This window comes from Engraulis encrasicolus, chromosome 13 (assembly GCF_034702125.1).
Source record: "Engraulis encrasicolus isolate BLACKSEA-1 chromosome 13, IST_EnEncr_1.0, whole genome shotgun sequence".
Lineage (NCBI taxonomy): Eukaryota > Metazoa > Chordata > Actinopteri > Clupeiformes > Engraulidae > Engraulis > Engraulis encrasicolus.
The window spans coordinates 42,881,027-42,937,296 of record NC_085869.1 but is presented as its reverse complement, the minus strand read 5'-3'; the positions used below and the strand labels follow the sequence as shown (position 1 = coordinate 42,937,296).

The window sequence follows — 56,270 nt, the reverse complement described above, 5'->3', positions numbered from 1 at the left end:
TCAGCTTCATCCTCAGCTCTTCCTGATCAATGAAAAAGAAACCACGTCATTCATTCATCGGCACTGTGTATTTACAGTCACCCTACATTGAAAATGAAATCAAGTACAATTGTGGTCTTTTTGCTCATCGTTTGGTTGGGGAAAATTGTGAAGGGTCGACTTCACTTTCATAACCAATGCTATAACAAATGTATTCTACAGCTGGTTATATTGGTTATATCAAAGTGAAGACGACCTACGTCACAATGAAAATTGTAGGCATGTTAAAACATTGAATTAACAACTTTTCTTTTTTTTCATACAAACAATCAGGTGCAAGAGTAATACACTGGATAGACGATAAGAGGCCAGTAAACTACAGTGAGAGGAGTGAGGGTTGACCCGTAGGCTTTAAAGTGATTCTGTACCATTTTTGGAAATAAGGTCAATTTACACCTTCACTGGAATAATTACATACCGGTAATTGAGTTTTATCTTTCTCCTGTACTTCCCTTCTCTGAGTCTGGTAGTGCAAGGTTAACCTAAGATAGCAACTGGATCCATAGATACAATTAATGAATTGTTAAGTAATTAGTTAATTAGCTCATTTCTAGCCAAAATCTGTAAAATTGTTCATAGACTTGTTCACATCTCTTCTGTGGGTCATTTTCCTAGACGATAATAAAATTGCCTGACAATTATGCACACCTGATTTATGATGTTGGCTTGGTTTCCTCATGCTCTGTCATTGCACAAATGTGCATTCACTGGTATACTTAAATTCAATACGTTTTCATGTCCAGATTGGAATGGGAAAAAAATATCCATAAAATGGACAATATGGTCAAAATATTATACGCATTTGCCTAATAATTGTGCGCACAATATCAAGATCAGGAACGCTCAGCAGCTCTAAAGAGGAGGTCGAAGAAGCTCTGAGGCTAACACACTGTGACCCACAGAGGTATGAACACCTGGGCAGCCACCCGAAGATCATTGGCGTGCCACCCCCTTCCGAACCTTTGGTGACCCGGGAACCAACCTGGAAGGAAGTGGAGGAGGTGGTGAAAAGGGCAAGGACAGCATCAGCCCCTGGACCAAGTGGTTTGCCTTACAAAGTATACAAGAAGTGCCCACTTCTTCTTCGTATACTTTGGAAGCTCCTCCGGACAATCTGGGCGAAGGGTAACATACCGACCACCTGGAGAGTGTCAGAGGGCTGCTTTGTGCCAAAAGAGAAGGACTCTTCTGAGATCGGCCAATTCCGCACCATCTCTCTGCTGAGTGTAGAAGCCAAGATTTTCTTCTCAGTCTTGGCAAGAAGAATAACAACCTACATGACAGCAAATGGCTATGTTAACACCTCGATCCAGAAGGGGGGGATTCCAGGATTCTCTGGGTGCCTGGAACACACCACCATCCTCAGCCATCTGATCCAGGAGGCCAGGGGGAGCAAGGGCAACCTAACAGTTGTCTGGCTGGACCTCGCAAATGCATATGGGTCCATGCCCCATTCCCTCATCAACAAGGCCATGGAGCAGTACCACCTCCCGGACAAGATCAGGCAGATGATCAACAGCTACCTGGGGTCATTTAAACTGCGGTTTCAGACTGCCAAGTTCACCACCATATGGCAGTCGCTGGAGAAGGGCATCGTGACGGGATGCACTGTATCCCCCATTCTGTTCATCATGGGGATGAATCTCTTGATTACAGCAGCAGCAGCAGAGGCCAAGGGACCAGTCACGGCAGCAGGGAGCAGACAACCTCCACTGAGAGGATTCATGGATGACCTCACCATAACAACCGCAACACATGTGCAGGCAAGGTGGATCCTGAAGACTCTTGGGGCCTTGGCATCATGGGCAAGAATGGCTTTTAAGCCCAGAAAGTCACGGAGCATGGTGATAAGGAGGGGGAAACTGACAGAGACTTTCGAACTGCACGTCCAAGGTGAGCAGATCCCTACGATCAGGGAGAACCCCATTAAGTGCCTGGGAAAGTGGTACGACGACACCCTCAGTGACAGGAACAACATCACTGACACTGCAAATCAGGCGGACGAATGGCTAAGGAGAATTGACAAGTCAGGCCTACCTGGCAAGTTCAAGTCTTGGATATACCAACATGGGCTCCTGCCGAGGCTGATGTGGTTGCTGACAGTCTATCAGATCCCAATGACTGCAGTGGAGGGAGTGGAGAGGAAGGTGAACAAGCACCTGAGGCGGTGGCTGGGTATCCCTCCCAGCTTCACAGCCGTGGGGCTCTACATTCGATCAGGCCAACTCCAACTCCCTTTCTCCTCTGTGGTGGAGGAGTTCAAGGTGGCGAAGTGCAGGGTGGCAATGATGCTCAGAGACTCAAGAGATGAGCAAGTAAGCAATGCAGGGGTTACAACGCGAACAGGCCGTAAGTGGGCAGCAGACACTGCTGTCAAGCAAGCTGAAAGCTCTCTCGGGTTGAGAGACATTATTGGCAATGTCTGCACGGGCCGGCAAGGACTGGGAACATCCCACTTTACCCAGTGGAGCAAGGCAAACGCGCAGCAGAGGCGAGAGATGGTGCAAGCGGAAGTTCGCCACCAAGAGGAGGAGACACGGAAGGCGAAAGCTGTAGAACTGGCAACCCAGGGAACATGGACCAGATGGGACCTCCCAAACAGGAGGGTCACTTGGACTGAGCTCTGGAGGCTAGAACCCTTCCGTGTTAGCTTCCTCCTCAGGTCTGTGTACGACACACTCCCATCACCAGCAAACCTTGTTAGGTGGGGCCTGAGAGAGGACCCACTCTGCAAGTTATGTGGCAAGAGGGGAACACTGGCCCACATTCTAGCAGGGTGCCAAATCGCTCTGGCTCAGGGGAGGTACAGGTGGCGTCACGACCAAGTGCTCCGCGTGATGGCTGACATTTTTGAGCAGGCCAGGAGAAGACCACAACCGACCAAGCCACAAGCACCATCGCTGCAATTTGTCAGGGCAGGAGAAAAAACATCCGCAGTTAGAAGAGCCAGGACCAACATCCTCCAGGGGGCACAAAGTTGGGAGATGTCAGCAGACCTGGGGAAAAAACTCACTTTCCCCCCCATCGTCCAGACCACTTTGAGGCCTGACATTGTCATCTGGTCAGAGCAGGCTAAGAAAATCATCCTGGTCGAGCTGACAGTGCCTTGGGAGGAAGGCTGTGAGGAAGCCCATGAGAGGAAAAGCCTAAAATACCAGGATCTCATCATGGAATGCAAGGAGAAGGGCTGGCAAGCATGGCTCTTTCCAGTGGAGGTCGGGTGTAGGGGGTTCCCGGCACAGTCAACGTGGTCGGTGCTCACTACACTCGGCATATCTGGCAAGGAGAGGAAGACAGCTGTGCGCAGGATAGGGGAGGCAGCAGAGAGAGCCTCATGCTGGTTGTGGTTTAAGAGGGAGGAGGGGGGCTGGAGGCCTGGAGCTGATGGGCAGTGACCTGGCCACCACTGCTGACCCGCCAGCTTGAGGGTGTTACGGTTAAGGGTCGAAACACCCCAAGATAGCTGGACACCGTCTGACGATATCAGCTTCAGGCCTAAAGCCACCCACAGTCACCTTAGGGAGTGGCTGTATGCATGGCATCACGTGATGTATTAAACAGACTGTATATACAACATACGCACCTCACTCATAATACCCCCAGACACTGTGCTGCAGTAGGCCTTCCACTTAGACATGTTCAGTCAGTGATCCTTCTCATTGGTTACAAATTATTTGTAAAAAACTAATGAAAGGGTGCCATCGAGTGGTGAAGACTGAACACGACACGTACCCTATAATGACACAGCTATGGTTCAACAGAATCAACTTGTCTCATAGTTTTATACTTCTTGACTAGATAACGTACCTTACACTCTTGTGCTGCTTCATCAATGGGACTGAAGTTGTGGTTTCTATGGAGTTTTGAGTCTCGACACACCAAACATTCGAGCTGTTTGTCATCTTCACAATAGAGCTTCAGTTCTGATCGGTGCAGAGTGCAGAAGGGTTCTCTCTGATGTTCCACACGTTGGAATGTTTCACACAGATTCTTTAGAACCAGATTAACAGGATACATCTCCTTAGAACATCTTCTTCTGCAGACTGGACATTCTCTGGATCCTTTAGCATTCCAGAACATATCCAGGTATTACTGTGAGTACAGGTCAGAATGACTGGATTCTTCTAGATGTCACAGCACACAGGGCAGGAGAAATCCTCTTCTGAGAATGATTTTGAAGCCATTTTCTCCCCCAAGTTGAGCCTGCAGCATAGTTCTGCCTTCTAGCCTCATATACTGGAGCCTATTTTCTAGCAGAGAATCTGTAAGCTATGAGAATGAGCACCAGCTGGTGGGCAGGGGTGGTACTGCCGCTGACAAGTGAAAAATGAATGGGTGTCAATGGAGTTTCCTATAATCATAATTTGTATTTCTTCTGCCCAGAAATATTCAATTTCAAGCTAGAACTAATATGAACACATTTGAGTATCGTTTAGAATTTTTTGCACCACTAGATCATTATATACTAGGTCAGCAAGCTGAATTTATGACGCCAAATCCATAAACATTAGCAAAATGCTAGTGAGTACAGGTCGAAATCTTCAGTCCTGCTGGAAAAAGTAGACACCTGGAAAAAAAAAAATGACAATACAGCTTCTTGTATAACAACTGCCATAGTTCTCACCAGGAATGTTTCATTTATGAGATTTGTGACTGGAAATGGCAGTAGCCATTTTTTTTTTTTTAGCATTTAGCCCTATCCATTCCTTTCCACTGCTTCCCCGCTCTGGTGTGAATTAGGCCTTACCCATGATTGCCTATTTAACAACATGACGTGAAGTAATAGAATAGAATAGAACAGAACAATATTAAAAAATAAAGTAGCCATAGTGAAATCACATTTTTAATCAGATCGAGAGGCAACAGGACGGGTTATGGATTAACAATGAATAACAGGCATATGAATAACAATGAATAACAGGCATAGTCTCATGTCTACAAACTAACACATAGACCGTCTCATTGTTATACTAGCCCTATTTAAAATAAAGACAATCTCAACATATACTATAGTCTTGCAATAGTCTTATGATGTGATGTTATGTGTATATCCTATCTTAAGCGACTGTTTGCTCAGGAACGCAAAATGAATTTCAGTGAAAACTGACAATAAACTCTAATCGTCGTTTCGTATACACATAGGCAACATTTTGTTAATTACACTAATGATAATGGCATACACCTGTGCTTACAGACTGGATAGCTAAATTACCAACAATTAATAAAGAATATGATAAATCTATAGGTCTTTAACACAAAATAAACATGAACATAACTGGTCTCACAGAAAGCTTTGAGAGACTGTGGTATATGAATTGCGTTAACAGGACAAAAGCTCTAAGGGTTCTAAGTTCTATTAGCTAGTTATCTGCTAATTCAGTGTGAAAGCTGACTTCTCACAGATGGGATATTGGCCACTGCTGCAATCATAATCATACCAGCCATTGACTGAGTCATTGTGCCAGTTATGGACAGCCACAGCCACACAATCAGTGGTGACTGGTAGATCAGGCTGACCAGGACTCCAATATCTGCCATGACAACACAAAAAGAGACAGACAGGGAGAGGGACAGAAAAAAATGAGAGCAAGAGGGGGGAGTGTTCATAAATAATCTAAACAAAATAGGTTTTCACAGCTTAGTGACCTCTGCTGTTGAGAATGTGAAGGTGCAACCTTAAAGTGTAAAGGGCAGATTATAGTTCAGCAACGGCGCCTGTTGCTTACGGTCGCTAACCACTGTTGATGTTATAGATCTGCGCACGAGGTGTCATGTCGTTAGCTACATTTGGCTACATAGCTACAAGGCTACAGTACAGTAGTCAGACTGCAGGCATTGTGCTGCGAGTGCTAAACTGATGTAGTGTTTGTTTGCTACTTACTAATTCAGTCATTGTAGCTTCATTTATTTACACAGGCTAGAAAGAAAGTGTTCGTATTCCACAGAATATTGACAGTTTGGCTCTCGTAAACTACCGGAGAACTGTGCCGCCACTAGAAGAAGGAAGTATCGAGACGACCAATCACAGCGCCTTTTCTCTGCGACCTTCGCAACCGTCTGTCGCTTAGTCAGGATTTTTTTGAGGCGCGCGACGACGGTTGCAGAGCCTCTGCGCGGGGGGTGTGGTCGCGCACAGACGGTTGCACAGGCTCTGCAACCGTCAGCGCCAATAAGTATAAATTGGCCTTAAGTCTGCAACTTGTCATGGGATTCTGAAAGTAGTACATGAAATAGCCCATTACGGAAAAAAGATGATGTCTATAGCTACCGCCAAAGCCTGTGGTCTTATTTACAGACTTCAGCGCTCCCTAGGTTAGTTTAACCAAACAGGTTCTGGGGGTGTGAGTATCTGCCATTCTATTCGCTGGCATTCCGGAAGACTGGGCAGGAAGTTGAATACTTCTTCATTTCAACTAAAACTGGGAGCTACATGTATTTAACGGCTGTAGCTTTAGTGGTTTTCAATTGTTCTGATAATTAATTTACAGCTTCCAAGTTTACAGGTGGCAGCTTTAACTATATGAATGAATAATTTTTTGTTCAACTTCACTACTGTGTTATTTGTCCCCAGTCCAAATGTGACAAGACAAGACATATACAGAGAGACACAACCATGGATAATGCTCTCTTCTTCTCTCTCTCTCTCCGTGTGTGTGTGTGTGTGTGTGTGTGTGTGTGTGTCTGTGTGCGTGCCCGCGTGTGTGTATGTGTGTGTGTGTGTGTGTGTGTGTGTACAAAGCTCTTACTGTGAGAAACTGGAGACTGGTGTGTCATCAATCCATGTCCAACTCCCATTCTGCCCAGTCTTCAGTCCAATCCAGCCACCAATGTACTTCTTTATAAAAGCCTAAAAGAGGAGGGGGGGCAAGATAACAAAATAAGACCGCAAAACACACGCACTCACCAATGTGTCCTTTGCCAACATCACGTAACTTGCATGCTGTGTGTGTGTGTGTGTGCGTGCGTATATGTGTGTGTGTGTGTGTGCATGCACACTTCATGTAAGTGTGTGTGTGCATAGTGCGTACGTACATGCACAAAAACACAACCTTCCTTTACCTGCTTCTCTGGGGTCTTGATGATCACCAGGTCTGCCCCAAGAGACTGGCAGTATGTCCGGCCTTCTGACCAATTTTGAAACTGCTGTCTGTTCCTGAGGCAGTTACACTCAAACGCAAGCCATCCAGCGGGACATGTGGGCTTCTCTGCACAGACACGCACGCACGCATGCACACATACACATTAGAACACTCCACATGAGCAAAAGATATTCCCTTTGGAAGAGTTCATATACAGTACAGTACATGTACGCACATCCCACCTCACAGGGGCCAATCTTGTTTTTACAAACACCAAAACAACAACATACAGTGAGTCCAATATGTATTTGATGCCTTGCTGATTTTGTTGGTTTGCCTACTAACAAAGACATGATCAGTACATAAATGTTATGATAATATGTATTCTAATATGGAGAGACAGAATATCAAAAAGAAAATCCAGAAATGAACTGGAGAGAATATATATTAATTTATTTCCATTTCATCGAGCAAAATAAGTATTTGATCCCCTGCCAACTGATTACAGTTCCGGGCCCACAAACCAGATGGGCACTTCCAATCAACTTGTCATCTGAATTAAAGACACCTGTACATACTAACATGCATACAAGACACATTGAATCAGCAGAATCAGTCCATAGTATGAGTGAATCAGTCACTCTCCAACCTCACCAGCATGGGAAAGACCAAAGAGTGGTCAAATGATATCAGGGACACGATTTTAGACCTGAACAAAGATTAAATGGGCTGCAAAGCCACAAGAAAGAGACTGAGTATTAATGACCCAGCTGTTGATGCATTTCTTCCAACATGTGAGGAATACAAAATGACTATCCATCAGCATGTCTGGGGTTCTATACAAGATTTGACCTTTTGTAGCTATTTCATAATCATGAGAACAGAAAGAAATCATCCTAGAGCTGTACGGGATGAACTAGGCAATGATATCAAAGCTACTGGGACCAAAATCACTGAGAAAACTACTGGTAGCACTTAATGCCACAGAGCTTTAAAATCCTGTAGTGCACACATGGTACATCTACTTCAGAAGGAACCTGTGCAGTCCCACTTGAGGTTTGCCAACGGACATCAGACTGGTTTAGGATATGATAAGGAGGTGCTGTAGTCAGATGAAACCAAAATCAAGCTGTTTGGCATTAACACAATTCAATGTGTTTTGAGAAAGAGTACTGCTGTCTATGATTCCAAGAACACCCTCCTTACCATCATGCATGAAAGTGGTATCATTATGGTTTGAGGGTGTTTGTCTGGCCAAGGCACAGGACAACTTCACCGTCAACGAATGGATGGAGGGAGACATGTAATGTGCAATCCTGAGTGCAAACGTCCTTCTCTCCACCACTACACTGAAGGGTGGGCCATTTTTGGATCTCCCAACATGACAAAAATACACAACATACAGTCAAAGCAACGAAGGAGTGGCTCAATAAGAAGCATTTTAAAGTCGTGAAGTGGCCTAGACAGTCTCCAAATATTAACCCTATAGTAATTCTATGGAGAAAACTGAACCTCCCATTTACCAAGCTACAGCCACAAACTATTAATGTTTTAGAGATAACGTGCAAAGAAAAATGGGCAAAAATATGTTCTACTATATGCACAAACATTGTCATCAACTAAAGGAAGCATCTGACCTCAGTGCTAGACAACTAGGACTTTGCCACAAAGCACTTTATCTTCTTTAGCTAGAGGGGTCAAATACTTATTGGCCTAAATTAAATACAAATAAATCAAAATATATTATTTTAAGTTATTCTCTGGAATTTCTTTTTGATATTCTGTCTCTCCATGTTTGAATACATATTATCATAAATTTATAGACTGATCATGTCTTTATTAGTGGGCAAACCGGCAAAATCAGCAAGGGATCAAATACATATTGGACTCACTGTATAACAACATTAAAAATCAGAGAAATTGAACAACAGCAACAAAGAAACCAAGAAAGACCATAATAAAGAAAACAGAAAATAACTACGCAATGTTTTTTTTTAATGTGTTGATTTGTTGGTATATCCTCCTGACTACCAGAAGTTCATTTTTGTTCTCTCTAGAGGACTTTTGTAAACCTCAATATCTCCCACCCCATACACACTACTGAGCTAACTCAAATGATACGTTTGTAGGGGTGGGATTTTGGAAACTTCCTGTTTCTTTTCAAGGAAAATGGTGTGCATTTTTTAGTTTCAGAAAAAGTAAGTGCATAATATGATAAGAGAGCAAATATTTTCTTAAAATTTAAACTTTTTTATGTGCACTACTGAAGAGTTCTGGGAAACAGCCCTGATCTTTGCTCAGTGGAACAGAGCCTAATTAAAATAACACTTGATGATCACATTCACATGCCTGATGAAGTCTCTGATGGGTCAAAAACGTATTTTCATCTGTTAAATTAGGTATCCACTATGTCTATTCTCTCTTTGTATTTTCTGCCACTAGGGTAAATCTCGATCTCAAGACTACAGTAGTAGGGCCTATACTTAAGACATGAAAGTACCTCACCCAAACCCTCTTTACAACGCATGTATGCCGTTAGCTCATCTCTCTCTCTGCTGCAATTGGTCAGCTGCCGATGTCTTTCCGCCCACTCTTGATAGCCAAAAATGACCAGGTATGTCAAGACCCCAAGAAGCAGAACACACAGCATCCCCAGGCACACAGCAGTCCATTTGTAGCACTTGTTGGCTGCTCCTGCAGGAGGACCAAAGAGACAACAGAAAACACACACATCTCAGTCGAATAATAATGTCACTTAACACAGGATTTTGCCATTACCGTTAAGGAGATGTCAAAAGCATGAAATGTTGCATGATGCTTCCTTAGGACCCCCTCAATTATTTTAGCTATAGGAGCCCGACAGAATTATTACATTTTCATGTCAATCAAGTGAATAATCTATGATATGCATGTAAAGTATCAATGACAGCTTGTATGAGCTACCTCAATAAGGCCATTGCAAAGTACAGTAAATAGTATACTGATTTGTGTTCAGATATGTACATCTATCGAGTGTAATGTGGAATGATAGGTGCCCTTACGCCTGGGAAATTATCAATAATTCATATGCAATACACCATACATTCAGTATTGGCTTGTTGGCAAATATTGCATGGTTTAAAATGGTAACATGTCTGTTTTCTGTTCTACTTTGACCTTTAACCTTGAGACTACACATTGTCTACCTAAACACTTGATTCATTAGTTGCTTGTTATTCCTTATTACTGGGTGTGGTCTTTTGTTTAAAATATGTCTGCCTACCTTCTCTCTCGTACATTCTTCCAGGATACGTGATTTTGACTACATGCTCAATAGGTTTAGTGATGATGTGCAGAAAATGACAAGCCATGGTATTACAATTGATTTTAAAGGGTGATATTAATGAGTTTTGCCCATAAAATGTTTTTTTTAATATACATAGTCTTTCTGCCTTCTTTTTGTGGACTTAGAAACTGGAATGTCAAAATTCTCCCTGTCCCGCAATTTAATTTGCAATGACTAGGGGCGTCTAGATTTCTAGGCAAGCAATGGTGAAGAATCTTTAAAGAAATCCTGGTTCCGGTTCATGATGCGGATCACCACCAAAATGTAATCACTTGTTCCTTAGGTCATTTCCAACAACTCAACACAGTTTCATCCAAATCTTGACTTTTTGAGTTGTCCTACTGACAGGCAGACAAACAAACAGACAGACAAACAAACACAACCAAAAACATAACCTCTTTGGTGTGAGTAAATATACGTATTTTCAGAGGGCTCCCAGGCTAGAATTACATGCATCACCAGGCACATTTGGGTGCTTTTGTCACTCCCGTAACGGTAATTTCATTAACACACTCCACTATAATATGAAAATGATAATTTGATACAAACAAGAAAAGCACAAGGCTGAGGCCAAGAAAAGCCAAAGCTGCAATCACACAGCACTTTCAACAATATACACTACACTTCCTTAATCACAAACCGCAAATTCAGTGTTCCATTCTGACAGCTCAATCAGAGACGGTTTAAATGCATTTCATAATAGAGAATCTTTGGCTCAATCGTCATCAGGTTGCCACATTAAATAAAATGGAATGTAACATGTATGTTGCTGATTTGATTGGTCGCCGGCACGGACTTAATTCACTCCACATTTGCACAATATTAAACTTGGTCAAATGCTTTCCTGTTGGCTTGTCTTCGCCTCCCTTATAGGAGTGAATGGTGAAGTTACATTTGCTTGGCCAAATTCGTGTGTATGTGTCCCTGGTGTTATTCTCCTATGCAACATGCATGTGTGGTGTAACTGTGTACTGTGTAATAAAGAAGAGTAGGCAGTGACAGTGCAAGCACTACTTTTATTGCAGAAATAGGATTTAAAGGCCTCTGTCTTTTTCACATAATTTAAATGAGAATGTCTTCTTGTGTGGGAGGTGCCCGTTGTTGAGCGGCACCCCCTCTTACCATCAACTACCCCAAGGAACATTGGACACACCAAAGACACCAGGACACAGGAGGCAATGAAGACAATATTTTATTTCCTATTAAGTCTGAGGAGAATGGCTGAGAGTCCTGTGTGTGTGTGTGTGTGTGTGTGTGTGTGTGTGTGTGTGTGTGTGTGTGTGTGTGTGTGTGTGTGTGTGTGTGTGTGACCAGTCCTCTGTCCACAGGGTCATTGGGCAGTCCAAACAAGCATCCCTATGCAGCATTACCAACTCCTCAACTGGGACTGTGCAAAGTAGTCCCCGGCAGGCTGGGCGGGGCCACCTGGGTCATCTGGGCGCACGCAGGGCAGGTCAGCGGGTGAAGACAGGAGAGAGATAATAGGGGCTCCAGTCTCAAACTTCTATATAAAATAGCACTCAGGGGATGACTACTCCCATCAGTGTTTATGTGACTATCACCCAGTGAGCAGACGGAACGTCTTCTGATTGGCTGAGCAGGTGTCCTTTATTCCCCGGTAGCAGGACATCTATGATGTCATGCGGGCGTGCGGGCGTCTAAATTGCTTCTTTTCTAACTTTCTGGCGAAGTGCTGATACTAATTTTATCGCATCTGGTTGTCTAGTCAAGACCACGTCGTTAGTTCTATCGCATCTGGTTGTCTAGTCAAGACCCCGTTACTAATTCTATCGCATTTGGTTGTCAAGTCACCCCAACGTTCTGTGCACGTCCTTACATGCCTCCGATAGAGGCGCGTCTCACTAGATTAGGAGGTGGTGCCCATAGCAACATAGGCTACCAAGCGCAGTGGTTAATCTACTCTCTCACGAAGCCTAGATCAACATATTAATAAATTAATACTTAAATGCTGGTAACCGGGTGATGAGCGGAATAGCGACCTTCGAGGTGTCGCGATATCAAGGGAAAATGGACTTGGCGAAGCTGTTAGAACGCTCCACCTCGTCCATTATTTCCCTTGATATCGGGACACCTCGTCGGCCGCTATTCAATACATCACAGTACAGTACAGCACGACTAAGTAACTAGTTCAATTAAGAACGCAGCTTATCTGCGCAGCAAAGAGCACAGACGAAAACGGGATGGGGTAGTTATTCTCGTGGTGCAGGGGCAGCAGTCCTGCTTCATCTGCTCTTGCGCACACTGGGCCATGGAGAAAGAGGGAGAGTGAGCAAGAGAGGGAGAAGCATAGAGGGCCGGGAGGCAGCGGCAGCGCACACATGTGGAGGCCCTCTAGGCCCTCATGTCCCTCAAAGAGAATGGTGACCAGGTGTGGGGCACTTATCTCTTCGGGGTGACCGTTCTCATCTCCCAGCTTTCCAATCCGCCAACCTCCTTGCGACTCTGGCCGCGGACCTCGTTTGGGCAATATGCCGTCCTCACCATCCATAGTCATCTGTTACCTGGGCTGTCCAAAGGACCGAGATGCATTCCCAGAGAGCACACTGTGAACAAGGAGTGACACAAGTGAGCTGAGGTGAGGTATGGTACATTACAAAAGTGGTAGTATGGAAACAGGTTTTCATCACAGCTATTCGCCTCTGAGGTCAGGTAAAGAGAGAGAGGGAGAGAGAGAGGGAGAGAGAGAGAGAATGCGCGATGGAGAGGGAGCTTCAGCGAGAGAGTTAGAGGTGGCAGCGGCCTATCTTGAAAGGAGGGGGTGTGGAGAACAGGCGGCGGCCTGAAGTGATACTTAACTTTACGGGGGCACGTTTCCGCCTGTTCTCGCTTCCAACGTTGCAGAACTACTGGAGCTCCGGTCGCGGCCCTCCTCCGGGCACAATGCTGTCCACTCCCTCCGTGGAGTCGCTGTCTGCTTGCTCTTTCATCATGTTCTTTCATCGGGGGTACATGTCCACCTCCGGCCATGGCTCCACCCAGGTACTGGCTTGGCACCGAGCCCTATCTCATGCCTTTCGTAAAGTCTTCACGAAAATAATATATTAATTTTCGTGGTGCATTCACGTTATTGCCCGCCTTTCGTAAAGTCTTCACGAAAATAATAGATTAATTTTCACGCTGCCTATTCACTTGAATTGCCCCACTGCTGCTATGGTTATCCAAACGTCTGCAGGGGCGGGGAGGGGGTGCTGACAGAACACTGCTGATACACTCGGGACTCACTAATTCGACACCCTTTCGGTACTTACGCCTTATGTCCCCTAAACCTAAACCTAAACCTAACCCTAACCTTAACCCTACTTAACCCTAAACCCTAACCCTAACCTTAACCCTAACCTTGACCCTAAACCTAACCCTAAATTGCTTGTTTGAAATGTTTGATTACCATGTGACGGTAGGCTACCGAAAGGGGCAGCGTGAAAATTAATCTATTATTTTCGTGAAGACTTCACGAAAGGCGGGCAATAACGTGAATGCACCACGAAAATTGATCTATTTTTTTGGTGAATACTTCACGAAATGAGTGAGATACGGTTGGAGCACCCTGCTTTCTTGCTACTGCCTGCTCAGCGACATGTGCCACATATGTCGTGTCTTCTCTTCTCCTCCTCTTGCCATCTCTGCTCGTCTTCTTTGCTGCCATCCATTAACGCACTACGCTACCCACCCTTTAGGAGGCCCAGTCACCTTCCCCCGTCCTTCCAGTCTCACACCTGTGAGTACTTGCCCCTAATCAGTCAGTGAAGTCTGCCAAATTGACCAAGGGGGGCGCCATGTTTGTTTACATGTGTGCATCAGCGGATGTTACCCCCAACGAGCTATCCTCACGTTTCCACCACCAGTTAATGTTGTCACCCCTGTGCAGTGTTTCCCGCAGAGCTATCTTAAAGGTAAAATGTAAAATGAGTCTTGTCTGTGGTTAAGGCCCAGGCCAGGATCAAACCGGGGGACCCAAGGTCTTTCCCCATCCAATCCTCCCCCATCTCTCTCTTCCACTGCTTTCCTGTCATTGTTTTCACTACCTCAAATACAGACATGAAAGTCCCCATAAAAGAAAAAAGCAGCTTATGTGCAGACATTGCGTATACACCATATTAAACATTTAATTTCTGACCCACACTGTTGGAAGTAAAAATCTTTTTAAAGTGTCAATATCAAGATGCCTTGGACAGTGATTTTGAGAATGTTTCAATCCCAAAATAATTTGTGATTTGTGATACATTTATGACGTATGTGACTGCAATGGTAACAGTTATCAAAAATTAGAATCATGTGTGATGTGAGGCTTATACGTATAGTTCATGCCAAGTGTATTTTAGTCATAAAAGGTTTATACATACAAAATAGTTATGAAATGTTTTGTGCACTGTCTCCATACCTGATGCCAGGGGTGGTGGTGGAGCAGTTTCTGGGTGTCTCTCTCTGGCCTGCTGTGTTGCCTGTGAGGTTGATGAGATCTCCTCCAGGTCTGATGAGGTCTGGTATGATGACATCTGGTCCGATGAGGTCTCCTCCAGGTCGATGTCCTCAGGAGTCACACAGATGTCCTCTTCCATTTAAGCTTGTCTCAAACTACACACCTTTAAAATTGTAAAATTGTAAAATTGTGCCACACACGTAAGAGTCACAACTGACCATCTTGTCTACAATCAATCACTGACACTGACACAGACACAATATCCATTATATCCATGTTGCACTTTGTATAGTGATGCTGGCTATGATTATGTCCTCGTTTGTTAGTCGCTTTGGTTATAAAGCGTCTGCCAAATGCAATGTACTTAATAATGTAATATCCAACAATCTATTTCAAGTCATAATATAAAAATGTATGTCTATTTCAGAACATTCAGGCAAAGGCAGCTTTAAACACACCGCAATCTAACCTTTCCTGCTGATAAAAATACCAAATAAGGTGTGGAATATAGACAGCGTTAGATCTTATCTTGATTGCAGTTTTTTTTTCGTTCACTAAAGCAGATTTTATGTTCTGGCAGTTTTTGTGGAATTCTTCACACAAATGCACAAACCTACCAATTTAGCAAAACTAATAGCACAAAACTGTTTTCATTCCGTTTGCAATTTTATAACACACACTTTTCAAAATGTACTGAAACAATCCATTTGTTCAACACTCGGTTTGCATAGGTGCGAACACAACTGACTGCTTTACACACAACTTCCAAAATATGAATACAATCCTAGACTCATAACCTCTCTAAAATGTCATACTTTGTGCATAGAGAAACCAAGAGGCAAAGTGTGTTTTTCATTCCCGGGCCTTATGTTTGACTCCATGGTTTAGAGACGCCATCTAAAGCAATCTTGTTTATCTTGGTCTCAAGAGAGATGGACAGACCAAGGATATGGATCACTGGAACCATGTCGTGTGGTCTGATGAGACCAAGATAATTTTTTTTTGCTTTAGATGGTGTTAAGCATGTGTGGTGATAAACAAGTGAATTTTACCAAAAAAGTGCATCATCTGGCTAGTCAAGCATGGTAGTGGGACTGACATCGTTTGGGGATGTATGAATGCCGTCAACATTGGAAATCTGAATTACATCTAAAGAAGCATGCATGGCAACATGCACTGTTACTACAGAAGCAGATTATGATACGCTCCATAGGATTTCATTCAAAACTCTCACACCCATCTATTTTAGCCAGGTGCAGACTCAAAATGTACAATTTCAATGTACTGAAAGGTTGAAACACATACCGATGACCTCCCTTTTAATCCCTTTTCATTTCGAAATGAAAAAAAGGAATGTAGTTGCTGCCAAAGGTGGTTCTACAAAGTACAAAGGCTGTGAATACTTTTATAAATATGATTTCTTTGTTTTTTATTTTTCTACATTTTCAAAACTGTCAAGACAACTTGTTTTTCACATGGTCATAATGGAATAATTTGTGTAGGATTTTGACAACAGATATTCATTTGTAGCATTTGGAATAAGGCTGTAAGATAATAAAATGTGAAAAAAGTGAAGCGCTGTGAATACTTTCCGGATTGACTGTATGCTCCCAGAGGTTTTATAGCCTAACGTTTTGGACGATCAGACTCAGTACTTCATCAAAGTGCAGCCATAGGTTCAGAAAGCAGAAGAGACCATTGTTATCAGATGTTTGATCTTGAATTCACCACATCAAGTCACGAAGGATTGTGCAACACTTTTCTGTTTCTGCCTGCAAGAGAGCTCACTTGATTGTATGTCAGAGAACAGAAGTGAAAACAAAAAGCAGAGAATGTGTGTGCATTAATTATACAAGTGCTGCACCAAATAGTCAAGAATTTTTAAATTAAGTCCACAGCCGTGATCTATGCTCCCAAAAGTTTTATAGCGCAACGTTTTGGACGATCAGACTCAGTCCTTCATCAAAGTGCAGGCATAGTTTCAGAAAGCAGAAGAGGCCATCGTCATCAGATGTTTATTCTTGAATCCACCACAGCAAGTCAAGCAGAATTGAGCAACCCATTTCTGTTTCTGCAGACAAGGAAGAAAGTCACCGGAATCGGCACTTGCCCAATAAAACAGTAAAATATCCACATCTAAAGATGCCCCGGTGACTTTCTGTCTTACTAGTCCGTTCTTCTTACTCTTCCTTTCCCGAGACGTACCAGATTGTGAAGTGCAGGAGTGCGAACGATATCATTATTTTCGACGTTTCTATTTCTAACAGTGTGAATTCCATGTTCATCCACCCAACACTGATAGCCATCCTATTGTCTAGACCGGCTGAGCCCTGGTAGCACTTTTATCTGGTTAATTTTGTATAGACAATCTCCCCAATAATGAAAGTGGAAGTGGATGTAAGCTTAATACTACTAAGTTATACGTTCTGTACGTATGCGTGTCTTCTTACTTGGGTGGTTGACGTTAAAGGACGTAACGCCAAAAAAAAAAAAAAAACGTTTTTCCAATTCCTGAAAAAATAGGAAAAAAATAGAAAAAAAAGAAAGCACTTAGTGGTCCGTGGAATTTCGCCATTTTTGGGAAAATGTGTCCTGCATCAACACATTGCATAGGCATGTCACACCGCAAATGAAGTCGCAACACAGGAAATTCACTGCATTATGGCCATTTTAATCCTTCTGTATACATGACTGACATCTGAGCTCATGCTAACTTGATAATGGTATTGTGTTTAATCTTAATGTGTGTTTTCATTTATAAAGAACTTTTTTTCCTTCTATAAGAGCAGTCACACCACAGGACACCATAAAATGAACCTAAGCATTGCGTGACAGAAACATTGCAATATGAAGACTAAGGGTCGACCGATATATCGGCCGGCCGATGTATCGGGCCGATATTAGCGTTGTTCAGGTGTATCGGCATCGGCCGATACACATGGCCGATACGCATCCAGCGTCATTTACAGACAGGCATTCAAGGGCAGCTCTGTGAAGACCCGCGATGCACGCTGCCGCCACATCACCCTCCCCCACTGACAGAGTGGCATGAACAGCCCTGCTGCAAGCTGCCACACTAAGTTTTAAACTTTCAGTGCCTCTATTGCTTTTTAAATGTAGCCTAGTTTCAAAACACCCTGTTTTACTTTGGAAACGGTAATGCCATGGCATGTGCATACAGTAGCATGCGTGTGCCTGAAAGTCATTAAGTGGGTCGAAAAAAACGGGAATGCTGTTTAAGTGCGTCGCATTTAAACTGCCAATCTAAACTAGCAAGCTGTAACACTAAGAGTATGCTATGATGCAATCACCCGCAGTTTAAAGTTGAAGTCGGTGTTGTTATCAGTCACTGTCAATTCGGCGTTTGAAGGAGTTAAACCGGCGAACACCGGTGAAGCAGCCCAGTGTGTGTGTGTCTGTGTATGTGTGTGCACGCACGCGAGGGAGAGACAGATGGAGCGAGAAAAAGTGATCAATGAGGAGCGACACAGTCATTGCTGTAGGCAGATGTCAGATTTGGAAGATATACTGCAAAACAGTCCAGGAACTATAATGAAACTTTAAGGGGGTTCGAGAAGGCTTGCTAAGCCATAATACTAGGAGATATTATGTTTTAACACATGGGGTAGCGCCGTGTCCTCTCAGACACCGCGGGAGCAATAATGGCATGCGAGTGATTATCACTGAATAAACTTCTAAATCCCTCCTAAACGTAACTCGCCACTCATGTTGTGTGCAATATAAGGGTACACTTCTCTCACAAAGTGATAGCAACCAAATGTTTCAAGAATCTCGGTCGCTGTTGCTGGAGTGTTGCAGCGAACACCGGTGAAGCATCCCAGTGGGCGTGTGTGTGTGTGTGTGTGTGTGTGTGTGTGTGTGTGTGCACGTGTGCACGTTAGGGAGAGACTGAAGGAGCGAGAAAAAGAGATCAGCGCAGAGCGGAACAGTTGCTGTAATCAGATAACTGCTCAACGAACCCAATAGTCCAGGACCTAATGAAACGTTTTGGGGTTTCGAGAAGAGGCTTGCTAAGCCATAGGCTACTTTAGCTTACGTACAGGAATATTTTTTTTAACACATGGGGTAGCGCCTGTCAGTGCGTGTCGACACCGCGGGAGCAATAATGGCATGCGAGTGATTATCACTGAATAAACGTCTAAATCCCTCCTAAACGTATCTCGCCACTCACATTGTGTGCAACATAAGGGTACACTTCTCCCACAAAGTGATAGCAACCAAACGTTTCAAGAATGTCGGTCGCTGTTGCTTGCATTCATTGCGTCTCCCCCCGTCCCCGTGCTTGGGATATTCAGCGTAAATAAACAGATAGTACCCACTGATGTGCAGGCGCAGGCTGGGACTGTGTTTCCATTCGAGTTTCTGGTCGGCTCCGGGTGTGACATAGGTTAATTACGTTCGATTTTGATCTCGTTAGAGTTAGAGGTGGCGTGGGGCTTGATATTAACTAAGACAATATCGAAATGGATGAAGTTTGATGCGTCAATCAGAAAGGGAGATTGTTGTGATTTGTCCCGCCCCTCTCCCCTCTTCCTGAAACAAAGCAGGGTGAAAGCAGCGAGGTCTTGTTTCTCCACAACTAAAACAAATTATGGTGTGCCCATTTTTTATTTTTTAGAAAAGTGACAAATCTAAAATTCATTCACTCACTTTGCAATGCGGATGATGATCAAGTCAGGCTATTTACTGTCACTGCCTGCTTCAAAGGCAATGGTATATCAAGTATAATATAGGCCTACATTTGTAAAATAGGCCTAAACAATCTTTGTGTCATCCCAAACATTTCTCAAATGTGCAGTCAAGCTCTGTTGCCACTGTCAAGCCACAGTCCTTTGAATGTGTCAAGCCAAATAATAAAAATAAATAAATAAATAAATAAAAATGAATAAAAGCGCCAAAGTATGTGAGCTATTCCTTTTTAAGTGGATGTAATACTGTATAAGCATTAAGCAGACACTTTAAAAAAAAATGCTCAATGGGCTTCAGACATGATTGTCATTTTCATGTTATTCATGTTATGGCGTGATGACAGGATTTTTTTTATTTAAATGATACTGATTGGTGCATATTTTTCTCTTTTTTTCTCTGCATACAGATGGCTGGTCGAAAAACCCCATTGTGGCAGCACTTCACCGAGGACACTTCAGGGAAGGCTCGGTGTAATATCTGCGATTTTCCAGTGGGTATGGGGAGTGAAACAGCAAAAAGTAAGAACACAACCAATATGTGGACCCACTTAAAACGGCATCACCCGGAGACCCACGCTACTGCTCTTAAAGAAAGGGATGGAAACTCTACGGCTTCCAGACAGCCTACTGTTGGAGAAATGTTTGATGCACAACGGAAATGGCCAAATTCGGATAACAGATCCAAAAAGATTGATGTAGCAATCATGGAGATGATCGCCACTGACAACCAGCCCTTTACAGTTGCTGCAGATGTCGGCTTTAAAAGGTTGATGGCAATGCTGGAGCCCAGATATTCTCTAAAATCAGAAAAGTATTATCGCACTGTGGTTTTTCAAGATGTCCACTCCAAGGTTGAAAAGAAAATCAAAGAGTTACTCACCCTGGAAAACGCAGGCCCTCATCTGTCATTTACCACTGATTGTTGGTCAGGAGAGACAGAATCTTTGATGAGTCTGACCTGCCATTTCATCGACAAAGAATGGAAAAGGCAACAAATTGTCCTTAATGTCAAAGCAATGCATGGTTCGCACACAGGGGAATACATAAGCGATGTGTTCCTCGGCCTACTAAAGTACTGGGACATTGATGTGGAGAGAGTCGTGTTGGTCCTCCGTGACAGTGGAGCAAACATGATTAAAGCAATGAGGCTCGCTGAAGTTCCTGATTTGAGCTGCAGTGCTCATACTCTTCAACTGGTTGTTAATGATGGAATTAACAGCCAGCGAGCTGTGGCAGACATTGCTGCTAAATTGAAATCATCAGCAACCCACTTCAACCATTCAGTGCTGGCCAAACAGCGTTTGAGGGAGATCCAAAAAGAGCTTGACCTTCCTCAGCACAGAATCATCCAGTCTGTTCCCACACGCTGGAACTCCACCCTGCATATGCTGGAGAGCATGCTGGAGCAGAGGCGGGCACTCACTGTGTATGCAGGGGAACATGGGAAGATATCGGTCTTGACAGCAGATCAGTGGACTCTTGTGGATAATTTGATTGCCACATTGAGCCCACTGGAACAAGTTACACTTGAAATGAGTAGGTCCGACTCTACTATTTCATGTGTCATTCCATGCATCACGGTGCTTAAGATGTTGCTGGAAGCCGAAGGTCCCAAGACGAGGGGAATCGGAACACTCCGCGACACTATGCTGAAAAGCTTGAAGGGCCGATTCGACAAGTCAGAAACAACAAGATGCTTGGTCCTTGCCACAATACTGGACCCTCGCTACAAGGGTCATGCCTTGGCAACTGCCACAGTCACAAGTGCCAAGGACTGGATTAAAGAAGAACATCACAATCTAATTGAGGCTGAAAAGCAACACAGGGCTGCGTCAGAAGGTCAAGCCGAAGACCCAAAAAAGAGGAGAGTGGAGGAAGGAGAGGAAGTGGAGGAAGTCGCTGGTCCATCTGACATGTTGGAGAAAATGTATGCCAGCCTTCTTGCACAAGGAGGACCAACCCCGGGTGAAGCTGATGAGGAAGATGACCTGTTGTTCTCACATCAGCTGGACCTGTACTTGAGAGAGCCATTAATTGACAGGCAGAGAGGCCAGCCACTTGAATGGTGGAAACAAAATTCGGTGCGACTGCCCCACCTGGCTAAACCTGCCAGAAAGTTTCTCAGCTCTCCCCCCTCCTCTGTGCCCAGCGAGAGGGTCTTCAGCGAGGTCAGCCACATATATGATAAGAATAGGTCCAGACTGACAGGGGAACATGCTGAGCGGCTCTGCTTCCTCCATTACAATCTACAGCTCCTTAACTGGGATTATTGAAAATGTACAGTGAGTGATGTGTGGGGTAACTAAAGACTTTTAAGAGTCTTTCATGCAGATTATGCACAATTTTGTTTATTTTTATTTTTTTTATTTTTTTTTACACAACTAAAGACTATTAAGAGTCTGTCATGCACATTTTTGTTTATTTATTGTTATTACTATTATTTTAAAAAAATGTGTTACTTGTTCTTAACGTCAGTTCAGTCACTTGAAATATTTATTATTTTATGTTATTCAGGTTTTATAAAAGCACCAAGACACTTTATTTTTGTATTACTTGGTTGTTCATTGTTCATTGTTTTTTACTTAAAGTTCTACCTCAATTTGATTATGTTAAATAAATGGCTATTTATTTTTAACTTGAGACCTGGAATATTTGTCATTTTTTAAACCTTTTTTTTAACCCATATCGGTATCGGAAATCGGGTATCGGAAATCGGGTATCGGCCATGGGCCATGGGGAAAAAATCGGTATCGCATCGGCCATCAAAAAACCCGTATCGGTCGACCCCTAATGAAGACATATTAAGAGGTTAATAATAGTCACCTTAAGCTTCCACAGCACTCTCCAATAACTGAGGTACTGACTGGTTAGGGGTGCATCCCAATATGTGACCTTGCCTCCTCCACTTGCCTCCTCCACTCGCTTCTCGTCATGATGACATCACTGACAACAGCATTATATTTCAATATCTTGCAAAAGCTCAATTGTAAAGTATTTTTCTCATTTGCAACTGGGATGGTGAATGAAAAACAGTCCCTCAAAAGTTGTTGTGGCGAGGCTGACAGCTGGGAAACTTTATCGTTTTCTCCACGGAGGAGGGGCTAGGAGGCGGGACGAGGAGACAAGCGCAAGTGGAGGAGGCAAGGTCGCATATTGGGATGCACCCTAGGAGTCTTTAAGATCCTTGTAGTTGGCCTTGTAGCTGCCCGTTCACAAACATTGACATTCAATATATGTCACCCCACAGGACGCAATTTGTGTTAAGAAATTTAACTTGTAGTTAATATTACTGTCTTGAGTTTTATTCACATTCACATAACTTATCTTAATATGAAGTTAATATTTATGCAATCATGCCAAATGCTTCATACATTATTCAAAATGTTGTTGGTTAATTTTTATATATATTATATTCCAGATTTCATTAATGTTACAGTCACACCGTAGGATATTTGACATAAACCTTTATATAAATCTTAACAAAAATGTTTCTTCTCATCTAAGACTAATATGAAACATAATGTACCACATCTTCTATATTTGTTTTTAAGAGGAAAAACAACAGTTTTGTAACTTAGGTTTTTAACCAATGTTACGAAAAAACAAGGCGTCACGTCTCCCACCCACTTACAGACAGAATTGCAACACATGTGGTTTGATCCTGGTGCAGATATGATCCATTCTGTCTTCTGCTTTCGAACACATCTGTGGCATACGTAAACACCTTAGTCATGGCCTGTGGTTGGTTACTACTTTATGCAAGTTTCCTCCCACTCTGTTTCTTACAGTATCACTCACCACAATAAGACCTAAGCCATCTGCCTTTCCAAACCATAACCTGGGTGTTCTCACTTAAGGCTAGTAGAAGGAATTAAACTGTCTTTTCTGGGTCCTCTTACCAATGTAAAGGATTAGGTTGCCTCCTCTCTCCAAACTGTCATCTTGCTAATAGAAAAGGTTAGGCCGTGCTGTGTAAGTCGTTGCTGTTGTCTAAATATTCTGAGTCACATCTGTCCAAATGGATGACAATATCTATGCGAATGCTGAGGACTTCGACCTGCAGGAGATACGGTCCAAAGGGAGACACCCAGAGACTGGTCCACCACCATCCCTGCCATCAGGTATGGACACTACAAGGAGACACAGGGCCCTTCTCAAAACATAGGACAGTGTCCTTCCAAGTGCATCATCCTAATTAGTCACACCCAGTGATTGGATACTCTTTATTAGTCACACCCAGTGATTGGATACTGTAGAGTTCACCAAAGAGTATCCAATCACTGGGCGTGACTAATTAGGCTGATACACTTGGAAGGACACTGTCCTAGGTTTTGAGAAAGGCCCAATATATACTTTGTCTATAGGGGGAATTTGTCTCGGGCTTCACAGTCACTGCGTCACAAACTCACATAGCTCACATACTACGTAGCTCATAGTTGGCGCTAATAAGGAACTTCTGTCTCTGAACATTCTTTTACTGTATAGTTTCTCTGGTACAATCAGAGAACTTAGAATACAGGGAGAAGATTCAGTCTGATTGGTTCCCATTGTAGCCAGTTAGCTTTGCATGTAAGCTTATACTGCAGTTCCTCTTCAGTGTCCACTAGTTGAAGAGCATTGGTAAGTCTTTCATGTGGGAAAATGTATGGAATGGAAAAGGGAGCCCATATGCTAAATACATTGCTACTGCAATTTCCAGTCACAAATCTCATCAACAAAATATTCCTGATAAGCACTATGGCTGGTGTTTAATAATAGGCTGTATTGTCAAATCTTTCAGGTGTCTAGTTTTACAGCAGGGAAGAAGATTTCGACCTGTACTCGCTAGCATCCCGCTAATGTTTATGGGTTTGGTCTCATAAATTGAGCTTTGTGACACAGTAATAATCTAGTGGCACAAAATAATCGAAACGCTACTCAAATGAGGTCTTATTATTTCTAGCGTCGAACTGAATATTAATATTTCCTGGCAAAAAAGTATAAAAAATCTAAAAAAAATTATAATAGTAGAAAACTCAATTGACACCCATTCATTTTGCACTTAGGTTTGGATTAGGGTTAGCCAGTTGTGGCTAGTAGCTAGTTCCGGGAGTGAACACCCCCTGGTACAATGAACCGAGTTGAACGGAGTGTATGCTTTGTCTTCTTCTCTCCACTCCTGTAGGAGCAACAGACAGGCGCTGCAGATGGACTGCTGTGTGTCTGGGGATACTGTGTGTTCTGCTGCTGGGGCTCTCCATAGGACTGGCTGTCTGGCTACTGACTGAGAGAGATCAGCTTCTGACCAATCACAACAACCTGCTCAACGAAAGAGATCAGCTGCTGACCAATCACAACAACCTGCTCAACGAGAGAGATCAGCTGCTGACCAATCAGAGCAACCTGCTTGAGGAGAGAGATCAGCTACTGACCAATCAGAGCAACCTGCTCAACATGATAGTTCAGAATTGCTATAAGAGTGGTGGTGAGACTAGTATTTTATGTGTTAAGTATGCTAAGGATTGTTTAGCATGGAGCGGGCTCCACTCTTAAAGTGATACTGTCCCATTTTTGGAAATAATCTCATATTAGTTAAATTAGATAAACTATTGAGTTTTACCTTTCTCCTGTACTTTCAACCGTTCTCTGAGTACGGCAGTGCAAATTTTACCTCCAAGCTAGCAGTTAACATTGACTCCTATGAGACCAGTTAGCCGCCAGCTGGTCTCATAGGACTCAATGTGAACTGCTAGCATGGAGGAAAAAATTGCACTGCCATACTCAGAGAACGGTTGAAAGTACAGGAGAAAGGCAAAACTCAATTATTTAACCCAAGGGGAGGTGTACGCTTAATATAAGATTATTTCCAAAAACCGGACAGTATCAATTTAAATACTTTGACTGGATGGTGCTGGCCCAAATGTTCAACTCAGTTTTTCAAAAAAAGAGGCTGCCCCTTGATAAAAAAACACTTTGTCTTTATGCAAGGGGCAGCGTTTTTTATGAAAACCTAAGTATGCTACTGTGAACATCCAAATGTTTCTATGACAAACATTACTGGCAGACATTAAGCTGAAGGAAGAAGAAATCCGCACTCAAAAACTGCGTCTCATTATTTATCTATATTACCACCATGTCCAAAAAGCAAACGCGTTTCGGCTAACAAGCCTTCATCAGTGCGTGGTACTCAGAACAAAGAAAGGGGTGCATCTTATCAAAGGGGAGGTGAGAGGTCACAAGCTGCAGGTGGATCACATGATAGTGGGTGGCACCCAAGGGTGCAAAAACACAGTATAGCCTATAGGCCGGAACAAAAATACACCGTCTATATCTTTAAAACAAAAGGAACAATAAAGAATGGAAAAAAGAAAAAGAAAAACAAGGCTGGAATTGTAGGATGTCTAAAAAAACAAAATGTTATGAAGGCAGCAGCAAGTAGGCCTACCATCGCTGGCCATAGCAAACATTAAGACTAATAAATGTAATGACATAACCAGTAATCAAAACATATTTACTGAGAAATTGTATTTATGGAGGAAACAGCAGCCTTCACTCATACCTACCCCTTCATCCCCATAGATAAATAAATAAATAAATAATGGGCTAAACCCCATCAGTGCGCAATATACCCAACCCCCATGACGCCCGTTTTCCCATCAGAGCCCAGTGAACCTACAAAAGAAAAGAAAGTACAATACATTATAAGAAACTAGTTAGCGTTAGTTCTTCATTAAGCCCATTAGGTTGGACTGTTTGGAGCGTAAATATCCAATAGGCCTCTCTTTGGAGCAGGAGGCGCTCCCTGTCACCACCTTGTTTAAGAGGCTTGACTAACTCGCTGCCCTGGAATCTCAGTGTACACACATCGTGGCCACATTCATTAAAGTGTCTTGCCACGGGAGACTTAATGTCATGATTACGTATGTTGCTTTTGTGTTCGTTTATTCGTATTCTTAGTTCACGTTTAGTTTTCCCAACGTAGCCAAATCCGCACGGACATTTCAACAAATAGACCACAAAAGTGGTGCGGCATGTTATTCTCCCCCTCACAGAGAATGACCTGCCGGTACGCGGGTGTAGAAAGGCATTGCCCTTAATCATTGCATTGCAGTTTACGCAGTTTTTGCAGGGGTAGTTACCCGGGTCAAGATTAGTAAGCCAGTTAGTAGGTGGGGTGAAACTATCAGCCCTTACCAAAGAATCTCGCACATTTGGAAATCTTTTAAAAGCAAAAAGAGGAGGATCTTGGAAGGAGTGGCCAATCTGCGAGTCGCTAGACAGTATGTGCCAATGCCTTTTCACAGTTGCCTTCACGTCAGAGGAAAGAGGAGAAAAGGTTGAAGACAAAACAATGCGGTTATCAGACTTGACATCTTTTTTCTCAAGCAAGGATTCCCGTTCCATGTTACGTGCCCTGTCTAAACATGAGTCCAGATTTTCACGGTCGTAACCTTTTGACAAAAAACGTTCATAAATAATTTTGGCTTGGCTCTCAAAATCGTCAGCAGTACTGCAAATTCTCCTCATACGCAGGAATTGACTATAGGGGAGAGATTTCTTCATTGAGGGAGGGTGATAGCTTTTAGAATGTAAAAAGTTATTTCTATCAGTAGGTTTTCGAAAAACCGACCTCTGGAGAACCGGACCTGTGGACCTAGAAACATTCACATCAAGGAAAGAAATAGATGACTTGTCATACTCCAAAGTGAAATGTATCGAATCCAGCCTAGAATTCAGAAAGTCATGGAAATTGTGAAGTTGTTCCTCAGTGCCTTTAAACACAAAGAATATGTCATCAATAAAGCGAAAATAGCATTTAAGACATTGCAAGAAAGAATTTTTAGAAGAATAAACAAAGTCCTCCTCAAATTTGCCCATGAACAGGTTTGCGTAATTTGGGGCAAATGGGGAACCCATGGCGGTCCCCTTCACCTGATGGTAAAAACTGTTCTCGTATTTGAAGTAGTTCATGTTGAGCACAATGTGTGCCAGATCCCATAAGAATGACGACGGGGGTTCATCCACATCCCGTGATTTGAGATAATGATCTAACGCGGATAAGCCAAGGTCGTGTGGGATGTTTGTGTAGAGGCTTGTAATGTCCATAGTGCACAGGAAGTCATCATTGGAAACATTGACATTCATAAGTTTGCTTAGAAAGTCAGATGTGTCTCTTAGGTAAGAGGGCAAGGACCAGACGATGGGTTTAATATACCAGTCCACATATTGTGAAATGCCCTCGGTGAGAGATTGACAACCAGCTACAATAGGGCGTCCGGGAACAGTGATGTCACATTTTTTGTGTATCTTGGGCAAGGTGTAAAAGACAGGTCGGACAGGGTGTTGCTGAAGTAAAAATTCATGTTCGTTTTTAGTGATGTAGTTCTCAGTCCTGCCAGTGCTCAGTGTGCGTTTTATGGAGTTAAAAAAACGGCCAGTTGGATCACACATGAGCGGCGCGTAAAACTCCTTGTCTCCCAATTGTCGTAGGATTTCATTGCGGTATGCCTCTTTATCTTGTAATACTATTCCTCCGCCTTTATCTGCATTTTTAATCACAATGGTGTCATCTTCAGATAAAGTTCGTAGAGCAGCCCGCTCGGAATGTGAGAGATTTGGATAAAAATGTTGGGGCTTCTCTAATTGTTTAGAGACATCCTGATCTACCAGACGGCAAAAGGTTTGGACTGAGGGGTTAAGAACATGGGGCATGAAAGTACTTTTGGGTCGAAAATGGCTCTTAGGCGAGTTATCCTGGGGGGCAGTCGGTTCTCTAGGTGGGGCAGGGGGGGCCGGATTTGTTGTGAAAAAAGCTCTCAATTTCACAGATCTGAAGAATTTGAAAAGTTCATTTTTTGTCATGAAAGGGTCTGTGTGCTTAGATGGAACAAAAGAGAGGCCCTTTGAGAGAACAGCAGTCTCCTCCGCTTAAGTCAAAAAAAGTGCGCAACAGCGCCTCCGAGCTTACTCAAGCCCGTTAGTAAACGGGGCTTACGCGCGATTTCATCACTTGCGCACTTTGGGTGGGGCCAGGCCAAAATCAGGGAGTTCCCAATGTTAATCAATCCTAAGCGGATTCTCCCGTCCACTTAAGCGTGTTTGCCTTTACGCGCATCAAAGGGCTGTAGTAAGGTCAAGCGCCACTATGAGGTAAAATGTAATATTGCATTTGATGCTGGCTTGGCTCGCATTTTGAACATGTTACACGGTATGCTTTGTTGATGTTCCTTACCGTCAGCGTGAGTCCAAATCGAAATTCATTCACAGTTCCACATAAACATCCTACATTAGAATAATTGTGACAAAATATGACCAGCTGCCCAGAGCATGTTCTCATATCGATGAACTTACAAACAAAAGCAGGTAATTAATGAATCAGTATGAGGATCATCATGTTGTCTCCACGGACGGTAACCAAAACCAAAAACACCTCGTTGCAGGTTGCACCATGCACAAGTTCTAGGCTAAATTGACAAGGCACGTCAGACTAAAGACCGCTGTTCCAGTCGTCCTCACAGCCACCCAAAGTATGCCTAGCCTATTCAAAAACAACCTTCACCATTTTTACAATGTTGTAGCCACGACGTTAAGTAAAGGTTTTTTATTTCAACTCCTCCACTTGTGTGATTTATTGGAACTCGTGCATATGTGCATGTAACCTATTAAACTTTCTGAACTGATGCCCGACATACAAAACCACCACATGCTGAGGTAGGCTACAGGTTGTCCTATCTGTTTTTGTAAGGCAGAACATATTTCCTGAATGTCATTACAGCTAAACGTAAAAGGTAGGCCTACATATCAGAGCATGTCTTTGGCATTTCGCTTCTGGTCTCTATTACACCCCATCAGCTCCGCGTTTAAGTCCTGGCTTGGCATTGCATGCCCATGTCCAATTAATTCCCATGTCTGCGACAGAATATAAAGTTTTTTTTATCTCCGTTTTTTTAATGACGATCGATTTCCTTGTTCCTTGAACTTTAACTTTGAATTTAAAACCACGTGGCAAAAGTCCTCTTGCAAAAGCATTTCAAAATCTAACCTCCACTCCTTTTCACAAACTCAAGGCAAGTATTGGAGGTGAGATAACGAGATGGAAACGCGATGTGTCCCTTTGGCGGGAACTCAGCTGAGCGTTTTGGTGCGCAACAGATAAATATAATAAACATGATTAAACGTTTTGTTAAAAATGGAATTTGGCGTGTTGCATGGACAATTCCGGAAATCAAAAAGTGATTTAAAATGCTGATAATTCCCACAGTAAAACAAACACATAGTAGGCCTATTTGCTGACTTTTAAAAGTGCTTCTCCGCTTCTCTGTACAGCAGCGTGACATTAAAATAATTGGAAATATGTGGATCTCAGCTGTCCGTCTGCATATTACACTTAGGCTACATGCATGCTGAAGAATGAACAAGGAAATCGATCGTCATGAAAAAACGGAGAGTTTATATTCTGTCGCAGACATGGGAATTAATTGGACATGGGCATGCAATGCCAAGCCAGGACTTAAACGCGCAGCTGATGGGGTGTAATAGAGACCAGAAGCGAAATGCCAAAGACATGCTGATATGTAGGGCGATCTTTTTACGTTTAGCTGGAATGACATTCAGGAAATATATTCTGCCTTACAAAACAGATAGGACACCCTGTAGTCTACCTCAGTATGGTGGTTTTGTATCTCGGGCATCAGTTCAGAAAGTTTAATAGGTTACATGCATATGCACGAGTTCCAATAAATCACAAAAGTGGAGGAGTTGCAATAAAAACCCTTTACTTAACGTCGTGGCTACTGGTTAATTAATTACCTGCTTTTGTTTGTAAGTTCACCGATATGAGAACATGCTCTGGGCAGCTGGTCATATTTCGTCACAATTAATGTAGGACGTGTATGTGGAACTGTGAATGAATTTCGATTTGGACTCACGTGGACGGTAAGGAACATCAACAAAGCATACCGTGTAACATGTTCAAAATGCGAGCCAAGCGAGCATCAAATGCAATATTACATTTTACCTCATAGTGGCGCTTGACCTTACTACAGCCCTTTGATGCGCGTAAAGGCAAACACGCTTAAGTGGACGGGAGAATCCGCGTAGGATTGATTAACATGGGGAACTCCCTGATTTTGGCCTGCCCCCCCCCCAAAGTGCGCAAGTGATGAAATCGCGCGTAAGCCCCGTTTACTCACGGGCTTGAGTAAGCTCAGAGGCGCTGTTGCGCACTTTTTTTGACTTAAGCGGGTGGGAGAATTCCGCCCTAAGAGCTCTGCTGGATAGGTTTATCACATTTGATACCTCCGTGTCTGCCACCGTCTCCCTGCGTAACCGGTGTTTCTTGCCAGCCCTTCGTGTCGGTCTCCTCTTGTATTTCTGGCCCGAGGTCCGTGTGTCCCCTCCTGGTGTAAAAAATTGCGTGCGGTACCTGCTGACGTAGTTTCACTTGCAGATTCATCAGTTGAGAGGCCACTGGAGTAGGAGTCGACCGTACGACGGCCGCTGCGCCATCTGCGCGCAGGTGCCGGGTTGAAGAGCCAGCTGTAGACTCGATCGTTTTTGTAGTCCATGGTGTCACGGCGATACTTCCGCAATTTGGTTTCCATTATTTCTTTCCTGTATGTATCCAAAAGTGAAGTGCAGCGCTCATCTATCTCCTTTAGTTTATTAGCATCAAAAGTGTCCTGCATCTCTTTTTGAACCTCGGTAATTTCAGCTCGTGCTTTGGAGATTTCTGCATTCGTGTGCTCAATGACCAAAAGCATCAGGTCCAATGAACATTTATTAGTGATCTCACACCATTTCTTGCAGAAGGCCTCATCCTCACGTCCTATGGTGGGTTCTTTGTCGATCCTGAGTCCTCTTGGAATGCGCTTGTTTCTGAAGTAGTGCGATAGAGTTGATCCATGCAATTCATTCCGTACTTCTGTCTTTTTCGCCTTTTCAAGTCGCTCGAATAGGGATCCAAAGGCATCGGTGAAAAGGCTCTGATTCGGTGGGAAAAGAATCCTTTCAGAGTCAGCGTCAGAAAAAAATAGGGTGGAAGCCCTTGCTTCAGTTAGTTTATCTATATCTGTGTAGGACATGGTGGTATTGGTATGAAGGAGCGGCGTCAAAAAAGTAGACTTCAAGTATTGGCAGAGGACGCGCTCAACTTCTTGGAAAACTGAAAAGCTTTTGGGTGCGAGATAAAAAGCGTCAACTTAAGGAAGAAGAAATCCGCACTCACAAACTGCGTCTCATTATTTATTTATATTACCACCATGTCCAAAAAGCAAACGCGTTTCGGCTAACAAGCCTTCATCAGTGCATGGTACTCAGAACAAAGAAAGGGGTGCATCTTATCAAAGGGGAGGTGAGAGGTCACAAGCTGCAGGTGGATCACATGATAGTGGGTGGCACCCAAGGGTGCAAAAACACAGTATAGCCTATAGGCCGGAACAAAAATACACCGTCTATATCTTTAAAACAAAAGGAACAATAAAGAATGGAAAAAAGAAAAAGAAAAACAAGGTTTTTCTTTTTCTTTTTTCCATTCTTTATTGTTCTATATCTTTAAAACAAAAGGAACAATTCCTCCCATTAAAAGGGCTGAACAACATATTACACATTTATGTCTATATTCACATTCATTACACATTCATTTCTATATGCAGCCCGATGTCTCCTCTGCCGTGTCAATGAAGGTCTGTCACCTAACTCATTACAACTGTAAAACAAAGCCTGGGGAGTGTTAGTAAACTCATCCCAACTGTCCCTTAACAACTTGACTAGGCTTTTGATCCCTCTGTCTTTCAAGCACTTGTGGTTTTCTCTATGGGATGTATTTACTCCAGGAGGAAAATGCGAAGGAAATCGTAATTCAAATCGTTTTACAAAAACGGAAATCGTTAAAAAAAAAAAAAAAAAAAAGTAAAAAAAAAAAAAAATTTTTTTTTTTTTTTTACATTTTCGAAACTATGGCGGCCAAATTTAAACTATGGCGGGCCGCCATAGTTTCCTCAATGTATGGGAAACACTGATTATGGGATGGTCAGAACCAGGCTTAAGCCGGGCATACACTGTGCAATATTTTCACTCGTGGGTCTTAAGCTTCTGCTCACACTGCACGATGGAATTTCACTGTTTTAAAGTTCACAACTCACGACTCACGTTCTCACACTACACGAGCCGACAGTCGGATGCGAGCGAAATGCTTCCACCGTACGAAGCGACAGGCATGTTTCCCCGGTCTGCAGAGGAGGGAACATGCGCACCTGAGGTGGAGATGAGGTCGCACTCAACAGCGAATCGCACGGCCCTATTCATTTGTGCATGTGAAGTGTCAAATCGGGTCGTAGCACTGCTTTAACTGTGCGATTTACGCACGAGCCACGACCAGAATTTCAAACAGTTTTGATTTTCTTGCGACCCTGCGATTGCACGATCGTGAGGCGAAATCGCTTGTCGTTACCCCATGTACACTGCACGATGCGAGACTCACGATTGACCTGCGATTGAGCAAGAAATCGGCCCGACTCTCAAAAAGTCGTGCGAGTGCCAAATCGGGGCAAAAACGGGGCAAAAGTCGCACAGTGTAAGCCCAGCTTTAGGCAGTTCTGCGCGATCAGCCTAGGGTCTCGTCCTTTGGCTCAGTGAGTCGTACCTGTGCCTCCGAACTGTTAAGTAACTGAGAGAGTGTGAGCTCGAGCCTCTGTCACATGAGCGGGTGGTTAATCTTCAGAGCCCATAGATATCGAGTTGAGTGTGGGGTAGGTGTCTGGAGCAGTGTGGGGTAGGGGTGGGCGATATACCATCTGCAAAATTATTGTGAATGTTGCTTTGACGATGTGCAAGTTTGCAATATCAAGATATATTTTTGAAATTGTTAAAGGTGCGCTGTGTTGAATGTGGCCATAATGGGTATTCCAACTATGCTGCTCATTGAAACTGGGTTGCCTATTTCCAAATTTGATCTTTTCCTGTATGTTTACTAAGTAATAGGGATGGGCATACGGTGAAAATTTCTTTGTCGATCGTTGGGAGAATTAATGATTAATAATCGGTTAACATTAACATTTTTATATTAAAAACAGCACATATTTAGGCCCACCATGCCCTATAAGCTTACTCTTGTATAACAAAAAATACATCAAAAACATCATGTTTTTCTTCGAGGATTTGTTTTTATTAACAACACAAGTGTCAAGTGATTAAAAAGAAAAGTTAAACCTGAATTGGTGCGCAAAGCGCAAACGAGGGAGACTTCCAGTTGCGAGCCAACAACGAAAGCACATAACGGTGCAGACATCAAGGCGAGGCTAGATTGAGATGAATCACCGCCATCTTTTACAAGGCTTGGATTCGCGGTGTTCAAGTGATACATCATAGTCGTTGTCGATGAACTGTATTTTAAGGGTTTATTTGCAAAACGGAAAATGGTCCCAAGCCACACTGTGCCGAGACCTCTTCATGGTTAGGCAAAGCCGGCTCTACGGAAGCTCGCATGTAACAAACAAGTCAAGAGGTACAGTGATATGTACGGCTCTGACGGTGATGGTGAGATATTGCCCCCTGCTGCCTAAATTGTGTAGGTGTAACAGCGAAATGCATTGCATTGAGGACGTGCACTAATAACCTACATTCAAGTTTTTTTATTTTTTTATTTTAACGGTTCGTCGGCGAAAATTAATTTCCTCGACTAAATGTTTAATGATCAATCATCGGTTAATCGGTTAACTTAATTATGCCCATCCCTACTAAGTAATAAACTAAAATGTACGAAATGACAAAAGTTAGGGATGGGCATACGGTGAAAATTTCTTCGTCGATCGTCGGGAGAATTAATGATTAATAATCGGTTAACCATTAACATTTTTATATTAAAAACAGCACACATTTAGGCCCACCATGCCTTATACTCTTGTATAACAAAAATACATCAAAAACATCATGTTTTTCTTTGAGGATTTGTTTTTTATTAACAACACAAGTGTCAAGTGATTAATAAGAAAAGTTAAACCTGAAATGCGCAAACGAGGGAGGCTTCAAGTTGCGAGCCAACAACGAAGGCACAACGGTGCAGACATCGAGGCGAGGCTATGTTGAGATGAATCACCGCCGTCTTTTACAAGGCTTGGATGCGCGGTGTTCAAGTGATACACCATGGACGTTGTCTATTAACTGTATTTGTAATTCACATTGCAGTAATTACAGTACACTTTGTCATTTTCTAACCGAAAGTAGAATGAGATTAGCCAACATTTCCAGGCAAAGAAAACACCATTTCTAGAGCCAAATAGATCGAAATTTACCTCAAAATAGCAATGCAATTTTGTTACAAACAATATCCAACACAAAATGATCACTTACAGACTCATATTGTCCAAGACTCAAGTGTGAAAAGATATGAATTGCAGGAGAGATGAAGTCCGGTGGCTTTACGGCAGAAAACACTTGAAAAAACTGGCTGCAACCAACCAGGAAGTAGAGCTGCGCTTAATTCGCAGTACCGCGAGAAAGTCCACTAGGTGGCGGTATTCACCATAGGATTTACGTGAGAGAAACTAAACTCAGGCATGGAATTAAATGGAAGGCAGAACAACCTACATTCAAGTTTTTGTTTTGTTTTTGTTAAACGGTTCGTCTGCGAAAATTAATTTCTTCGACTAAATGTTTAATGATCAATCATCGGTTAATCGGTTAATTATGCCCATCCCTAACAAAAGTACAATAATTTTTGCAGCTAGAATGTCTATTTCTGGAAATCAAAAATGGCGGATCATGGAGAAGATCCCCGTTTTCATGAAAGAAAACTGCAATTTTCCCGATAATGAAAAATTTGATGGTGTGGTGGTAAGTATTTGTGAAAAAGGTAACATTAGTGAATGGGTAGCATGAATTCTGGAAATAAACAACTAAAAATCTTACACAGTGCACCTTTAAGTCAACAAAAACAATAGGCAAGAAGTGAGTTGGCAGTCCTGCTGGTGTGAGTACTGCACCATGTGTATTACCTGTAGCGTTATTTTAGCACAAAAAAGCTTGCGTCAGGCTAGCTGGCAGCAGCAGTAGAATACAGTTGTAGAAAATGCATGCAGTTGTGTGTGACGTTACATGCAGTCAAAGCCTTCCTGGGGAATCAGTTTGTGGCCTTGTGTAATTGTCCCAGAAAGTGAGTAATTTTGTGCTACTTTTGAATGTTTAATTAAGACTTAATGTTGAAAAATACTTGTTTAGTCATTAGTTTTTTATCAAATAGTTTTTTTCATTAGTTTTTTTTTATCAAATAAGCTTAGCTATTGTTAACATTCAAAAATATTTTTTTCCCATATCGCCCATCCCAGGTGTGGGGTTAAGTGCCATGCTCAAGAGCACCTCAGTGATGGAGTGAGAGAGGTAGGGGAAGGTGGGATTTGATCCTGCAATCCTCTCACCTGAATCTGATCTAGTGTGTGTGTGTGTGTGTGTGTGTGTGTGTGTGTGTGTGTGTGTGTGTGTGTGTGTGTGTGTGTGTGTGTGTGTGTTTACTTTGTGCAGAGAGGCCCAGCTGTCCCACCGGATGGGAAGTTTTTGGGTGCAACTGTTACCACAACGACAGACAGTCTAGAACTTGGTCTGATAGCAGGAGTTACTGCCAGTCTCTTGGGGGAGACCTGGTGACCATCAAGAGCCCAGAGAAACAGGTAAACCAAGATCCCATCCATTTCACCAAAGCATAACTGCTGACCAGTTAGCATCTGGAAACGGCATTGCAACCCCCCCAACACACACAGACACAGACACAGACACAGACACAGACACACACACACACACACTGTATGCTAATACGTTCCCTGCCTCTCTTTATCTCTCCCTCTCTCTTGTGTAGTGGTTCATAACTAACAAGTACTACGCTGGCTGGATTGGACTGAAGAAGGGGCCAGATGGCAACTGGAGATGGACTGATGACACACCAGTCTCCACATGGTAGTGGCCTTGTTCAAACACACACGCATGCACACACACGAGCACACACACACACACACACACATGCACGCACACACGCACGCACACACACACACACACACACACACACACACACACACAATATCTTAGACAGTGATGTGTCTCAAGCATTCTTCTGTGTTCCTTTCTTACTCTCTCTCTCTACATCTCTCTCTCTCTCTGTTTTGGAAATGGCAGGTACTGGTACCCTGGAAAGCCAAGGTCAGGTGATTGTGTGGTTATCCATCAATCTTACACCACCAACCACAAAACCTGGCATGATTATCACTGTAATCACCCCGGGCATTGGGCCTTGTGTGAGAAGCCGGCCTACCCACAGAAATAGCAGCTGCCTTACAGATTGAGATGACCGTGGCGGTATTCCAAGAACCTAAGTTATATAAAACCAGGTGAGGTTAACCTTGAGTAAAAGTGAGGCAAAGTGGCGAGTCCTCACCTGTGGGCTATGTAAGTTAATAGCAGATGTATCCCTTTATGTATTCACTTAGCCAGGTTTATCACTTCCTTGTTCCTGGAATACTCCATGTTTGTCCTCTGCAGCTTGTTTACTGCTGCATTTTGCTTTGCTCTGCTGTAACTAAAGGTGGTCCAACTGTGTACTGATGTACTCTGTATTCACCTCACACTCCATACGTGCTATGTGCTGTATGTCCTCCTTGTAAGTCACTTTTGATAAAAGTGTTAAATGTATTGTAATGTAAGGAAATAAACTTGATTTGTAAACAAATGTTCAGTAGCATGTCATTACTCGAATTCTGCTGTCTTAGTACACAATCCTCACCCTTCCCTGCCTCTCAATCCCTAACCCTAAATTAATCTCTCCAGTCTCCTTTCATTATCTCTCTCTCTCTCTCAGATGAAAATAATGATATTAATATTTTAATAATAGGTCCAGTTATTTTTTTGCAATTAACGTAGCCATATATTGGCTAGCTTAAATTATACGAAGCACTGAACAGCCAAAGGTGGATAAACTTTTGAGCGGTAGTATTCGTCTCATGTCTGTAGCAGCTACCACAAGCTTTCTGGTCACAAACAGGGACATCATTTTTCAATAGGTTGGTACTAGCTAATGCTTCAATATTTGCTGTTAACCACTGAACACATGTCTGATTTTATTATGGCAGTTTATCAGTCAGTGCCCACCCTCTCCTCTCTGAATTCCAGTTACATCTGGTTCATGCTTGATGTTGAAACCTACAGATTTAGACTTTCCATTCCCCCCCATGCCATTTTCATGTAAAACTTAGATCACTGATCACTTGACTTTATCTCTATCTCTATTTGTTGTCTATAAATGCTGTGTTGTCTTGCTGTATTTCAGACATGTGAAGGCAACCATGTTTGGTTTGTTTGCTTGTTGCTTCTTGATCGTTTATTTGTGTTAAATGGTGTAAAGCAAATATTTTTATGGACTTAGCCCTTATGAATCGTGCTCATTAAAATGTGATTTCTAGTATTGCACCGATACCGATATCAGTATCGCCCGGGGCCCCGATACTGCACTAAAATGGTGGTATCGGTATCGGCGAGTACCAACAAACAGGGCACCGATAGCATTTACAGATGCTCGTATGACACTTGAATGCAGCCTTGATCTTAGTTATTTTATATCAGAGGTATTTAAACAGTATTAAAAGTTCTACTTTTTACAGTATTAGTCTTTTTCTTATTTCACAAAGGTAGGCAGCAGTCTGACAAAGACATGATAGCAATGCAATTACATGGGTGGTTGACGTTTAAGGGCGTAACGCAAAAAAAAAAAAAAGTTTTTCGAATTTCTGAAAAAAATGATGGATAAAAATTGGAAAAAAATAGAAAAAAATAAAGCACTTAATGGTCTGTGGAATTTCACCTTATTTTTTGCCATTTTTGGGAAAATGTGTCTTGCATCAACACATTGCATAGGCCTGTCACACCGATGGAAAATGGAGTCACACCACAGGGAATACACTGCATTATGGTCATTTTAATCCTTTTGTATACATGACTGACATCTGAGCTCATGCTAACTTGATAATGATATTGTGTTTAATCTTAATATGTGTTTTCATTTATAAAAAACTTTTTTCCCTCCTATAAGAGCAGTCACACCACAGGACACCATAAAATGAACCTAAGCATTGCGTGACAGAAAGATTGCAATATGAAGACATATTAAGAGGTTAAGAGTCACCTTAAACTTCCACAGCACTCTCCAATAACTGAGGTACTGACTGGTTAGGAGCCAGTCTTTAAGACCCTTGTAGTTGGGCTTGCAGCTGCCTTAATTTATACATACTGTATATTATATTCCAGGTTTCATTAATGTTACAGTCACACCGCAGGACATTTGACATATAAACCTTTACATAAATCTTAACAAAAATGTTTCTTCTCATCTAAGACTAACATGAAACATAATGTACCACATCTTCTTTCATTGACATTTGTTTTTTAATGGAAAAATAACAGTTTTGTAGGTTTTAAACCAATGTTACGAAAAAACAAGCCGTCACGTCTCCCACCCACATCCAAGTAGAAGCCTATGCAGCTCTTCACTGTATATAAATTTCAATCAGAGTAGTAAGCTTAGCCTATCGATATGGTATCGGCCGATACTGCAAAGTCAGGTATCGTGTATCGTATTGGGCCAAAAAATGGTATCGGTGCAACACTAATGATTTCTCTGTCACTTTCTCTGTCATTTTTTATTTCCATGTGTCATGCTGCTCAATAGTTAATGCCAAATACTATTATCAATACCAACCATAACATGTCTGTCCTGTTTCAGTAGCTATGTTTACCGCCCTTATTTGTTGACTATTTGTTGTCCTGATTAGGCAACTAACCGACTAAGCTTATCCACAGATATAGGCATTCAGTATACATTTCCTTCAAGAAAGTTGTTATCCATTGTGCAGCACTAAATGGTTAGAGTCAACTAAAGCAGGGGGCACCATTCCATACATTGACCTAATGAAGTATTTACATTATGGATGGACACACACACACACACACACACACACACACACACACACACACACACACACACACACACACACACACACACACACACACACACACACACACATACGCACGCACACACACAAACACACTACAGTGCCCAGCACAGACAGTGCCCAATTCCAATTCTGAAATGTTTTTTTTTCCCGTTGTTAGTAGGCCTATACCCCACACACCAGTAACGTGCGCTGGGATTTATGGCTGGTGAGGCAACTTTTTCGATATCAGATTTTCAAATAAATAATTGCCAAATAGGCCTACCGACAAGTTCCATAGTCGTAGCAGCTTTCTTAAAGGCCTACATATTTTGACATACTGCATTTCCGCAGAGAAAATGCTATTAGATCTCTCTCTCTCCCTCTCTCCCTCTCTCCCTCTCTCTCTCTCTCTCTCTCTCACACACACACACACACACACACACACACACACACACACACACACACACACACACACACACACACACACACACGATTCAAACAGTGGTCTCACATAAACCACTCAGCACCAATGTGGACAGCAGAGCAGAGCAGAGGAGAGGAGAGGAGAGAAGAGAAGAGGAGTGGAGAGAGGGGGAGGAGAGGAGGAGAGAAGAGGAGAGAGGAGATGAGAGAGGAGGAGAGGGGAGGAGAAGAGAGAGGAGATGAGAGGAGAAAGGAGGAGTGGAGAGGAGCTCAAGGAGAGGAGAGGGAGAGGAGAGGAGAGGAGATGGGAAAAGAGTATCCTGGTGAACCAGTAGCCTGTAACATGGTGTCATATAGACCGCTGAGCACCACGGCGAACAAACCGGTGTGATGGCTTTTGTGATACGCACTGGATTCTCGTGCAAATGTAGGCCTACATCTACTTGTACGAGGCTACGGCAAGCGATGTGGGACAAAGGTGTGGCAGGAAGCGAATGTCAACGTAAACAGATATTACACAAGCTTCGATATGGTCACCAAATATTTTGGGACTGTCATTTCTGTTATGCCTACACCTTGGAATTAAATCAGAGTCTTGTAGTTACACGGGTATATTTGATTTACCTCAACGGTACCCTGTACTCAACTTTACAAACAGTTACCGGGCACATGAGAATCCGGTGCCCGTCACAAAAGCTAACAGAATCACGGAGGATTCTCTCTCTCCCCACGGGTCTCACAAACACAGGCTTCACACACAGGAAATTGGTCTTACCTGCCTACATCAGGTCCATGCGCCGCTCTTTTCCTTCACTTTGTGAAAGCGTTGAGGGGCGTTGTGCATGCTAATGTTACTTTAGCCGGTGCTGTTCATCCAAAGCCCCAAACGTCGCCCCAAACGTCCAAAGCAATCTGGCATTGAATATGAGTAGCCGCGAGGATTTGTGTTTCGCGAGGCTCCTTAGTCCTTAGTAAATTGTTAAGTCGTAAAATCCCATGCGAATGGTCTTCCACACATTCTCGCCGGTTGCAAACAAGACACAGGGGAAACAACAAATATTTTCTGTTGTACCACTCACTTTGAAATGATCGGGTAGTTATAATCCTCTGACCGGTCACCTGCAGTAAACCCTTCAGCTCTGTCGGTCCTCCATTATGTAGGCTATCACATATTTTCCCCTTGGAAATCCAACTTTGAGGATGCTCTTAGTTTCGTTATGAAATCCACTTGTAGCAGTCGAAGTGAACAAGCTAGCCAACAACACCGACTGACTTGTGAACTTCAGATTCGCTATGACGTAACTGGCCAGCAATACTCTCAATGCCAGAAGGAGTCTGCGGCCAGGCTACTGCTGGCCTCACCACTGTATATTTCAGTGGGCGTTATGCCAAAGCGTTCAGAGTAAAGAAATGATAATCACACGTAGAAAATAGTAGAACATTATCAGGAATTGAGGGCACACCATACATACTTCTATTAAGTGTATAAAAACGTTTAATACAATATTACCAGGTTGCATTCACAGAACGAGCAAAATGGCGCATGCGCTGAAGCTTGTTAACGAGGGATTGCGCAATCCGGGGTGAGGCCAGTTCAGAGTTGCCCCAAATTCACCGTATTCGGAGCAATTTGACATTAAATGGGCAAATATTATGATTTTGGCCACGGAAATGATTGAAAATGAGTGAAACTGTTTAAATACTGCTCAAATGGTAGTTATGGTGCAGATGTTCGAAAACAATAGCTGTTATTGTTACTATTATTCACATTTACTGCATCTCATCATTCTCATCTGGAGCTGGTGAGGCCGTGCCTCCCCTGCCGTATTGGAGTGCACGTGCCTGCCACACACACAAACCACATGCACACACTCCACAATATACATTCCTGACATCAAATGTAATCCAACCGTAGGCAAGTGACACTAGCTTCACAGAACATGCTGCCACGAGGAAGCACTGAAAATAATATAATGCAGATTTCTCCCCGCAACAACCACGTTTTTTGTCTTCCTAGGATGACACTTCCTACATTAAAGGTTGGTGTGAGTGTGAGTGATTGAATGCACATTATAAACTGTACTGTATTTATTAATAATTGTATTGTGCTGTGTTATGGAATGTGTACATAGGACATAGGAAAGTCATATGTATTTTTCCTCATTTCGTTTGCTAAATAGTGTCATTTTCCCAGGCCCAAACAGAACAGTTCAAAGAAGAAACCCGCGCAGAGAGAGTTTAGATTCCCTTCCTAAAAAAAATATCTGACCCGCGCTCTCGCGCGCACTGTCAAGTTCACGTTCTCACATCTGATAACCATTACTAGCCTGGCTAACCCAGAGAGAGCCCTAGATAAAACTGGCCGAATGGACACCCTCCTGTCCAGTCTCTTAGCACGTAGCCACGTAAAATGCCCAAATTGTATATCTAAAAACATTGACCACAGGATTCAACATTCTTTCCAACACCCCCTGTCCTGGTGCTATAGTTAGGCTACACAAACATAGCCTACTACACACCGGTAATCAACCACCAAGCTAGCAGTAGCTTTTTGTTGGAAAAGTGTTCTTCCTACCTGTAGGCCCTGATGTTGATTATACGCTGCACCTCATTATGTACTCTGTTCGCAGTCAATCCGTTGATACAGCCATTGTGGTTTGCAATCCTTCGCAGTAATCCATTTGGGTCTGATAGAGGTTATTCCAATATTGCAATTCTGTCACGGCGATCCAGCCAGGCGAGGTAAGCAACTTCTGGTGTGCCTGCACGTTATCCCACGTGTTTCAAGGAAAACCGTAGAAGGAATATAATGTTCCCAGATTTGTATTATTATTATTATTATTTTTAAAGAACGACCTTCAATGATAAGTGTCTGCACTTTTCCTTTTCCCACAAGTGCCCCCCCAGTTATCTCTAGCAAGTTTTCAGACACGGACAACCTCTGGCTCACTGAAAAACCAACCAATGCAAGCGATCCAGAGGCGTTCATTTGTGTGCTGCTGCTGCCCTCTAGTGGAGGTAGTAATGGCTTCGCGGTCAATGGCTGCAATGCAGAGATGGGCAACAAAATAAAGAAATAAAACAAAACAAAACAAAACTAAATAAAAAAAAAAATAAAAAAAAAATTAAAAAAAGGACCATATGTAGGCGACTTGCCAAGGTGTCAATATTGGGAAATATTAAACTCTGACATATGCTATTTCAGTTCCACACACTGTTATGAAATGTATTCATAGATGAAAACAGTGGCCTGTGTAATTGGTTAAACCCATAAAACACACAATTTTCAGTAGCCTACTTGAGAAATAAGACATTATGTCTAGACAAAATGTATAGAAATGTTAAGATAAAATGTAAGCTATAGAAATGAATGGTGAAATGGTCTCAGTGATAGTGTAACCGAGCGACAACTTTTTCTAAGCTTTAAATGCACTAGTCATTACGTTTGGGGTGAAAGGTCACAGCCAGGTTACAGCTGTGCAGCCGGATGTGCCAAATTTAAACCACAGCTGCATATATGAATATTTCTAAACGAATGCTTCTCTTTTTTCCTCCTTCAGTCATCTACATGGACAGCTTTGTGAAAACATTTTGACAGAATGGCAACTGGCTGAATTGATAGTCATTTTTGCAGGTAAGAAATGTTTTGGAGAAAATTGTTAATGTGCAGAATGCTTTGCAATGTATCCTATTAACCATAGTACAAGCAGCACTTTCTAGTTTAATTGGCCAGCTTACCAATTGGGACGGGGGGCAGTTTCATTATATAAATGCAGAGCAACGATTAGCTACTAGGGATATGTGACAATCATCTTTGGAAAGGTTAAGTTGTGCAGTTCTTAATGGAATATGTGGAATTGCACCCCCCCCCCCCCAAATTGTAGTTGAAAAAAAGTTTCTTCTAATCTTCAATGTTTTCTGTTGCAGATCAGGCGATAGATGAGGAGAGCTTCTTGCTACTCGATGACATCACAGTGGCATGGCAAGCCAATATCCCAAAAGTTGGCAAAAGGCTGACGTTCATGAGACAATTCAGGGAGTTTGTAAGTAAATATCTGGTAGGGCGTGAAGGTCTTTTCCATCATTTGTGTGCAGTGCATAGCATAAATACCTCATCAATTTGTTTTCAATGTAGCGCCTTGCTGAGGCCTCAGGTAATGCACTGGAGCTGACTCCATTGCATGACAGTGACAGTGACAGTGACATTGTAGAGGAAGACTGGGATGACCTGGACAATGAGGCCATCACCCAAGGGTAGCTTTCTTTTTAGCCAGCATAAAATACACACCCTCCAGTACTTTAACATCTGTGAAAAGGCGTGTGATCCTCACATCTAACTTAACTAGGGACCTTGTAACCAACCTACAGACGAAAACAATGTCACTATTTGAGAAATTTGGTTCTGCAGCAGATCATGCTGATATGGCACAGGCAACAATTCCGCTCAGCCATTTAGGGGACCAGAGTCAGAGTACAAACAGATGCAGTACTTTGGTTAGGCAGGCCATTTCATTGCACCAGTTGAAGAAAGACTTCCTGGGGCATCATATGTCCAACAAGTGGACCCTGCATCAGGAGCGGTGAGGCAGGTGTCTGCAGAAGACACCTATACAACGGATACCTGGAAGGAAACAACGGAAACTGAAACTGGATACCTCTAAGGCCTGGCAGCAGAGAAAAAGTGATTTCCTCCAGGATCTGTATATGATGGAGAGCTCTGCAAAACTCACCCTTTCTTATCAAAAGAGCTGTCAATCCCACTGGATGCAGTAGGGATATAACTGTGAAACTGTGAAGACAGGCATCCACAAATTGGGTTTACTGTATTCTGCTGTAAATAGTCTGCCATCTGCCATTATGTTAAACTCGTGGGCACTGTTCTGTTAACCAGGAGTTAAAATCACCTCAGGAGGAGGGTATTGCCTTCGACAGCGTAGTCTTCAAGTTGGTAATAAGATATACCGTTGTTCAGGGTTTGGAAGACAATTTGGCTAAACACCCTTCTGGGCTATACAGAAAGTTTTTCATTCAACTATGTGTGCCGCCGGTCGTGTAACGAAATAGAAGCAGGACTTACGCTGCCAAACAGAGGAGCAGCCCATGCACAATTAGTAACATAACAGGCAGATTTACATGTAGCTGCTGCTAACCCGTCCATGACAGGACTGAACAGGGACAGTGCACTGAATTCTCAGATTTTTTTTATCACATCACAGACAATGCTGCACTAAACGTGATGCATGATGTCTTGGAGGATGTCGGTCTGATTAACATTATTACGACGATATACACTCACCGGCCACTACATTAAGAACACCTGTTACAACTGCACATTGAGGCAAATTTCTGATCAGGCAATCACATGGTGGCAACTCAATGCATTTGTGCATGTAGACATGGTCGAGATAATGGGGAAGAAAGGTTATTTAAATGACTTTGAACATGGCATGGCTGTCAAGCCGAAAGGGCTTGATTTGAGTATTTCAGAAAATACTGATCTACTGGGATTTTCACACACAACCATCTCTCGGGTTTACAAAGAATGGTAGGAAAAAGAAAAAAAAATGCTGTAAAAAGCAATTCTGTGGGCAAAAATGCCTTGTTGATGGCAGGGGTCAGAGGAAAATGGCCAGACTGGTTTGAGCTGATACAAAGGCAAAATGTAAGTAAAATGACCACTCATTACAACTGAGGTATGCATAAGAGAATCCCTGATTACACAGCACGTCAAATCTTGAGGCAAATAGGCTATAGCAGCAGAAAACCACATTCTGTCAGCTAAGAACAGGAAAATGAGGCAACAATTTGGACAGGCTCACCATCAACAGCATGAAAACATGGGTCAACCCTGCCTTACATCAACGTTTCAGGCTGGGGATATAATGGCATAAGGATATTTTCTTGGCACAATTTGAGCCAATTAGTACCAATTTATCTTTGTTGGAATGCCACAGCCTAACCGAGTATTGTTGCAGGCAGTTCAGGCAGTTCTGAAGGCAAAAGGGGGTCCAACTCAGCATTATAGAGGTGTTCCTATTGAAGTGGCCAGTGAGTATATAGTATAATGCAGTATACAGTACAATGTACTTTCCTGGTTTGATGTCTGCATTATTGTACATGTCCAGCAGGTGGCATTCCTGACTCAGTAATGGAAGCTCAGAAAAGTTCTTATAGGCCTAAGTCCTTTTCTTCAGATTTCATTTTACAATACAACATGACTGAGTGAGTTATTAGATGAGTATGAGTCATTAACAAGCAGAAGCTCAGCTCATTCTCCCGACCGCTTCCATGGTCTGTTGGCAGTTGTACCAGAATGAACATTGTAACAAAATCATCTTGCCACAGGAAAATCTGGCATAGCTCTTTGTGCAGGTGGGCCTGCTGGCTGGCGGCCTGTGTGTGTGTGTGTGTGTGTGTGTGTGTGTGTGTGTGTGTGTGTGTGTGTGTGTGTGTGTGTGTGTGTGTGTGTGTGTGTGTGTGTGTGTGTGTGTGTGTGTGTGTCATTGTCTGTGTCTGTGTCTGTGTGTATGTCTGTGTCTGTGTCTGTGTCTGTGTGTATGTCTGTGTCTGTGTGTCTGTGTCTGTGTGTCTGTATCTGTGTATGAGTGATAGTGATGTAGTCGAAACTGCGTAGTCCGAGACCAAGACATTACCAAGACCGGAGGGTATGGAGGTATCAGGGCTACAACACTAGTGATATGACGGCTTAGCCACAGTTTCCCCTTCAAGACTCACTCTTCACCAATATTTACACTCTAGCTCATTATCTCCAAATCTCTTTGGGGCCGGATCTTGTTATAGTTTGCCTTTTCCACCACAGTCAGCTAACACTTCATTTTGAAGTTGAGTTTGACAGCCAGGTTTTTTTATTCTTTTGCCAGTTCTACATTTGCACATAGCAGTGCGAGCACATTGTGTTAAAATATTGTGCTAAATATTTTGAACGACGCTCTTCCTAATGGCCAACAGTGTTGTTTCGACTGTTGAAGACAATATCTATCAAAGCATGCAGGAGATCTCATCAGGCCGCCCAGGCAGTGCTCAGACAGCCATACGGGCCAAAGAGAGAAACCCAGACACTGGTCGTGGACCCCCACCCCAGTCAACAGGTACAGAGACAACTGAAATATTGTTTATTTTGTTGACACTGTGTGTGTGCGTGTGTGTGTGCGTGCGTGTGTGTGTGTGTGTGTGTGTGTGTGTGTGTGTGTGTGTGTGTGTGTGTGTGTGTGTGTGTGTGTGTGTGTGTGTGTGTGTGTGTGTGTGTGTGTGTGTGCGTGCGTGCGTGTGGTATACGAGACCTGGGAGGGTATGTGCTGTTAAATCTGAAATTTTGTTAATTTTAATTGATTCGATATCCAAGTGCACATTTATCCCCTTTTCCCCTTTTCTCCGTTATTTGGCTAATTTGGGTTTTTCACGCAACTGGCTTGAGAATGGCCGTATGAGCATGTCCATAACTGTTCTTAAAACTACCCTAAACATTTGTTTTCAAAAGTACAGTATGCGTTTCTCTAAGTGGTTAGGGGTGTTCACTGGCATTCCCTAACAAGTTCGAAAGCGAAATATGACTTCTGTCATTTTTTATTTGCCATTTTGTGAACGAGAGAAAATACATTTATTTACAAAATGTTAAGTAACAGGAGCCATGTTTTGCTACAAAACTTGTTGCGGAATACCGGTGAACACCACTAAGCACCTTGTGAGTGGCACATTCTAGAAAACAAATCTGGTTATCCAGCCATCCTACAGCAGGTTGTGACAAAATCCTAACTACACTGTGTGCAGAATTATTAGGCAAACACCTATTGGATTTAAGCATTCCAGGTCATGCATATTGGTATAATAAGAGACAGTGTGATCGGAGGGGCCCAATACCCTATATCAGGGCAAAATTAGTGTGCATAATTATTAGGCAACTTTGTTTTCCTCTGGGAAAATAGGCCACAAAGGAGATCTAACAAACTCTGAAAAGTCTATAAACAATTTTTAAGTCTTCCAGAGGGATGTGGCTGTCTTGAAATTGCCCAGATATTGGTCATATCCGTCTAATGCACCGTTACGAAGTCATCAGTGTCACATGCATTGTGCTCACAAAGTAACTGCCAAATTGAGAAGAATTGAAGGTCAAACTATCACAAAATGATTACCCTGCAGTGCTGTTATATCCCAGAACTGAAACCTACATCGTGTGTCCACAAGAACATTGTATTCAGCACTCAGAGACATGACCAAGGTAAAACAGGTTGAAACCTGAAGACCACTCAACAAGAAATGCAGTCAAGACTGGGTCAAGAAAGGTCTTTGGACAATTTTGTCAATGGTTTTATGAACTTGTGAAAGTGACTGTTAATGGACCAGATCGATGAGCCCATGGCTAGATCGGTAATGTGCACACTCAGATGAGTTCCTGAGTTCTACTCAAATGCCAGCAGAACACTGCATAAATACCATTGTCTTCTTGAAAGTTGCAAACTTTTCCCTCACAGATCCAGCTATGGGCTCATCCACCCTCTCTGTCAATAGTCACTTTCACCAGTCCATAATACCTTTAAAAACTCTGTCCTAGGGTATTTCTTGACCCAGTCTTGACTTAATTAACGTGTTAAATGTTTGTCTGGTGTCATCCCTTCTTACCTTTGCTATGTCTCTGAGTGCTCAACAACCTGTTCTTCTGGACACCTGATGTAAGTTTGCATTCTGGAATATGATAGCACTGCAGGGTAATACTTTTCTTGTAGTTTCACCTTAAATTCTTCAAATTTTTGGCAGTGACATTTCATGTGAGACTGATGACTTTGCAACGGTGCATTTGATACTTCTGTGCTAACGTTACCAACGTCTTGCCAATTTCAAGAGAGCCACATCCCTCTGGAAGACTTCAAAATTGTTTATAGACTTTTCAGAGTTTGTTAGATCTATTTTGTGGCCCATTTTCCCAGGAGAAAGCAAAGTTGCCTAATAATTATGCACACCGGATATTGGGTGTTGGGCTCCTTTGATCACACCCCCATCTTATTATACACATATGCATGATCTGGAATGCTTAAATCCAATAGGTTTTCATGTTCATAAAGGTTGGTGGCAGAAAATATGCATAAAATGGACAATATGGTCAAAAAACACATTTGCCTAATAATTCTGCACACAGTGTAGACAAGTGACAGAGACACCAGCGACCATCAACATTTAGGTGGTAACCCCTCTGAATTACAGACAGTGGTTAACCCATTGATGCCTGATGTTGCGTTGCGCAACATTGGCCCTGGCGCCTGGAGCTGGATTACGCAACATTCAGGCTCATGAGATTTGAGACGACTTTATTAAACATCTCTGTTTGTGTGAGTTGAATGAACACATTCTAATGAAAGATGAGGGTCTTGGCGTTTAGATGCGACTTGCATATTTGTATGTGTTTCAGAAGCTGAGCTATTTAGGTTTTTATAGGCTGAGAGCAGCTTTTCTTAAAAAGGGCTCAGGCATTCAGCATCCTCTCTTGCAGGTGCCTTAGGCGTCAATGGCTTAAAGTGTTAAATATTGGACTTGTCCTTATAGGGTGTGTGTGTTCTCTTGTCTTGCTCTCTCTGGTCCTCCTGCAGAAGCAGCAGGCAGGCGCTGCAGATGGACTGCTGTGTGTCTGGGGATGTTGTGTGTTCTGCTGCTGGGGCTCTCCATAGGACTGGCTGTCTGGATGAACAACCTGCTTGAGGAGAGACTTCAGCTGTTCACCAATCAGAGTACTCACACCAACTTGCCCAACGAAAGAAATCAGCATTGCATTACGTTTCATGGTAAGACTTGTATTGTGTGTTTGAAGTATTTCAAAGCTGCCTCTCTTAGCAGTTCCTTGATTCAGCGTGTGTGTGTGTGTGTGTGTGTGTGTGTGTGTGTGTGTGTGTGTGTGTGTGTGTGTGTGTGTGTGTGTGTGTGTGTGTGTGTGTGTGTGTGTGTGTGTGTGTGTGTGTGTGTGTGTGTGTGTGTGTGTGCAGATATCCCCATATGTCCCACTCAGGGGCGTATCCAGGACATTTTTACTAGGGTGGCCAAGATGACACACAAATATAGTCTGAGGTGGCCATGGAATCATGGAATTATATACACATACGGGGGTCCTCCCACACAGAAAATGTTGCATTTATTCTATGCTATTTCCTGCATTTTAAAGAAAAGCACCAGTGAACTTCAAATACAATATTTTGTAGTAGTATAAAATATATATATATATATATATATATATATATATATATATATATATATATATATATATATATATATATATATATATATATATAGTATTGAAATGTTCTATGTTTAGGTCTTTGTTTTCTATGTACGTATTCACAGAAATTAAAGATAAATGCACACACATATCCTCATTAAGTTATTTTAATGTGCCAGGCATTTAATTGAAAGTGCAGTGTACTCTGGTTAAATGCTATGCATTCACATATAAATATGCATAATTGGCCATTTTTAAATAACTGAAGTATGAGAGAGTAGACACCAACTTCATGAATGACATCTGAACCTGACATACCATGCTCAGTAGGTGGAGATCCAGACAACACAGATTCACAGTCCGTCTCCTCCTCCTCCAAATGTGGCTGGTCAACTGTGGTAATACAAGGATAGTTTAAAATGACAGACAGACAGACAGACAGACAGACAGGTCCATGCACATATACATATAATACAAATCTTTAGTTCATCATCTTCTGTCTCAACATTTGTCAGCTGTTAAACCCTTTAATGCATGGCGTTATACCTTTGTCGTTACCAGAGTTACCATAGTGTATTACTGAAGACCCTGTGTTATGTAGTGTGGCACTATGACAGAACCTTTTTGATGACAATAACAGTGTTCCACTGGTTGAACGGTGTGCATGAAAGGGCTACATGTAACTAATTCAAACTTTCCATGCACAACCTTCCATCTTGTATTGGGGTAGTGGACTGCTCATCAACACTATCCCTAGGCTGCTGGCTTGTGTGGGCATCTGCACTGGTGCTGGTACTGGCTGTAGCTGACTCTGACTCTTTTTTTTTCTTGATAAAGAAGCTCTCAATATCGTTTCTTCTCTTCATCTTAATGTCACTCACTGGAGGAAATGTAATCAAATCAATGCAACCAATTAATCATTCAATCAACTCACTTCTAAGCATAGTAACTGGCTACAATATCAGAGGGATTATTGTCGAATTGGCAGAGTACACATGTTGTGTTCATGAGTTTTGTGTTCGTGGTTGTGGTTTCCCTTAGAGTAACAACTTTGACTTCATTCAACAATGTCAGAATACAAAAAAAAACTATATTATTGATGTTGACAGTGTCAGATGTCAAAGCAGTGGCATATGGTTTTAACAAAGAAATTACATGACGTGAATTTCAAGTCTGAGGCGCCGTCGGCCTGCAAGGCAATTACAGCTGTGAGCAGTGGCTGATTCTAAAGCCGTGGCTGCAGGGTTTTAGCAAAGAAATTACATGAACGTGAATTTCGTTGGTGAACATCTGTACCATGATTTTGTGTGCGTGACGATTTATTTTCGCTACGTTTGAACAAAAGGATTACGATATATTGACACATTTGAGGTCAAATATGTACCGCAAATTTAGCTATTGGGGGGGGAGTCATACTCTGAAGTGGACTAGCGCTGTGGGTTTAGGCAACACATCTGTGACTGATGTGAACTTGCTTACTCTAAAGAGGCAGAGGTGCTCTTTACTATGACTTACTCCGACTTTATTTAAGTTTGAATTAAACTCCAAGAAAAGTCAAGACAATCGAAGAAGCAAATAAAAGGAGAAGCTTCTCACTGAGAGAAGGCATCACAACAATCATAGTCCAGCTTAGCATTAGTTCATTTCACATGCTAGGTTTCGAGCTAGGTACTGACGTCTGCCTACCGATCCTGACTGTAGATAACAACCGACTACCCTTTCCAATGTGTGGCCAATGCCCATGCCATGTCCCTATCCAAACGGTTTCATATTAACTATCCTGTTATCAACAAAAAAATAAACTGACGTGCACGTTAGGATTGTGCTGTGCTACTAACTTGGTTTGCAGCTGCCACAACAAAACTTGCTCTCATTTAGTCATGTTGTTGTTTCGTGTAGCTATCTCGTATTTTGGCTCTTCCTGGCTGCTAATACTTGCATAAAGTTTTCAAAATTAGGTTTTCCAACACATTCAGACAATCAACAAATCATTAAATTGCCATACCTTATTGTCCAAATTAGACTGTCCAGGCAGTTAGTGGATGCGGTCTCTCGTGAAGGAACTGCAGGTGACACAGTGCTCCTCAGCATCGCTGGTGCGGGGTTGACAGATCTTTCACGATAAATAAGCGACTATAGGGGCAGCAGGCGACACGCAGTGGTCATCTCGTGTAAGCCTACTGATCAGAAATCAGCCTTGTGCAGCATCAGTCCAACGACTGTCGTGTTAGTTAAAGTGTAAAACTGACCCTAGATCTGTCAGCCAGCGATCATTGACAGTTTTCTCTTGTTTGTTGTTGGGTTGACGAACTTGAATGATTACCTGATAATTACCTATTATTGGTCTTATACTGTTGTTATTATTGTATATTTATTTATTTATTTTTTAAAATATATTTTTTATTAATTACTTGTCGAATCAAGGGTGGCCAGTAGGGTGGACAATAGCGTCCCAGGGGTGGCCCTGGCCACCCCCTGCCCCCCCCTAGAATCGCCAGTGGTCCCACTGGATGGGAGGTGTTTGGATGCACCTGTTACCACAACAGGAGAGTTGAGACCAGTTGGTCTGACAGCAGGAGTTACTGCCAGTCTCTTGGGGGAGACCTGGTGACCATCAAGACCCCAGAGAAGCAGGTAAAGACATCCTGTCAACCATACAGATGTGCTCTCTCTCTCTGACACACACACACGCAAACGCACACACACACACACACACACACACACACACACACACACACACACACACACACACACACACACACACACACACACACACACACACACACACACACACACACACACCAGGGCTTGACATTAACTTTTTCACATGCCGGCCACTGTGGCTACTGGTTTTCCCGAGTCACTAGCCATCCAGCTATTCTACTAGCCACAAATGGGTTTAATTTTTTTTTTTTTTAAATCATGATGCTGTCTGTACATCTAACCTCAGATGAGATGCTTAAAGCAAGAAGATGAGTGCATGGGTTTCTACATGGAAATAAAACAAATAGAAACAGAGTAACTGAGCTTTTTCATGAACTTAAATACAAACAATTGATACATTAAGTGCAGAATGTACACTATTCTAATATGTCATACCATAGAATAAGATACCTGCCAAATTGGCTAGTGACACTGAAATTGTTACCAGCCACAGCCAAGTTTTACCAGCATTTGTTCGGTTGGCAGGTGCCAGTGTCAAGCCCTGACACACACACACACACACACACACACACACACACACACACACACACACACACACACACACACACACACACACACACACACACACACACACACACACACACACACACACACACGCAAAGGCGCATGCATGTTTAAAACAGGGTTTTTTTTCTCTGCCTTTCCCCTCCTGATGTGTGTGTAGCGGTTCATAACTGACAAGTACTACGCTGGTTGGATTGGAGTGAAGAAGGAGAGTGGGGTCTGGAGATGGATTGATGGCACACCAGTCACCTCATGGTAGGAGCCTTACACACACACACACACACACACACACACACACACACACACACACACACACACACACACACACACACACACACACACACACACACACACACACACACACACACACGCCACAAAGAGGAAGTGACATGTATCATGTATGACATGTTCTCTTTCTGCTTGTCTCTCTCTCTCTCTCTCTCTCTCTCTCTCTCTCTCTCTCTCTCTCACTCTCTCTCTATCCCTGAATAGGCTTCAGGCCAGTATAACTTTTGCATTTATGTAGAAGACACATTATTGCTACTTTAATATTGTTTGGGGCGCTGTATTGTTTCTCAATAATTATTGGTCCTCCCAAATAAAATAATCAAACTGTGTGTGTGTGTGTGTGTGTGGACAGGTACTGGCGCCCTGGTCAACCGGATAGTTCTTCAGCTGACTGTGTAGGGTTCCATCAAAGGGACATCACCTACAGTAATTGGTATGATTACTCATGTAGTGCAGATAGGAATTGGGCCTTGTGTGAGAAGCCAGCCCCACAGGAGTAACAGATAGACTGGGGGACTGTGGTGCACTGCACTATCGCCGGGGAAACACACACGAATTTGTGAAGCGAAGCGAAATTTCCCATTCATACCTGTGAGACCAAGGCCCAAGCCTTCATGGGGCCTTAAAGGTACACTGTGTAAGAGTTGTAGTTGTTTATTTCCAGAATTCATGTTACACATTCACTGTTACCTTTTACATAAATACTTGGAAAAATTGCACTTTTCATACAAGAAAAAGGGGATCCTTCATGGTCCACCATTCCCTGGCATTCCCTAACAAGTTCGAAAGCGAAATATGACTTCCGCCATTTTGAATTTCTACAAATAGCCATTTTAGCTGCAAAAATTACTGTACTTGGGCCATACTAGAAAATATTAGTTCATTACTTGGTAAACTTTCATGAAAGTATCAAATTTGGCAATAGTAGAGTAGAGTAGAGTAGAGTAGAGTAGAGTAGAGTAACTTTATTGATCCCCAGGGGGAAATTCAGGTATCCAGTAGCTTACATAAATACACAAATACACAAAAGCCCACATGGACATTTCAAGACAAAAATAAACACCGGAATAGTCATCAGGGTGGGGAAAATAAAATAAAATAATAGAGATAATAAATGTAGAAAAGGTAATTGTGCAAGAGGTTCCCCAGTAACTGGGCCAGCTCCGACAGATCACAGTCTTTGCTTGTGGTAAGCAGGAAAAACAAGTATGTCCAGTGGTCAAGGGTCAAAAGTTCCTTAGTGCAGTTATTGGACAGCACACACACACACACACACACACACACACACACACACACACACACACACACACACACACACACACACACACACACACACACACACACACACACACACACACACACACACGCACAGTTTCAATGAGCAGCATAGTTGCAGTATCTTTTTTGACCATTTCCTGCACTGTGTAGCCTACCTTTTAGCAAAATTTTATCCGGGCCCTCCCCCTATACCTACACCTACTCAACATCAGATACTTCATAATTCTATAGGCAAAAATATGTAGCCTATCCCAGTGTTTCCCGCGGCGCCTTCTAGCTAAGCCAGCTGCCTTAGCAAGGATGGGACACCGCTTTGGCAACATTCCTCAAAAAACTTTTTTTTTTCATAAACTGGCCGGCTTGCACAGCTTGTAGCAATAGGCTATTATTTAGGAAACAGAAAATAGGCCTAGAGAAATCTCTCTATCTATCTATCTATCTATCTATCTATCTATCTATCTATCTATCTATCTATCTATCTATCTATCTACACAACACAGTGTCATGGGGCATACATGCTAAAATGTATCCCGTCACTAATAATCTTTCCCTTATCAGTTTTCTGTCGGAATTGGGCCATCAATCGTAAATCTACCACGAGTCGGACCGCCCATTCAAATGCATTGGCCTCAGAAGTGAAAAACGGGGCTTTATCGTGACGGCACGAGAAACGTTATAGATTTTTGATCGGCGATTCGTGGCCACGTGACGATATAGCGTGCGATACAGTTGCAATATTGCCCATGCATGGGAACCCAGGTTCAAGCGTGCCCTCCACCATATCCCAAACCCTACCCCATCACTCCCAACTATTTCACATGTATTACAATGTAATAAGTGCTGCATAGAAACTGCAAAAAATTGGCCTCTGTCTTTACATTGATCTCCAAGCTGACTTGGAGAAATACAAGATTGTTTTTATCTTTTTATATTTTTTATTATTTCAGTTCATGTTCTTCCCAACTTAACTATGAAATTCTCTTTCCCATGTTTTTCCTATTTCAAATTGTTTTGCACAATGTGCCCTTTACTGATTATATGGTACAGTACAATATACTTTGTCTCTAGTTTTATTCTAGTTCTGTGCTTAGTTTAATGCTCTGTCTTGAATAATGGATTGCTTAAAATAAAAAGCCTGATACAATTAAACCAATGACTTAAACAAACTGGTCTGTTTATTCCTGTATGACATACAGTATACAGTAGGCCTATGGCATAATCAGATCTCATTTATTTTCATCTTTCATCAAAGTAAGATAACACATTTAAAATCAGTGTCGGGGCTACATTAGCTTTGC

The 56,270-nt window shown here is 42.6% G+C and overlaps 1 protein-coding gene and 1 long non-coding RNA gene across 2 annotated transcripts; one reads left to right on the top strand and one right to left on the bottom strand.

The window, feature by feature from the left end:
- Nucleotides 1-4,869: 4,869 nt before the first annotated feature.
- On the bottom strand, nucleotides 4,870-42,936 carry LOC134461182 (C-type lectin domain family 6 member A-like). Its single transcript, XM_063213952.1, has 6 exons — nucleotides 42,535-42,936; nucleotides 14,843-15,044; nucleotides 9,624-9,812; nucleotides 7,099-7,244; nucleotides 6,786-6,886; nucleotides 4,870-5,570 (listed from the first exon to the last, which is right to left on the bottom strand). The coding sequence occupies exons 2-6, from the start codon at nucleotides 15,018-15,020 to the stop codon at nucleotides 5,411-5,413; spliced, it is 774 nt and encodes a 257-aa protein (XP_063070022.1). The 5' UTR covers nucleotides 15,021-15,044; nucleotides 42,535-42,936; the 3' UTR covers nucleotides 4,870-5,410.
- Nucleotides 36,096-37,192, top strand: LOC134461183 (uncharacterized). Its single transcript, XR_010037244.1, has 3 exons — nucleotides 36,096-36,230; nucleotides 36,416-36,513; nucleotides 36,730-37,192. It is a non-coding gene; the product is annotated as an uncharacterized LOC134461183 (long non-coding RNA).
- Nucleotides 42,937-56,270: the final 13,334 nt, after the last annotated feature.

Coding starts and splice junctions, on each gene's coding strand:
- LOC134461182 (XM_063213952.1), bottom strand. CDS start 15,020: ATGGAAGAGGACATCTGTGTGACTCCTGAGGACATCGACCTGGAGGAG. Junction 6,887..7,098: donor TCAAGACCCCAGAGAAGCAG/GTAAAGGAAGGT, acceptor CTCCTCTTTTAG/GCTTTTATAAAGAAGTACAT. Junction 5,571..6,785: donor CCAGTCTCCAGTTTCTCACA/GTAAGAGCTTTG, acceptor TTGTCATGGCAG/ATATTGGAGTCCTGGTCAGC.